The sequence below is a fragment of the Vicia villosa genome, unplaced genomic scaffold (assembly GCF_029867415.1).
Source record: "Vicia villosa cultivar HV-30 ecotype Madison, WI unplaced genomic scaffold, Vvil1.0 ctg.000955F_1_1_1, whole genome shotgun sequence".
Classification (NCBI taxonomy): domain Eukaryota; kingdom Viridiplantae; phylum Streptophyta; class Magnoliopsida; order Fabales; family Fabaceae; genus Vicia; species Vicia villosa.
In genome coordinates, this window is record NW_026705427.1 from 120,772 (window position 1) to 184,871 (window position 64,100).

The 64,100-nt window shown below is 36.3% G+C and overlaps 2 protein-coding genes and 1 long non-coding RNA gene across 4 annotated transcripts; 2 read left to right on the forward strand and 1 right to left on the reverse strand.

Annotated features, from left to right (window-relative positions):
* Nucleotides 1–32,777: 32,777 nt before the first annotated feature.
* Nucleotides 32,778–34,796, reverse strand: LOC131632521 (uncharacterized). The gene is made up of 2 exons (XR_009293035.1): nt 34,426–34,796; nt 32,778–34,344 (listed from the first exon to the last, which is right to left on the reverse strand). It is a non-coding gene; the product is annotated as an uncharacterized LOC131632521 (long non-coding RNA).
* A 2,176-nt stretch (nt 34,797–36,972) lies between these two features.
* LOC131632523 (glycylpeptide N-tetradecanoyltransferase 1-like) lies at nt 36,973–38,809 on the forward strand. 2 transcript variants are annotated; one of them, XM_058903269.1, is made up of 2 exons: nt 36,973–37,174; nt 37,265–38,809. In XM_058903269.1, exon 2 carries the CDS (start codon nt 37,293–37,295, stop codon nt 38,595–38,597), a length of 1,305 nt encoding a protein of 434 aa, XP_058759252.1. In that variant the 5' UTR covers nt 36,973–37,174; nt 37,265–37,292; the 3' UTR covers nt 38,598–38,809. The 2 variants fall into 2 exon arrangements, with proteins under 2 accessions (XP_058759252.1, XP_058759251.1); XM_058903268.1 differs by having other exon boundaries at nt 36,975–37,186.
* Nucleotides 38,810–48,099: 9,290 nt separating this feature from the next.
* LOC131632520 (peroxidase N-like) lies at nt 48,100–49,595 on the forward strand. Its single transcript, XM_058903265.1, has 4 exons — nt 48,100–48,354; nt 48,544–48,735; nt 48,842–49,007; nt 49,089–49,595. The coding sequence occupies exons 1-4, from the start codon at nt 48,124–48,126 to the stop codon at nt 49,511–49,513; spliced, it is 1,014 nt and encodes a 337-aa protein (XP_058759248.1). The 5' UTR covers nt 48,100–48,123; the 3' UTR covers nt 49,514–49,595.
* Nucleotides 49,596–64,100: the final 14,505 nt, after the last annotated feature.

The following is a 64,100-nucleotide window of genomic DNA, read 5'->3' on the forward strand; positions in this document are numbered from 1 at the left end:
ACATAAAACAAAAACAACAAAAAAGAAAATTAACTTTGACTGTTGATTTTTCACTCTAACTGCTACATCAATACCTGGACAGTCAGTTGACAGCCAAACTGCTGGCAGTACAATTCTCAGTGTTTTGTACCATCAATCAAATCAATCTTTCACAATTCAAATTTCCAAGATTTTTGTGTTAGAAGTCTTCTGAATATCACGCGATTAGCAGAGACTCAACACTGCGCAAAAATCAGGTACGCTTAACTGTCTCCTACCCAAACAGTCCCTGATCAGGGTTTTTCTTGTTTTTACAGGAGCAACAAGTTTTTGAGAGCTCAAATGGATTTCATACACATCCATATATCTCAAAGTACCATCATACAAATTTTCAAACTTCAATTCACTCAGACGCACCGTCAGCAGCTCAAACAGTCAACAGACGACCCGTTTGACCAAAAAGTCAACAGACAGTCAAAAATGAATTTTTTTGTCAAAGTCCATATTTTGTCAAAGGATTCATCATTTGATCATTGGATGATCATAATTCATCAAGGAAAGATCAAAAATCAACAAAACCCTAAGATTCAAAATTAGGGTTTTTGCCTGAAAAGTCAACTCAACTTTGACTGATCATAACTCTCTCATCCTTCATCCAAAAAATTCAAACCAAAGCTTGTTTTGAAGGAAATTCAATTATCTTTCAAATTCCATTGATCCCATGGTCATTGGATTCACCATTTGAAAAATATGACCAAAGACATTACAGGTCATTTTCAAAGTCAACAAAAAGACACTTTTTTCAAAAGGACACACAAGGAGCTTCAAAAATCATTTTGACATGAGACCAAAGACATTGGTTAGAGGACTCTTTGAGGTTTCTAAAAAGTGCAAGATCTCCTTCATATGACAAAAATTGAAGGATTTACACCTTGTTGAAGTTGGCTAAATTTTGGGAAAATGCATGAAATCAACATTGCTCAAAAATGTATTTTTTCCAAATGGGGCCAAGTTTTCAGCATTCAAACATCATTTCCATGTTACTATGGGCCTCCCACGACCAAGACTAAGCCCATACCTTTTTTTATCCATTTTTGCATGATTTTATCTTATTTTAAGATTAAAATTAAAAGGAAAATGCAAGGATAATGGATGGCTTAAATCTTAAGCATGACTCATCAAGGAATCTTCACTTTTCTGCAGAAAATTGAAGAGCAAGGCAAGAGAAGTAAAGGAGAAGAAGACTTGGTCAAATATTCAAGGATTTTTAATATTTAAAAATCAAACTTTCAACCAAGCAATCAATGCTCTTAGCTTCACTTCCAAGCAGCCCTTGGCCTATAAAAGAAGTGGAATACATCAACAACAAAGACACCCACGAAATATAGCAAGAGTATAGCAAGAAAACTCATCAAATTTCTCAAAATTTCCATACACTTTGTAATTTTCAAATTCAATATTCCAATCAATATCAATACAAACCAATCATTCCAATCATCTCCTGGGATCTAATATAGTAAGTTAAGATCATAATTCATGGTTACATGTACATAAAACTCATGCTTTAAAAAGTTACATATTCATGTACTTTTCTAATTTTCGAATCTCATAACTAAGCATGTGTTAACACCAACTAACGCTTCTAACAAGTTGCTAAGATGGTTTAGGGAAGATTTGAACCCTTACATGCAAGTCTTAACGTGAGAATACACATGTGCCATGCTTGAGGTTCCAAATATGTGAACTTTCGAATCCCATGATGCAGGCGTTTTTAGCCAAAACTAATGCCACCATCGTGTTCAGGAGGTCATTTTAGGTCGACCTGGGTGCCCCTTGTTTTTGTTAATGACCATTTTTGTAGGTTTTTGAAAGCATGAGAATCTGAAGCAAAATCCGCAGGTAAAGTTGTAGGAAAATCCGCAGCAAATTCCATAGGTAAATTGAAGAAGATGATGAATAGTGATGAGGACCCTTTGACTGCACGCGTGGCCGGTCCTTGTCTTTCTATTCGCCAGTCAACTGAACGTGGGTCCCACGCTGGACTCTCAAAGTCAGCATGATCTCATGCTACACCTCTAATCACGTGAACCATGTGACTCAAAATCTCAGCCCTTGATCTCCACTGAAAGCTCATCCAACGCACCACATGAGTGAGCCACACCATGCTCCCTCTCAATCCAACCACACTTAATCATTATCTTTTATTTTCTATTTAATTTTCTATTTTATTTTAATTTCTTTGATAAATTAATTAAAAATAGTTTTAAAAATCCAAAAAAATACACAAAAAATATTTTTAGACTTCTAAAATAATATATTATTTTCTGAAATAAAAATATTTTATTTTCTTCAAAATTTTAATATTTTTGCATAATTAATTAGTATATATTTATATATTTGCTTTTTAATTATTCTAACCAATCAAAAAATCATAAAAAAAATTGTTCTTTGTATTAAATATTGTTTATATATTATAAACTAATTTTGTACATATTTTGAATAATTTTCTTTTTAAGTTTTAATTATTTGTATAATTATTTACATAATTATGTTTTAATTAACTTAAATCAATTTCAAAAATTCCAAAAAATTAGTTTTGTTTTAAAATTAATTGATAAATATTTTGTACATATTTTAAGCTTAATTTCTAGGTTTAAATCAATTTTCATCTTTTTCTTCATTTTAATTTAATTAATCATGCATTAATTAATTAAAATCAAACCATAAAAAATCCAAAAACATGCTTTTTATTTCTTGCAATTTAAAATTCCTAGATAAATGTATAGGATGTCAAATTCATGTAAATAGGCTAGTTTACATTTCCCGCACAATCGATGTAATAGCGTAGATTTACTTTCCGCACTTTACATTTCCGCATTTTAATTTCCAGCAAAATATAAACTGCGTGTATGTCAAAGATAAAATTGAACCGTTAGATCACTAACTTCAAAGATAAATATCTGAATCCAATCACAATCACATTTGCACCTCTTCAGGTAATCCTTTTTCATTCTTTCAAAATCAAAGTCAAATTCTACTGTTTTGAGTACAAAATCGAACCTTGCTTTTATATCCGGTGAAAGGATAGATTTTTAAAGGAAATAGGATAAAGACCTTACAACTCAGGGTAGACCTCGTAGTTTGCTTGCTCAAATCAAAACAAACAAAATTCTCATACACTGTTGTTTTTCAAAACAAAACTTTCAAAAAAGACAATACTTTGTATACATCCAAACACGGATTATTACAAAGTTAACGTTCTTTTCAAAACATCTTTCGAAAGATAAACAAGCATTTTGTATACATCCACACACGGATCATTACAAAATTCAAATTACAAAGGTATTTGAAACCACATATGAGCAATTTCAGAGCAATTGAAAAGTCATCGAAAAACAAGTGAGCTAAGCAAACTTAAGAGCCCATGGATAACCATGGATACAAAGGGTGCTAACACCTTCCCTTTGTATAACCTACCCCCTTACCCAGAATTTCTTAAAGGTCTTTTTTCTGTTTCTTTTATAAACCTTTCCTTAATTGGATAAAATAAAAGGTCGGTGGCGACTCTGTGATATTTTCAAAAATGCGAAAGCATTAAGCGACAAAAAAGAGTCAGTTCACGTATCTCTACAGATCAGAGGTATGGCCCGGTATTAAAAAAAAATCGGAGGTCCACACTGTGGTTGAAAGCGGTGAAGCTTCTTCTGATGAATCTTCTCGTCTTGCAAGGACTCTGGAAGAAATTCAGAAGAGACAGGATGAGCAAAGCTCACTCAATGCTGAGTTTAGAGCTTTCATGGTGAGGCAAGATGGACACAACAATGAGGTTGAAGAGATGTTGGCCAAGATCCTGTCAAGGCTAGGGCCATCTTAGATTGAGTCTGTGTTGTTTCTTTCTTTTCGTTGCATCTGTTTTTGTGCATCTGATCTTACTTATCTTCATGTACTTCTGTACCTGATGTTTGAACTTCAATGAAATCATCTTCTTCCTCCGTGTGTTTCTTTTTGTTTGTCTCTGAATCTTTTCTGTTTTTTTGATGATATGACAAAAAGGGGGAGAAATATGTGATAAATGATTTGATTTGATCAGTTGCTTTCACTAACAAGAACTGCAAGTTCTATATGGTTTAAGTGTTTTGCAGGTATAAAGAAGTGAAGAGAATCTTCAAAGCACACAAGAAGCAAAACCATAAGAAGCGTTATTCTGTAAAAAGAATAAGCTTATGGAAACTGAAGCAAGCTGAGTGCTGTCAAGCTTCAGAATCAGAAGCACTGATAATAGAATTTGATCCATATTTGTCTATTTGCTCTGACAAAATTCTATTTGCTCTGATACATTATTTTAGCCTATATGGCTCTGATACATATCATGTGTTCTAATATACATTTTATGTTCTGACTCGTTCATGCTGACTTTTGTCGTTTAGTTTTTGTTCTGTAACATTTCAGGATGTAGAGATGCTCTGATGATGCTCTGGTACATTCAACAATGTTCTGATACAAATCTAGCATGAAGTGATGTTGGTAGAAATTCAAAGCTCTGAAGCTATCCGAGGGAAGCAGAAATCAGAAGCTGTGAATGTTCTAAAGATCCAGAAAACTCAAGTTCTGAAGCTGTCCTAAATGGAAGCAGAAATCAGAAGCTGTGAATATTCTGAAGATCAAAGAAATTCAAGTTCTGAAGCTGTCCTAGATGGAAGCAGGAATCAGAAGTTGTGAATGTTCTGATGATCAAAGAAATTCAAGTTCTGAAGCTGTCCTAAATGGAAGCAGGAATCAGAAGCTATGAGTGTTCTAGGGATCTAAAGAAATTCAAGTTCTGAAGCTGTCCAATGGAAGCAGAAGTCAGAAGCTATGAATTCTCTGAAGACAGAAGCTTATGTGATCGTCTCTACCGAAATAATCAGGGAAGTCTTTTATTAAAGTTCTTCGAGTATTTATTTCAGGGGGAGATTATTTATCTCAGGGGGAGATTGTTAATCTCAGGGGAAGACATATTCACATGCTTATGCTATAGCTGTGTAATTTGTCTTTTGCCGACTGCTCTTTCTGATCGCAAATTCATATCATTTATATATGTTTTTGTCATCATCAAAAAGGGGGAGATTGTTAGAACAAGATTTGTTCTGATCAATTATCTTAGTTTTGATGATAACAATAATATGAATTTTGCTTAAGATAATATGGTACTCTAATCCAATGCAATTTCCTTTTCAGGAAATATATAAAGAGTATGCATAATTCAGCGCTCAAAAGCTTTGTCTCAAAGGGTTCAGCATGCAACATCAGAACATGGTCTGGCAAGACATCAGAAGATGGTCGAAGCAGAATCAGAACATGGGTCTATGGAAGCATCAGAAGAACATGAGATCAGAAGCACTGAAGTTCTGATGGTATCACGCTCAGAAGCACTTCAAGGTCAGAAGATCAGAAGATGCTTTGCACCAAGCTGTTTGACTCTGATGATATTCAAACGTTGTATTCACAAACATCAGATCAGAAGGAAGTACATGTGGCAGGCTACGCTGACTGACAAAAGGAACGTTAGAAGCTATTAAAGGCAACGTCAGTAGACACAGCGTGAACAAGGCTCGAGGTAGTTGACAAAAGCGTATAACATTAAATGCGATGCTGTACGGAACACGCAAAGCATTAAATGCACTCAACGGTCATCTTCTCCAACGCCTATAAATATGAAGTTCTGATGAGAAGCAAGGTTAACGATTCTGAACAAAACAACTCATATTAACTTGCTGAAACACTGTTCTATTCAAAGCTCAGAATCTTCATCTTCATCAAAGCTCACTACATTGCTGTTGTAATATATTAGTGAGATTAAGCTTAAACGTTAAGAGAAATATCACAGTTTGTGATTATAGCTTTTAAGAAGCAATTGTAATACTCTTAGAATTGATTACATTAAGTTGTAAGGAACTAGAGTGATCGTGTGGATCAGAATACTCTAGGAAGTCTTAGAGGTTATCTAAGCAGGTTGTAACTAGAGTGATCGTGTGAATCAGAATACTCTAGAAAGTCTTAGAGGGTATCTAAGCAGTTGTTCCTGGAGTGGTCAGTGTGTGATCAGAAGACTCTGGAAGACTTAGTTGCTGACTAAGTGGAGAACCATTGTAATCCGTGCGATTAGTGGATTAAATCCTCAGTTGAGGTAAATCATCTCTGCGGGGGTGGACTGGAGTAGTTTAGTTAACAACGAACCAGGATAAAAATAACTGTGCAATTTATTTTTATCGGTCAAGTTTTTAAAGCTACACTTATTCAAACCCCCCCCTTTCTAAGTGTTTTTCTATCCTTCAATTGGCATCAGAGCGCCGGTTCTAAGGTGCAAGCACTTAACCGTGTTTAGAAAAGATTCAGGAAGAGAAAAACGCTTCAGTAAAAGATGGCTGATGAAACTGCAAAGTCTACATCTACATCTGGCTCTGCTGAGCAACACAACGGTAACAATGGTTATACTAGACCGCCGGTATTTGATGGTGAAAACTTTGAATACTGGAAAGATAAACTGGAAAGTTACTTTCTTGGTCTAGATGGTGATCTATGGGATCTTCTGATGGATGGTTACAAACATCCGGTAAATGCCAGTGGCGTAAAGCTGACAAGGCAAGAAATGAGCGATGATCAGAAGAAGCTTTTCAGGAATCATCATAAATGCAGAACTGTTTTGCTGAATGCTATCTCTCATGCTGAGTATGAGAAGATATCTAACAGGGAAACGGCCTATGACATATATGAGTCCTTGAAAATGACTCATGAAGGAAATGCTCAAGTCAAGGAGACTAAAGCTCTCGCTTTAATCCAGAAGTATGAAGCCTTCAAGATGGAGGATGATGAAGACATTGAAAAGATGTTTTCAAGATTTCAAACTCTTACTGCTGGATTGAGAGTTCTTGACAAGGGATACACCAAGGCTGGTCACGTAAAGAAGATCATCAGAAGCTTACCCAGAAGATGGGGTCCTATGGTGACTGCATTTAAGATTGCGAAGAATCTAAATGAAGTCTCTTTGGAAGAGCTGATCAGTGCCCTGAGGAGTCATGAAATTGAACTGGATGCAAACGAGCCTCAAAAGAAAGGTAAGTCTATTGCATTAAAATCCAATATCAAGAAATGCACTAACGCTTTTCAGGCTAGAGAAGAAGATCCTGAAGAATCAGAATCTGAAGAAGAAGATGAACTGTCCTTGATCTCCAGAAGGCTAAATCAACTCTGGAAGAACAAGCAAAGGAAGTTCAGAGGCGTCAGAAGTTCAAAGAAATTTGAACGTGGAGAATCTTCTGATGACAGAAGATTTGACAAGAAGAAGGTCATGTGCTATGAATGCAATGAGCCTGGACACTTCAAGAATGAATGTCCAAAACTTCAGAAGGAAAATCCCAAGAAGAAGTTTCATAAGAAGAAAGGTCTTATGGCAACCTGGGATGAGTCAGAAGATGATTCAGACTCTGAAAATGAGCAGGCTAACTGTGCGCTGATGGCGACAGAAGATGACGGATCAGAATCTACATCAGAATCAGATTCTGAAGAGGTATTTTCTGAACTTACTAGAGATGAGTTAGTTTCCAGTCTAACAGAACTTCTGGAATTCAAGTCTCAGATTAGTCTCAAATACAAAAAGCTGAAAAAGCTATTTGAATTTGAAACGAAGAAGCTTGAGTTGGAAAATTCTGAATTAAAAGAAAAAGTTTTAAAATTATCCAATAATGTTGGATCTCCTTCCAATTCAGAAAAATCCACTCCTAGTCTAAACCATATTCTGAAAGAATATGATTTAAGTTTCAGGAAGTTCTTATCTAGAAGTATTGGCAGAAGTCAGCTAGCTTCTATGATATATGATGTGTCTGGAAACAGTAGAGTTGGCATTGGTTTTGAGGGTGAAACCCCATACAAACTTGAACCTGTTGATAAGATGAAAATCACATACAAGCCATTGTATGATCAGTTCAAGTATGGCCACTCACATGATATTAGGCACACTTCACATGCTCAAAGTTTTCACATTACACACACTAAGAAGCATGTGACACAACCTAGGAAAAATCATGAAACTCATATTAAGAATTATCATGTTGTTCCTCCTTCTGCTTACAGTGTTAAACCCAAGTTCAATCAGAACTTGAGGAGAACTAACAAGAAAGGACCCAAGAAGATGTGGGTACCAAAGAAAAAGACTATTTCTTTTGCAGATTCTCTTGGCGACAAAGAAGATAAAAGTCAACATGTCATGTCACCTGGACTCAAGTTGGTCTCAACACTTGAAGGGAAGAAGGACTGTCTTCCAAGTTCTGGTACTTAAATCTGTTGAAGAAACTATGTTCGTAGGAGATCAGAAAAGAAAGTTTATTAGTCTTGGAACCATCTGTTTTGTTTGTTTCTAAAGCAATGGTGTTTCGTTCTTGATTATTCTGAATGCTCTAAATGCTACAGAATATACAATATTGAAACATTGAGTGTAGAAGAATCAATCAATATCTGGTTTGATGATAAACTTGGTTCCGATGAAACAAAGCAGCTTAAGAATTTCTGCAGATACAGTTTTGTCTTATCAGAAGCTGCAGAACAAAGAAGTGAATCTCCAGAAGCTGTGTATATCAGAAGTAATGGATCAGAAGATCATTCAGATTTACATCAGCACACTTCAGAAGGAGTGTTTCCAGAAGAGAAACTTGATCAACTCAGAAGCAGCAATCAAAATCTGTACGCGTAAAGTATATTCTATTTACAGCGGTCTGCTACTCTCTGATGATGCACACGTGTCTGTATGATGTGTACAAAGCGTGCAGTTGAAAAGACGCCGACCTAGGTAACTGCTTTAAATCATTTCTTTTACCACGATCTCTCTCCTCACGTCACTCGTCATTTAATGAAAATGATTTCTTTTGATTCTGAAACTATTCATTTTGTTTATTTATTCTTTTTCATTCTCTATTTTATATTCGTCTCCTTATATTCTTTTCAAATCATATCATATATCTTTTTCGCTCCCTTGTCTCTCTTTCTTCTTGCATTCTCTTGTTTGAAAAGTTCTTAGCCGTTTTCTAAAACCCTAATCGAAAACCCAGTTTTCTTTTCTTGTTCGTCTTTTGTTCATTCTGCATCCATGGCTGCCTTCTCATCCCAAAATGTTGATACATCTGTTCCTCACCATCTCCAAGAAGAAATTTTGCAACTTACTCCTGTTGTTGCATGCTCTATTCCCAAGGACAAATTAGAAGTTCTATGTGAACTTATTGTTGATTTTGACAACCTTGAAGAACATGAATTTCATCTTAAAGAAGACATCATCTTTCAAGGATGGACCTCGTTGTTTGCTGAGTTCGTTGGCCCAGTTTATCCGGATCTTGTCAAGGAGTTCTGGGCACATGCTGTGGTTGCTCCAAAATCAATACTTTCTTTCGTCCATGGAAAGTTTGTTGTTATTACTGAAAACATCCTAAGAGTGATGTTTGATCTGAAAAACCCTGAAGGGGCTTTTGAGATTGATCAAAGGGCAGATTGGGGAGATGTTCTATCCACTCTCTATCCAAATGTAAAGGAAACAAAAAGCGTCAAGGATTTGAGAGATGTCTACAAAATCTGGACAAAGATCCTTCTTGGGTGTTTCTACCATAGGAAAGGAACACATGCCTCGGATTTCATCAATAATGAGCAAAGGTATATTCTTTATTGCATTGCCACTAAGAAGAAGGTTGATGCGATCTACATCATCTTCAACCATTTGTGGAAAGCAGTAAAGGATTCCATAAACGCTTTCAGAGAAAAAGGTGGAACAATCATTCCTTTTGGAAGAATTATTTCAAATCTTTTGGTGCATTCAAAGATTGTTGAAAGCTTGGAATCTGAAGGTATTGTGAAAGACCTTGCTGTCACATCTGGGGCTTGTCTGAATGCATTCACTTTGAAGAAGATGAAAGTAATTAAGGCTATCAGTAAGACTCCCCAACCTCTTGCTGATACAAGAATCAGAAGAGCACCTGTTCTTGCTGAGTTTGAAACTTTCTTCAACTGTGAGGTACCTGTAGTCAGAACTAGGTATCTGTTATCACAAGAAGAAAATAAATATCTCAAAAATCAAGAGAAGGGTGCTCCAATGAAAATAAATAAGAAGAAGGAAGAAAGGACTAAAAGAAAGCATGATTATCCTTCTGCTGTCTCTAAGAAACAAGATGTTTCTAAAGAGGTCATTGCAAAGGTTGCTAAGTCTGTCTCTGATGAGTTTGAGAAGAAAGGGAAAGAAGCTGTTGAGAAGAAGAAAACAAGAAAAAGGAAGATGATTCTTCAAGAGTCTGATGAAGAAAATGTCTCTCAAGAGGCTGAGAATCAATCAGAAGTTCTGACATATGTCAGAAGGAAAGAAATCTCTAGCGGCAAAGCAAAGATTATTGAAGAGCCGAAGAGTAAGAAGCAAAAGAAGACTGAGGATGTGGCCAAAGCTTTTCTGAGAGGTTCCAAAGATATATGCATTTCTGAACCTGATTCTGCTCCTGCTGTTCGTTCAGAAGTTGCACCAATAGAGGTTGTCCCTACACCTGAACCAGAAAAAGCCACATCAGAATCACCTATTTTTGTCCATGTTCTTACACCTCCATCTTCTCCTATAACCATTCCTTCCTCTCCACCTACCATCAATCCTGTTCTGGATATACCACCCCTTTAAACTCTCTTTCCATCTCAACCTTCTCCCAATGCCACCTTTGAACATACTCCCTCCACCTCTCAAAACAACCTTTGTGATTCTCCTCTTCCAACCTCTGCATCACATGAGCAGCTGCTCCGTGATTGCAACTACACTCCCAAGCCTCGTCCTGAAGCTGAAGTGGTAGTGTTAGATTCTGATACTGAAGCAAAATCTTCTTATAGGTTGGATAGAGAACCTCATCCGTACTTCACTTCCAACCCTGCCTTTTCAAAAACCCAAATAAAATTCCGCCCTGTATACCCTATTGGTGTAGTTTTTGAAAAAATAAAGAGGAATCTCAGAAGTATCTTTGATACTCTCAGAATTGCTGAAAGTTCTGGATTGAATGATGTTGCTATGCAGAACTTCTGGAGGATCTTTCGCAGAGAATCAGATGCTCTGTTTTTAGAACTTCAGGAAGCCTGTGTAGCTGCTGCCCCACGGCCTCGTGGAATTCTGAGGAATTATGAAGACTTCTGGTTTGCTAGTCTCAAAGGAAGACATCTGTTGGAAGAGAAGCCCTTCTTGGATGAGATGGAACAATTAAGACTGGCTGCTGAAATGGAAGCAAATCCATGCAGGGATATTGTTATCTTTATTCCTGATTATCCTGTTCTGCTCGGAGACTTCAAGACTCTCTTTAACTATCTGAGGGAAAACCCTTCTGAGAAAGACCCAAGCTTGGTCATTCCAGAAGTTGTTGACCCACCAGAAGTTGAAGGTCCTTATGCTCCCAGGAATCTAGCTGCCATTCTTCAGGCACTTGAGAATGGAGACTCGGAAATTCCTGCTGCAGAATATGGAGATGCTTCTATGCAAGAAACAGATGTTGAAGATCATGTTGCTGAATCAGATCCTGTTGAGGAAATCCCTACAAATGATCTATCCATGGAAGCTACAGATCAAGTTGCTATTCCTGTGGTTGAAAGCGGTGAAGCTTCTTCTGATGAATCTTCTCGTCTTGCAAGGACTCTGGAAGAAATTCAGAAGAGACAGGATGAGCAAAGCTCACTCAATGCTGAGTTTAGAGCTTTCATGGTGAGGCAAGATGGACACAACAATGAGGTTCAAGAGATGCTGGCCAAGATCCTGTCAAGGCTAGGGCCATCTTAGATTGAGTCTGTGTTGTTTCTTTCTTTTCGTTGCATCTGTTTTTGTGCATCTGATCTTACTTATCTTCATGTACTTCTGTACCTGATGTTTGAACTTCAATGAAATCATCTTCTTCCTCCGTGTGTTTCTTTTTGTTTGTCTCTGAATCTTTTCTGTTTTTTTGATGATATGACAAAAAGGGGGAGAAATATGTGATAAATGATTTGATTTAATCAGTTGCTTTCACTAACAAGAACTGCAAGTTCTATATGGTTTAAGTGTTTTGCAGGTATAAAGAAGTGAAGAGAATCTTCAAAGCACACAAGAAGCAAAACCATAAGAAGCGTTATTCTGTAAAAAGAATAAGCTTATGGAAACTGAAGCAAGCTGAGTGCTGTCAAGCTTCAGAATCAGAAGCACTGATAATAGAATTTGATCCATATTTGTCTATTTGCTCTGACAAAATTCTATTTGCTCTGATACATTATTTTAGCCTATATGGCTCTGATACATATCATGTGTTCTAATATACATTTTATGTTCTGACTCGTTCATGCTGACTTTTGTCGTTTAGTTTTTGTTCTGTAACATTTCAGGATGTAGAGATGCTCTGATGATGCTCTGGTACATTCAACAATGTTCTGATACAAATCTAGCATGAAGTGATGTTGGTAGAAATTCAAAGCTCTGAAGCTATCCGAGGGAAGCAGAAATCAGAAGCTGTGAATGTTCTAAAGATCCAGAAAACTCAAGTTCTGAAGCTGTCCTAAATGGAAGCAGAAATCAGAAGCTGTGAATATTCTGAAGATCAAAGAAATTCAAGTTCTGAAGCTGTCCTAGATGGAAGCAGGAATCAGAAGTTGTGAATGTTCTGATGATCAAAGAAATTCAAGTTCTGAAGCTGTCCTAAATGGAAGCAGGAATCAGAAGCTATGAGTGTTCTAGGGATCTAAAGTAATTCAAGTTCTGAAGCTGTCCAATGGAAGCAGAAGTCAGAAGCTATGAATTCTCTGAAGACAGAAGCTTATGTGATCGTCTCTACCGAAATAATCAGGGAAGTCTTTTATTAAAGTTCTTCGAGTATTTATTTCAGGGGGAGATTATTTATCTCAGGGGGAGATTGTTAATCTCAGGGGAAGACATATTCACATGCTTATGCTATAGCTGTGTAATTTGTCTTTTGCCGACTGCTCTTTCTGATCGCAAATTCATATCATTTATATATGTTTTTGTCATCATCAAAAAGGGGGAGATTGTTAGAACAAGATTTGTTCTGATCAATTATCTTAGTTTTGATGATAACAATAATATGAATTTTGCTTAAGATAATATGGTACTCTAATCCAATGCAATTTCCTTTTCAGGAAATATATAAAGAGTATGCATAATTCAGCGCTCAGAAGCTTTGTCTCAAAGGGTTCAGCATGCAACATCAGAACATGGTCTGGCAAGACATCAGAAGATGGTCGAAGCAGAATCAGAACATGGGTCTATGGAAGCATCAGAAGAACATGAGATCAGAAGCACTGAAGTTCTGATGGTATCACGCTCAGAAGCACTTCAAGGTCAGAAGATCAGAAGATGCTTTGCACCAAGCTGTTTGACTCTGATGATATTCAAACGTTGTATTCACAAACATCAGATCAGAAGGAAGTACATGTGGCAGGCTACGCTGACTGACAAAAGGAACGTTAGAAGCTATTAAAGGCAACGTCAGTAGACACAGCGTGAACAAGGCTCGAGGTAGTTGACAAAAGCGTATAACATTAAATGCGATGCTGTACGGAACACGCAAAGCATTAAATGCACTCAACGGTCATCTTCTCCAACGCCTATAAATATGAAGTTCTGATGAGAAGCAAGGTTAACGATTCTGAACAAAACAACTCATATTAACTTGCTGAAACACTGTTCTATTCAAAGCTCAGAATCTTCATCTTCATCAAAGCTCACTACATTGCTGTTGTAATATATTAGTGAGATTAAGCTTAAACGTTAAGAGAAATATCACAGTTTGTGATTATAGCTTTTAATAAGCAATTGTAATACTCTTAGAATTGATTACATTAAGTTGTAAGGAACTAGAGTGATCGTGTGGATCAGAATACTCTAGGAAGTCTTAGAGGTTATCTAAGCAGGTTGTAACTAGAGTGATCGTGTGGATCAGAATACTCTAGAAAGTCTTAGAGGGTATCTAAGCAGTTGTTCCTGGAGTGATCAGTGTGTGATCAGAAGACTCTGGAAGACTTAGTTGCTGACTAAGTGGAGAACCATTGTAATCCGTGCGATTAGTGGATTAAATCCTCAGTTGAGGTAAATCATCTCTGCGGGGGTGGACTGGAGTAGTTTAGTTAACAACGAACCAGGATAAAAATAACTGTGCAATTTATTTTTATCGGTCAAGTTTTTAAAGCTACACTTATTCAAACCCCCCCTTTCTAAGTGTTTTTCTATCCTTCAGAAACAACTAAGACACAAAGGACTAAGACGACCCTAGCTTAGACATAATCTTGACCAGCATCTCACGAATCCCAACATTGCTCTCAGTCTGCTTCTCCATGAATGAGCGGAACTCAGCGTTGATATCATCTTGCTTGTCCATTCGAGAAGCCATCTCAGCCTGGTTCTTCTGAATAACCTCTAGAGTCTTTGCCAGAAGAGAGGGTTCACCAGAAGAAGCTTCACAGCCTCTGTCCAGAGGGACAACATTCACAACCGCAGCTTCCGTTGTGAGATCATCAACTTGATTTTCCTCAACAGGAATAGTCACAGCAGGATAATCTTCAGCATCAGCTTCTCCCATAGAAGCATCTTCTTCATATTCTGGAGCAGGCAGATCAGAATCTCCATTCTCAAGAGCTTGAAGAATGGCAGCAAGATTCCTTGGAGCAGAAGGACCTTCAACTTCTGGAGGATCAACAACTTCTGGAATGACTATATTTGGGTCCTGCTCAGAAGGATTCTCCCTCAGAAAGTCAAACAAAGACTTGAAGTCTCCAGTCAAAACTAGATACTTAGGTCTCCAGACCACAATCTCCCTGCAGAGATTATCCAGCAACTCATCAACAAACATCTTCTCCTCGAGAGATCTCCTGTTTCTGATGGGATGAAAATATTTGCCATCATCAACTTCTAGGAGATATCCAGCATAGCCAGGTGCAGCAGCCACTAGTCTCTTCTGGACAGCCATAGCTCCAACCTGAAAATCTTGGCGAAAGCTTCTCCAAAGGTTTCTAGTAGAAACATCATCAAGGTCATTGAAGAAGGCATCTCTCAAGAGATCCAGCCTACTGACAACTTCATGTCTGAACAACTCCAGGTAGATATGAGGTTCAGGTTCAGGAGGGTTGAAGGTGAATTTGTAGTCAGGATAAAGGAGGCAATATGGGTTGGATTTTCTGGTGGGTAAGGGATGGGATAGAGAGGGTGGAACTGCTGTGGTTGAGGAGGATGGAATATCTGTGGGGAGGGTTGATGAGGATGGGATGTTAGAAGGTGTTGGGGGATAGACATTTAGTGGAGTGGGGTTCAAAACAGGTGTAGAAAGAGATGGTGGAGGAGGATTTGGTATGGTGAAGGAGTTGTGAGGTGCAGAAGGATAGGGTTGGATACTGTTTGAGATGGGAAGAGAAGTTTGAGGTTCAGAAGGAGGAGTGTAAACATGCCTGGAGGAGTTGCCAGATCTTTCAGAACGGAAAGACTCTCTGAGGCGTTGCTGTTGATATTCAGGAGTGTTGACCTTGTCAGGATCATAGGTGATCCTCTGCTTCTTGGCTTGCTTGGCTTCTTCTTCTTGAGCCTTTCTCTTCAGCCTAGCTTCTTGCTTCTTCTTATCCTTCTTCTGAAGGTCATGCAGAGAAGGAAGCACTCTTCCACGAATCCATGCAGGATCAACAGAAGATTGAGTTCTCACAGAAGCTTCCAGATAGTGCTTAACAGCCTTTTTGAGTTCTTCTCTAAACAAAGAAGCAAAGCCTTCAACCGGAATTCTTCTGGTCAGAATATCTAGGAAGATTACAGGAACAGAAGTTACCTCCCTGATAAGTTCCAACCGTTGCAGATCAAAAGCATTAATAACATGCCCTTGAATGACTCCAAAGAACTTGGACGTTCCAATAGTCCTGAGGGAATCCATCAAATCACTTTCTATCAGAATGTCATAAATCATTCTGGCGAAAGGAATAGCAGTTCTTGGAAGGTGAGGATACTTCTCACGTTCTTTATCTCTTGATTCTTCAATAAACATCTTCAAATTCTGAAAAAGAATATTGGAGATGTTGAGTTCAAGTCTTCTTCCAATGCAGAAGAGAGCAAACTTCTGATCAGGATTGATGTAAGCGGAGGAGAATAATCTTCTTCTATGATGAGGAGGTCCCAGAATAATCTCAGCCCAAACTTGATAGAATGCCTTCAGCACACCAGTTTGATGAGATTCAAGACCAGTAGCATGAGATATTTGTCTCTCAACTGTTGTCCAACAAACTCTGCCAGGAAGAGGACCAGTACTTCCCTCTTCATCATCCAGATTGTATAGCTTCCTTATCAACTTTTCAGTTATCACAACTTCATGCCCTAACACGAATGAGATGATTGCAGTTGGGGTAACCGTTGCATGAGCCTAGAAATCTTTCACAAGAGCAGGATAAATTGGTCCAACCAATCTATCAAGATAGTTTGACCAGCCTTGAACCATAGTCTTTGCATCAGGTTTGAAACCATGTACTTTAAGATTTTCAAAATCCACTGAGGATCCATAAAGAACTTCCATTTCTGAAGTAGGAATGGAACAGGTCTTCAACGGAGCAAAACCACGCTTACTGAACACCAGATGAGTAGAAGACATTTCTGCTTGGCTAGATGAACTTGATGAAGGATTCATGGTGAAATTCAAAGATGCAGACACAAACTAGGGTTTATGCGTTGAATGCAAAAAGAAAGAGAGGGACGAATGTAGAGAGAGTGAAAAAGATGAAATGAAAATGAAGAGGAATATATAAAAGGTTTGGATAAAAGAAAATAATAAATGCAATATGTTTTAAGTGAAATGACTACATTGCATTTAATGAGATATGACGTTAGGAGAGATAAAGTGACAAAAAGAAATGATTTGCACAGTTACCTAGGGCGGCGTCTCCTCAACTGCACGCATGCTTGTCCAAAAATAGTGAACACGTGTTCATTTTTTGGAAAACTGGTGACAGCTGTTTTACTTTAAAAGAGATTTTGAATCAACTTAGATATTGAAACGTTAGTAATAACAGAATCAGAACTTCTAATTGATCATTATCAGAACTTCTTATAAAAACATAACCCCAACATATTTCAGAACTTAGCCATACGTAAGACCTTCTCATCTTCTCATTCTGGGCATAAATCCATACTGATATTCTTCAGAATGAACTTAAACCTATCTTCAGCAAGGGGTTTTGTAAAGATATCAGCCCATTGATGGTCTGTATCCACAAAGTTTAAAGAGAGAACACCCTTCTGAACATAGTCCCTGATGAAATGATGTTTAATCTCAATATGTTTAGCTTTGGAATGTAAGATAGGATTCTTAGATAAACATATGGCAGGAGTATTATCACAGAAAATAGGAATGTTACTCTCATATATTTGATAATCTTCTAGTTGACTCTTCATCCAAAGCATTTGTGTGCTACAACCAGCAGCAGCAACATATTCTGCTTCTGTTTTTGAGAGGGCAATGATAGCTTGCTTCTTGCTGTACCAGGAGATCAGGTGACTTCTAAGAAATTGACAACTTCCAGAAGTACTTTTCCTTTCGATTCTATCTCCAGCATAGTCAGCATCACAAAATCCTACTAAGTTGTATTCTTTAGATCTTCTGTAGACTAAACCAACATTAGTAGTACCTTTCAGATACCTCAGAATTCACTTAACAGCAGTTAAGTGAGATTCTCTAGGATCTGATTGGAATCTAGTGCACAAACAAGCACTGAATAAAATTTCAGGTCTAGAAGCAGTTAAATATAGAAGAGATCCAATCATACCTCTGTATAACTTTTGATCTACCTACTTACTTACCTCATCCTTACCTAGAACACACATTGGATGCATAGGAGTTTTGGCTTCTTGGCTTTCAGAAAGATTAAACTTCTTCAGAAGTTCTTTTACATACTTCGTTTGATGAACATAAGTTCCATCAGAAGTTTGATTGATTTGAATTACAAGAAAATACTTGAGTTCTCCCATCATACTCATTTCAAATTCAGCCTGCATAGACTTAGCAAACTCCTGGCCACTGGTGCAAAGGTTTCTGTATAGTCAATACCTTCTTGCTGACTATAACACTGAGCCACCAGTCTGGCTTTGTTTCTTACCATCTCTCCCTTTTCACTTAGCTTATTTATGAAAACCCACTTTGTACCAATGATGTTAAATCCTTTTGGTCTAGGAACCAGATCCCATACATCATTCCTTGTAAACTGATTTAGTTCTTCTTGCATGGCAATTATCCAGTCTGGATCTTCTAGAGCTTGATCAACAGAAGTTGGCTCGATAAAAGAAACAAGACCTAATTGACATTCTGCATTGTTCTTAAGGAATGCTCTTGTTCTGATAGGATCATCTTTCTTTCCAAGGATCACATCTTCTGAGTGAGCAGAGGTGAGTCTAGAATATCTTCTAACTGTTGGCTCTTCAGAAATTCTGAGATTCTCTAAAGATGCAGCTACTTGATCTTCTGATCCTTTGCTTCTGAGACTTTCAGCTTCTGGAACTTTGCTTCTTGGTTCTTCAGCTTCTGATGTATCAATATCTATATTTTCAAAATTCTCAAACTGCTTTGGCTTTTCAAGACCAAGCTTATCATCAAATCTGATATTTATTGATTCTTCTACAACCAATGTTTCAGTATTGTATACTCTGTATCCTTTAGAGCGTTCAGAATATCCAAGAAGGAAACATTTTTGTGCTTTTGAATCAAACTTACCAAGATGATCTTTAGTATTCAGAATAAAACAAACACATCCAAAAGGATGAAAATATGAAATGTTGGGCTTTCTGTTCTTCCACAATTCATAAGGAGTCTTATTTAGAATAGGTCTTATAGAGATTCTATTCTGAATATAACATGTAGTGTTTATTGCTTCTGCCCAGAAGTGCTTAGCCATATTGGTTTCATTGATCATGGTTCTGGCCATTTCTTGTAGAGTCCTATTCTTTCGCTCTACAACTCCATTTTGTTGTGGAGTTCTAGGGCAAGAGAAATCATGGGCAATACCATTTTCTTTGAAGAACTAATCAAAGAATTTGTTCTCAAATTCACCACCATGATCACTTCTGACCTTTATGATTTTGCACTCCTTCTCAGATTGAATCTGAGTGCAGAATTCAAAGAACACTGAATGAGACTCATCCTTGTGTTTTAAGAACTTTACCCATGTCCAGCGGCTATAATAATCTACGATGACTAATCCATATTTTTCCCTCTGACAGATGCTGTTTTGATTGGTCCAAACAGATCAATGTGCAGAAGTTCTAACAGCCTAGAGGAAGAGACAACATTCTTAGATTTGAATGCAGGTTTGGAGAACTTGCCCTTCTGACATGCTTCACAAAGAGCAGCTGATTTGTATCTCAAATTTGGGAGTCCTCTGACCAGATTTAGTTTGTTAACCTGAGAAATCTTTCTCAAACTAGCATGTCCTAATCTTCTGTGCCAGACCCATTGCTCTTCAAAAACAGACATAAGGCAAGTCACCCTCTGCTTCTCAAGATCAGAAAGATCAATCTTATAAATGTTGTTCTTTCTCTTGCCTGTAAATAGGATTGAGCCATCCTTCTGACTTACAGCCTTGCAAGACTTTTGATTGAAGATTATATCAGAACCATTGTCACTTAATTGACTTATGGACAATAAGTTATGCGTTAATCCTTCTACAAGAAGTACATTAGTTATGGAAGGAGAGTTACCAATACTTATGGTTCCAGAGCCAATAATCTTGCCCTTCCGATCTCCTCCAAACTTCTCCACCAGACTTAACCACCAGGTCTTGAAACATAGACCTTCTTCCCGTCATGTGTCGCGAGTACCCAGAGTCCAGGTACCATGACATTTTGTGCTTTGTCTTCTTTGCTTCCAAGGATGTCTGCAACAGAAATTATCTTCTCCTTAGGTACCCACAATTTCTTGGGTCCTTTCTTGTTAGTTTTCCTCAAGTTCTGATCGAACTTGGGTTTAGCATAATAATTAACAGGAGGGACAACATGATATTCTTTAGGTTTGGCAGCATGATATTTTTTAGGTTGTGTCACATGCTTCTTGGTGTGTGTAGTATGAAAGCTTTGTGCATGTGAAGTGAGCCTAATATCATGTGAGTGGCCATATTTGAACTGCTCATACAATGGCTTGTATGTGATTTTCATATCATCAACATGTTCAAATTTACATGGGGGTATCACCCTCATAGCCAACGCCAATCCTTTTGTTTCCAGAAACTCCATATATCATAGAAGCAAGGTGACGTCTGCCAATACTTCTAGATAGAAACCTTCTGAAGCTCGAGTCATATTCTTTCAGAATATGATTGAGGCTAGGAATGGATTTTTCTGATTTAGAAGTAGATCCAATGTCCTTGGATAATTTTAAAACTTTTTCCTTAAGTTCAGAGTTTTCCACTTCCAGCTTCTTAGTTTCAGATTCAAATAGCTTTTTCAGCTTTTTGTATTTGATACTAAGATGAGCCTTGAGTTTCAGAAGTTCAGTTAAACTGGAAACTAACTCTTCTCTAGATAGTTCAGAAAATACCTCTTCAGAATTTGATTCTGATGTAGATTCTGATCCATCATTCACTATGGCCATCAGTGCAAGGTTTGCTTGCTCGCCTTCAGAGTCTGATTCTGATTCTGATTCGGAATCATCCCATGTTGCCATAAGACCCTTCTTCTTGGGATTCTCCTTCTGAAGTTTTGGACATTCATTCTTGAAGTGTCCAGGCTCATTGCACTCATAGCAGATGACCTTCTTCTTGTCAGATCTTCTGCCTCCAGAAGATTCTCCTATTTCAGGCTTCTTTGAACTTCTGAAGTTCTTAAACTTCCTTTGCTTGCTCTTCCAGAGTTGGTTTACCCTTCTGGAGATCATAGACAGTTCATCTTCTTCTTCTGATTCTGATTCTTCAGAATCTTCTTCTTCAGCCTGAAAAGCGTTAGTGCATTTTTTAAAATTAGATTTTAATGCAATAGACTTACCTTTCTTCTGAGGTTCATTTGCATCCAGCTCTATCTCATGGCTTCTCAAAGCACTTATTAGCTCTTCCAAAGAGACTTCATTTAGATTCTTTGCAATCTTGAATGCAGTCACCATTGGACCCCATCTTCTGGGCAAGCTTCTGATGATCTTCTTTACATGATCAGCCTTGGTGTAGCCTTTATCCAGCACTCTTAATCCAGCAGTTACGTTTGAAATCTTGAGAACATCTTATCAATATTTTCATCATCCTCCATCTTGAAGGCTTCATATTTCTGGATTAAGGCAAGAGCTTTGGTCTCCTTGACTTGAGCATTTCCTTCATGGGTCATTTTCAATGACTTATATATGTCATAGGCAGTTTCCCTGTTAGATATCTTCTCATACTCAGCATGAGAGATAGCATTCAGCAAAACAGTCCTACACTTATGATGATTTTTGAATAGCTTCTTTTGATCATCATTCATCTCTTGTCTTGTAAGCTTTACACCAGTAGCTTTCACTGGATGTTTGTAACCATCCATTAGAAGATCCCATAAGTCACCATCTAGACCAAGGAAATAACTTTCAAGTTTATCTTTCCAGTATTCAAAGTTTTCACCATCAAATACTGGTGGTCTAGTATAACTGTCGCCCTCGGTTTTTTATACCTCTCGTAAGAGAGATACGAACTGACTCTTCTTTTGTTTTTGAGTTTTGAAAATCAGAGAGTCGCCACCGACTTTTATTTTATCCAATTAAGGAAAGGTTTATAAAAGAAACAGAAAAAGACCTTTAAGAGATTTTGGGTTCGGGGGTAGGTTATACAAAGGGAAGGTATTAGCACCCCTTTGTATCCATGGTTATCCATGGGCTCTTAATTGCTTAGCTCACTTGTTTTGAATCATTTGTCTTGCCTTGAAATGCTTGTATGTGGTCTTAAAATTCATTTTGTAAATTGACTTTGTAATGATCCTTGTGCAGATGTATACAAAGTGTTTTACCTTTCGAAAGATGTTTTGAAAAAGAGCTTTAACTTCGTAATGATCCTTGTTTGGATATATACCAAGTATTGTCTTTTTTGAAAGTTTTATTTTGAAAAAACAATGATATATGAGACATTTGCTTGTATTGATTTGAGCAAGCAATTAGGAGATCTACCCTAAGTTTATAAGGTCTTTTCCTATTTCCTTTAGAAAATTCTCCTTTGACCGGATGTAAGCAAAAGTTTGATTTTGTATTTGAAACAGTAGAATTTGATTTTGAAAAGAGTAACAGAGGGATTACCCTAAGAGGTGCAAGTGTGATTGTGTTTTGATTCAGATATTTTTGTCTTTGAAGTTAGTGATCTAACACTTCAGTTATTATCTTTGACATACACACAGTTTTATATGTACAGAAATTAAAATGCGGGAATGTAAAATGCGGAAAATAAATCTACGCTATTACATCGATTGTGCGGGAAATGTAAACTACGCTATTTACATGATTTTGACAACCTATACACTTTATCTAGGAATTTAAATTGCAATAAGATAAAAGAAATATTTTTGGATTTTTTGTATGGTTGATTTTAATTAGAATTAATGTATAATTAATTTAATTAAAATGAGAAAAAGGTAGAAATAAAAATTAAACCTAAAAATTAAGTCTAAAATATGTTCATATTACTTGTTAATTAATTTTAAAGTAAAACTAATTTTTTTGGATTTTTTGAAATTGTTTTGGAAATTTATTAAGCTAATTAACATATAACTATATAAACAATTATACAAATAATTAAAACTTAAAGAGAAAAATATTCTAAATATGTACAAAATTAGTCTATAATATATAAACTAAATTTAAATAAAAAGAAAACGTTTTTTTTTGATTTTTTGATGGGTTGAAATAATTAAAAAGCAAATATATAAATATATACAAATTAATTAAACAAAATATTTTAATTATTAAGAAAAACAAAATATTTTTGTGTAAAAAAAATAGATTATTTTATAAACCTAAAAATATTTTTATTATATTTTTTTGATTTTTTAAATTAATTATTGAAAGAAAATTAAATAAAATAGAAAAATATATTAATTGTGATCCTGTGTGATAATCAGTGGAGTCCATGATATGGATGTGTGTTTTGGTGCGTTGGATCTTGGATTAATGAAATCAGATGGCTGAAAACACATGGCACATGATATGATAGTGGAGCGTGAAGCACATGATTGGTTTGAACTTCAAAACACACGCGCGCGCAAACCAACCACTCAGAGGACGCCACGTCTCGTCTTCCTCATCAGGATGGACCTTTTACACCGCTCATTTGCAGGTGCTGTAAAAAACTTCAACCTATTACACCTGTACAATAACGAATACAAGCAAAACGTGAAATTAATTTGGCGCGAGGTCATGGTTCAATTCGTCTGGTTCATACGAATTCAATGAGACCACTTTGAACCTGTAATTTTGCCTAATTCGAGAAACCCTAATTTTGAGATCATGAACCCTAAAATGGTAGCTTCGTGAATACTTAACCAAACCTTAATTAAATGTCCAGAAACGATCAGAACATCAAACCAAGTTCAAATATATGATTACATCGTGCTAAATATGCATGTATAATGAGATTTTGGTTAGTTTTTGTTTGAGCAAACCGTGAGCTATGGAGCTTGATTCTGAATGCTTTGCTTGTTGAAAATGATTGGGATATATTCAATGAAGGTTAGAGAACGTGTTTGAGTGTTTAGTTTCTATTAAAATGAGCTTGAATTTAAAATTCGAATTTCAAATTTTCTCCAAAATTACAAGTTGTTACAAGAGTGGTATAAGCATAGTAATGGTTCTGAATTCGAGTCTCTTGTGTTGCTGAAGCATGCTACTTCATTTATAAGCAATGAAGTGCTTAAAATTGAAGTTAAGAAGCATTGATGATCTTTGTTGAACTTTTGAATTCTTTAATATAAAAAAGTTTGAATTCTTGACCATGGCTTGATTTTTCTTCAACCTCTTGCCCTAGGCCTGCTTTGTACCTCTCTTGCTGCAGAGTTGAATCATTCTTGGTGGCCTTAGCTTAAGAATCAAGCATTGCATCATTATCCTTCACCATTTATTTTTCAATTTAACTTTAATTGTAATAAAATTAAACCAAAAAGAAATAAAAATGCTATGGGCCTTAGGTTGGTCGTGGGAGGCCCTTAACATTGTTAGAAGCATGTTTGGATCATGAAAACTTGGCCCCTTTTGGAAAAAACACTTTTGATCAATGTTGGTTTCATGCATTTTCCCAAAATATAGCCAACTTCAACAAGGCATAAATCCTTCAATTTTTATCATATGAAGGAGTTCTTGTACTTTTTAGAAACCTCAAGATGTCCTCTACAAGCCACTTTGGAAACTTTTTTTCATTTGAAGAAGTTATCTTGATGTTATGGCCTTTGACAAAAAACCACTTTTTGTTGACTTTGAAAATGACCTGTAATGTCTAAGCTCATATTTTTCAAATGGTGAATCTAATGACCATGGGATCAATTGCATTTGAAAGATAATTGAATTTCTTTCAAAACAAGCTTTGGTTGGAATTTTTTGAATGAATGAGGAGAGAGTTATGGTCAGTCAAAGTTCAGTTGACTTTTTAGGAGAAAACCCTAATTTTGAAACTTAGGGTTTTGTTGATTTTTGGTCTTTCCTTGATGAATTATGATCAACCATTGATCAAATGATGAATCTTTTGACAAAATATGGATGTTGACAAAAAATTTCATTTTTGACTGTCTGTTGACTTTTCGGTCAAACTGGTCGTCTGTTGACTGTTTGAGCTGCTGACTGTGCGTCTGAGCGAATTGAAGTTTGAAAAATTGTATGGTGGTACTTTGAGATATATGGAGGTCCATGAAATCCATTTGAGGTCTCAAAAAACTTGTTCTCCTGGAAAAAAACAAAAACCCTAGTTAGGGACTGTTCGTGTAGGAGACAGTTAAGCGTACCTGATTTTTTTGTAGTGTTGAGTCTCTGCTGATCATGTGATTATTAGAAGACTTCTAGAACAAAAATCTTGGAATTTTGAAATTCAAAAGATTGATTTGATTGATGGTACAAAACACGGAGAATCGTGCTGTCAGCGGGTTTGACTGTCAACTGACTGTTCAGGCATTAACGTAGCAGTTAAAGTGAAAATTCAACAGTTAAAGTTAATTTTTTTCTTTTTGTTTTTTTGTTGTGTTAATGGTGAAAATTTATTTACATGAGTTGTTAGAAAAACACAGACATAATAAATAAATAAATAAAATATACTGTACGCGAACGAAATTATCGACAATAACCTTGAAAAATATTTAAGGCACAGAAAAAATAAATATTTAACTGGCAGAAAACACATAAAATATTATCTGGATAATTAAACTACAGTACGACAGATAGTAAGACATTTAATACTGACAGTACAAATATTACATAATATAATGAACAGTACGACAAATAAACGGTACATTATTTGAAAACAAAAGATACGACAAACTATAAAAATGACGATTAACAACCCATGCTATAAATAATAACATATAGATGATTGGGAGTGTAAACAACCCAGGTCCGCATTTTTCAGGACTATGCAGACAGAAAAAGGACATGATCACCACCACGACGGTGATGACCATAAGAAAACACGTATCCATCCACTTCGCCATTTTTTTGTTTGCCGGGGAAGAAGAGAAAATAAATATGAGGTAGAAATTTGAGAGATGAGTTGAAATTTGATGTGAGAATTTATGGGGAAAATGAGAGGTATTTATAGAGTGAAAAGAAGGATAGAGACATTGGGGAATGAAGTGATTCCGTACAAAAAAGGAAAATTTGAGTGGTAGTAGGATTTGAAAGAAAGTGTATGGTAGAGTTTGAAAAAAAGAGATGTGTAGAATAAAGTTAGGATTTGATTTTGAAAGAAAGAGATTTGAAAAGAAAGGAAAAGATTTTGAAAATAATATAATATAGTACAAAAATTAGTGGGAAACAAAAACTAATAATAATTTACTCGTTACCAGTACAGTCTGAATCCCCGGACTCGGTGCCTGCAAAAATTTAATTCTGTACCAATTGCGTCAGTACTATTTATCTGCAAATAAATCTCAAATAAACAGCGTGTGTGAAGTGATAAACAGTACTTGGCGTTTGTGTAAGAATAAATTCAACAGCGAGCCAAAATACTGTATAATAAAAATTCTAAAAACCGAGTATTCATAAAATCAGGATATTTATGAAATAAAATCCAAGATTATATGAAACTCCCAATTTTTAGACAGAAGTCTGTTGCCTTCTTTCTGAAAAAAGATGCGGGCAAATTTTGGGGTATAACAATAACCATTGTTACCATTTCCATTATGTTGCTCAGTAGAGCCAGATGTAGATGTATGAGTTGGATCTTCACCAGCCATCTTGTACTGAAGCGTTTTTCTCTTCCTGAATCTTTTCTAAACACGGTTAAGTGCTTGCACCTTAGAACCGACGCTCTGATGCCAATTGAAGGATAGAAAAACACTTAGAAAGGGGGGTTTGAATAAGTGTAGCTTTAAAACTTGTAAGATAAAAACTATTTGCACAATGATTTTTATCTTGGTTAGTTGTTAACTAAACTACTCCAGTCCACCCCCTTGGAGTGATTTACCTCATCTGAGGATTTAATCCACTAATCACACAAGATTACAATGGTTTTCCACTTAGACAACTTCTAAGTCTTCTAGAGTATACTGATCACAACCTGATCACTCTAGGAACAAACTGCTTAGATACCCTCTAAGACTTTCTAGAGTATTCTGATCAACGACCTGATCACTCTAGTTCTTACAACTTAATGTAAACAAATTCGTTTAAGAGTTACAATGCTTCTTAAATAAGCTATTATCACAACTGTGATTTTCTCTTAAGTTTAAGCTTAATCTCACTAAGATATTACAACAGCAATGTAGTGAGGTTGATGATGAAGTTTGAGAGCTTTTGAATTTGACAGCATTTCTGTATATTTGCACAAGTGATGTGTTCAGCTTCTCATCAGAACTTCAATATATAGGCGTTTGAGAAGATGAGCGTTGGGAGCATTTAATGCTTTGCGTAATCCGTACAGCATTGCATTTAATGTTTCACTCTTTTGTCAACTACCTCGAGCATTGCTTTCGTTGTGTCTACCGACGTTGCCTTTAATAGCTTCTAACGTTCCTTTTGTCAGTCAGCGTAGCCTGCCATCTTGTACTTGCTTCTGATCTGATGTTTGTGTAAACAACGTTTGAATATCATCAGAGTCAACAGCTTGGTGCAGAGCATCTTCTTGTCTTCTGACCTTGAAGTGCTTCTTAGCGTGATACCATGAGAACTTCAGTGCTTCTGCTTCTGATCTCAAGTTCTTCTGATGCTTCCATTGACCATGTTCTGATTCTGCTTGACCATCTTCTGATGTCTTTCCAGACCATGTTCTGATGTTGCATGTTGAACCTTCTGAGTCAGTGCTTCTTGCGCTGATTTTGTGCATACTCTTTATGTAATTCCTGAAATGGAAATTGCGTAGTATTAGAGTACCACATTATCTCATACAAAATTCATATACATTGTTATCATCAAAAATAAGAATATTGATCAGAACAAATCTTGTTCTAATAGTTGGGATACCATGTAGGCATGTTGTAGCAGCCATTCATAGGAAAGTTAATGACCCAATTAAGTATGTACACAAATGTTATCTTAGGACCACTTATGAACATTGTTACAGTGAGGTCATAACACCTCTAAATGGGCAAAAAAAGTGGCCTAAGACAACACATCCTATTATCATGCCACCATTGTTCAAACGTGGCCCAGGGAGGCCCAAAAAACTACGCAGGAGAGAACCTAATGAGGTAAGTCAAACAAAGTAGCAAAGAACAAATACAAACCATAGATGCAAGCTTTATTTTTCACTAGGTCACAATAAGAGGACCTGCAAGAAAAACAAGCAGCTAGTTGTTGTAGCTTCTGCAACAACATCACAACAATTGCCAACACAAGATGCGCCTACAACAGATATTCCTACACAGGCCAGTTAATCTAGCAAAAAGAGGGTATTGTAACTAACATATTTATTTCCTATTTCTACACTTTTACACATTGAAACTGGCCTAATTCTAACATTTGGTAATCATTAGGAGAGGCCTACAGGGTCTAACAACAAGAAAAAGAAAGATAAAGTGGAAACCAAGACAAAAAAGTCTAGGGCAACTAAAACTGTTGTTCCAGATGCACCCATTCCAACTGAAGATGTTGTTCCTGACACAGATGCTCCCATTCCAACTGAAACTGTTGTTCCTGAACACAGATGCACCCATTCCTGTTGCTCACAATACTGAAGCTGAAACAAATACTGGCATCAATGATTCACAGTCTTCTCTTTAAAAGTATTGTCGTATAGATGCTGACACATTGGCTAAGCTGCTTGATGATGATGAAATTCTAGATGTTCAACCTTTAAGTGTTGACACAACACCTGTGAAAATAACTGTAAGGACTTTTGTTGGTAAAGCTCCAAAGATTGGCAAGAAACCTTCCAAAGACAATGGTTCATCTTCATCCAGGCCAACATGTTTAGAACCTGTGAGTCTTAATTTGTCATTACAATTTTTTTTCAAATCTCTTTTTCATCTATCTTAGCTGTAATTGTTTTTTCCCTAGGTCAACATTTCAAAACAGAAGCCTAAGCACAAGAAGAGTGTTGATACGGGTGTTCAAAAATGGCAAAGTGACATACTTAGTACCCTTAAGACAAAGAATATTGGTGGCCCTGGAAAGAAGCCTGGTGACCCTTTGGTCATTAATGAAGATGATGCCCCCTCAGGCCAGACTAATGGTGGAAAGTAGTCAGAAAATTGGGAGGCCATTTGCAAAAGGATGACTCAGTGAAAAAAGACATATTTATGCTATTTAATTTGAACTATTTTGAAATGTAATGTTTGTAATGTTACTGAGGCCAGTCCTCTAACTATTTTTATGTTATTGCAATGTATTTTGTGTGTTTTATGAACATATGTAACAAACCTAATGGTGTGTCAATGGTATTTTGGAGTCTAATCTTAATGTGTGCAAATTTTGGACCAAATTATAGGTCATTATTTATAGGTCACTTTTATGACCAATTTATCAGTCACTTTTATGACCAAATTATAGCTAAATGCAGTGTGACCAAATCTTAACATTTTTTGTGCAAATTTCAGACCAAATTATAGCTAATTATTTATAGGTCACTTTCATGATCAAATTATAGGTCAATTGAAAGAAAAATTAGAGACAACTTATAGGTCATTTGAGAGATAAATTATAAGTCAATTGAATGAGACAAATTATAGTTCAATGATAGACAACTTATCCAACTCAGATTATATTAACTCTAAATCAATATTACATTGCATCCAACACATTACAGCCAAAGATTTTCATAACAACAACATTACAGCCAAAGTATACATTCCAAACACTGATTCAACAATTACATTTCCATAAAAAAAATACATATTGACTATTACAGAAACAACAATACACCAAGACTTCATCTTTCCATACATAGCATCTGACTTTATCTTCATCTTCAATTTCTTGTTCTTCTTCTGTGAAATTTCATACAACTCCCTCATAGTTTCAAGAGCTTGGACCTCCCTGACATTGCTCTCATTTTTTATCCTTTCATCATCTGACCTTTCGTGAACATCGGTTCGTTGTGCAATATCATCATCCCATATAAATAAGTTACAAGTTTCCTTACCTTGCCAAAATGGACATCTCCAAAAGGCGCCTTTTGTTAGGTCCATTCTGTTGGATAAATAAATTCAGCGTCACCCTTAGGGATTCGAATGGTAACATCCCAACCCATGGCGCCTAGAGAGAGCTTACAAACCTCGCTTTAGGTGCAGCCCCTGAGGGCTCATACTATAAGGAAATAAAGTTGCGCCCTCACTAACAGCAATTGCTTTTAGCGCAGTGGTAAGCGCTTGATCCTACACATTCTTATAGTGATATGAAGTCATCCGAGCATCATACGCACACCTTCTACCTGGACGGTTACTCACACTTGTGGATTGATACGATGTTGACTTCGTTCTCCTTAATGAAGATGACATCGTAACTTTGCGGAAAGCTTAAGCCTTTAAAGAAGTAGAAGACAACTTCAATCTGAGAAGAACACGATGGAAGAGGAACAAGGAAAGGGGAAGAAGGACTTCGATATGAGAAGATGGCGATGGAAGAGGAACAAGGAAGGGGGCAAAAGGAAAAGAGGTGGAATGAAATTAAGTTTAAAAAAATTACACGATCCCTTTTAATTCTAAACAATTATCCTACGCGTCTCTTTAATTAACACAACTGTCAAATAAATTAACACAACTGACATGACACGCCACCCACCGTTAGTGGATTCTAACGGGAGGGACTAACCATGAGGACGGAAAATATTCCAGTGACTAAAGTTTGAAAAAAAATTCTAGGGACTAAAAATAAAAGTTTTAATTTATGCACTAAAGAATTATCGATGTCGACGGCAACACAACAACGACTTACAAATCATAGCAACACAACAGCAATATGAATCACGCAATGGTCGGTACTCTCAATTGTCACACTCGCAGTCGCTGCAGATACACATTAGCTAGGTTGTTTGTTTCATCGTTTCGAGACATTTACAAGATGGTAACAATATCTCAAGACATCCATCAGCCAGCATACGCATAGAACAAAAAAACACGGTTCAATTGACCAATAATAAAAATCAGGAAATGAGACACATATCAACATCTTCGGAAATGGGTAATTGGACGGTGTAGAAAGTAATGTTTGAGGAGTCAGGGATGATGAGATCAGAGGAATGGTGTCGTTGGAGAACGCATTGTGACCGTCGAGAACAGTTGTGACAGTGTAACTTTCTTCGGGGAATAACGTAGTTTGCTTGAACTGAAAAAGTGAAATTGAAAAATGAGTTAAAAATTTAAAAAAAATGCAGAATAGTTAAGAAAATAATTAACTCACCATAATTTTTCTCATAAAAAAATCAACTTCTAGATCTATATACCAAACATGTGAGTTATTCAACCATAAAAATTGTTCAAACTAACAGAAATTTGAAAAAAATGAAAGATGGGTAAACAAAAACAAAAAAACTCTAAGGTAGTGGTACCTTTGCTCCAAAAAATAAAAACATGTTAAGAACATAAGGTATAAACATAGCATGAAAATATCCAAACACTAAACCTTATCACGGTCATTTATAAAAGAAATAAGGTTTAGTGTTCACGAAGAATCAGGAAGTGAGAATTTCAAAATGCAAATCCAAACTTAGCAAACGTAGAACTATGGTCACTGATTATGCAATGGTAAGATGTTGCATAAATGTCCAAGTTTGTTCTGGCTCTAGCTGGACACTTCCAATCTGAAGCATAAAAAATAGACTTTTATCTACAAACATACAATTGGTGTTGATTTTCCTTATCACCTTATTAACACTATCAGCAACATACACATTCCCTCTCACATCAACAACAAAGCTTCTAGGTTTGTCAAACCTTGTTGAACCCACATCACCATCATCATACCCAGAAAACCCATTTCCAGAAAACCTCTTAAAAACACTTTCTGCAATAAAAAAAACAATAAAAAAATATAAATAACCAAAAACCCTAAAAAAAATCAAAACTTTAACACACCCAATAACAAAAAAAGCAAAAAAACAAAATGAACCTTCGGAAATGGGTAATTGGACGGTGTAGAAAGTAATGTTTGAGGAGTCAGGGATGATGAGATCAGAGGAATGGTGTCGTTGGAGAACGCATTGTGACCGTCGAGAACAGTTGTGACGGTGTAACTTTCTTTGGGGAATAACGTAGTTTGCTTGAACTGAAAAAGTGAAATTGAAAAATGAGTTAAAAAATTAAAAAAATGAAGAAAGGAAGAGCGATTGAGGAATAGTTACCGTGGAGAGAGAGGAGTGTGAAGAGGATGAAGAGATGAAGGGTGAGGAAGGTGGAAGGAGAAGAAATGTTTCTCATTTGATGAAGAGTGAACAATGTTTTCACTTTTAGTGATGGTGAGGACTGAGTGATGGTGAGAACTGAAGGGGAAAAGAGAGACGAGAGGGGAGTGTTGCACCCCAAAATTTGCCCATCTAATTATTTCCAACTGGCCAAGTTTCACATTCATATGCATCTTTCCATTAGGTCATTTTACGCAACATGCATTCATTGGATACATAACCAAAGGATCAAGAATCAGGGTTTATTTCCTTATGATTGCATTCATCAAGGCTTTACTCAGATCAACTGGATTAGGCTTACTTCATTATTCATTTATTAATCAAGGAGATCCTTTTTTATGGAAGGTGAACACAATCATCTGGTGCATTGCTTGGATTACAAGTTATTGAATACATAATAAGATAGTGGATTTTGGTTCCCCGTCATCATTCAAAGAGTCATTTATCTCATTTACTTGGGATACAATTCATTTACTGGCTTTGTATACAATGATTGGAATTTATATGGAGTCCTCTCGAATTCTTATTGGATGTTGGTTGCAAAGATGGCAAGTAAAGTAATAGCAAAAGATTAGATCTTTCAAATGAAAAATATTGGAGGGAAAAGTAAAATTCAAATCTATTTTGGAAGAAAGACTAATTTGGTCTAAAAAGTTCATCTAGACCCATCACTGCTTCTACTTCATTCCAATATCATTCAAGACCATACATGACCAAAGATCAAGTGCCCATTCTCAAATGCCTAATTATACACTTATTCGAAGTTCCATCAAAATACAATTCAAAACCCATCAAAGTCATTTCGAGAAAAGAAAATTACATTCAAGCTCCATTCACTATTACATGGTCAAGAATCCAAGTTCGTTACAAATATTCCATACAATTTATTTCAAACACCTTTACATAACGTCAAACTCATTCAACATCACAAAAAAAAACAGAGAGATAAGTAGTTAGGGACATTGTATAAAGACTTGATACATCACAGCTTTCTAACATATTATACAAAAGTCTTAGGATGGTGCTCGAATCTTAAGCCGGGAAATTTTACTAAGGGACTGGTTCCTAAATGACAGAAAAAACAATGCTGGGCACTTGCATATGGCCAAACAGTTGCTACACCTTCCTGTTCAAAGCTTGAAGTTCCTTTGCTGGGAGTAAGAGAGGACTAAGCCATTCCCTCCTCAGATCTCAGCATTCCTCATCTGCATTATTCTATTCATCCATGTTTAGATCACATGCCTTGTGGGTGATTCAACCGAGTGACTTCGTATCCATGACGCGAATATATTTGAATCCTGCAGAGAGTACAAGAGGAAACGCATCAAGATCAGTCCAACCATCAACATTCAAAGAGAGGGGAAGCTAAATAATAGGCTCTAACAGAATTACAGAAGGAGAGTTTAGTCAAATGCAAAGCCCCAGTTCAGACCCAAAAATCATACCCTGCACACAGAGAAGCCAAAATTCAACAGCCAAGTCAATGCATAACTTCACAAGTTCAATGAACAATCTAGTCCCCAACAGAATTTTCAAATAGCAGCTAACTAACCCATTCTCCTATCAATCAATCCCCTGTTTTAAATTTAGTTTCAGCTTAACTGTGTTGTAACTAAACTAACTGTTTTTTTTTAACTCAATAACCAAACCAGCAGCCACTAACAAACTTTCAAGCCTTTTAATCGATTACAAACTAACTTGTCTCAATTCCTAACAACCTAACCACTCTCTAACAGAATTCTAACCTTTAACTAACCTCAGTTTTTCCTATAACTAAACACATAACAGAAACAGTTACGGATCACTAACTAACTCTCAACAGAAAATCAGTTTCATAACTACCAGAATTACCAACTAAACCCTAATAGAGAAATTAGAGAAACTCACCTATATAACTAGAACTCCTTCTTCAGAAGTCGGTTCCCACAATTTCTTCACCATTTTTTTCACACTTCATCTCAGAACATTCATTCATCTCCACCTCTCGACTCCTTCTCCATCTTCATCTTCTTTCACTCATCCTTCATCATATCCACCATTTTCAATCACCAACTCAACCTTTACTTCTCTCCAAATTCATCATCTTCATCGCTTCTGCACACTCAATTCAACCACCATTGCCACCATGATTCACCCCTGTCATCTTCTCCCACTCTGAGCCTTCACACTCTCTCCGCAACATCTTCATCATCGCCATAACTCCTTCTTCAGCGCACAGTCACTAATTCAACTCAGCATCGATATCACCTTCGACGCACATCACCTTCATCATCGCGTTCAGTCTCGCAACAACAACAGAAATCGAGTCATCAACTCTGCAAAAAATTCCTTCGTTTCTCGCATCTGATATCTTCATCCTTCAAGAATCTACAGAGAAGAAAGAGAAGAATCAGGAAGGGGAAGTAAACGGTCAACGATTAATACTTACTTGGATTTCTCATCACCGACATCTTCAATCGCGCGTCTCCACTCCAGGTAAGCATCCCAAATCCTTCAATCTTCTTCGCGTTTTCTTGCTGTTGGTGTATCTCTTTGTGATTCGCGATTGTTTGTATGTAACTTCACTTTTGGTTGGATCTAGGGTTTCAAAAACCCCTTTTGATTTACGATTCATTGCTGAGTTCTTGTGTGCGAATATGAATTTGAGAGACGGAGAAATTAAGAGGGTGCGACGAAAGAGAGTCGTTGATGGCCGCTCGGAGAAGAAGGCTTCTCCGGCGCCGCTCGCACGCGTTGAGAGAGGAAGGAGGTCCGAGAATGAGAAGTTGATTCGTCATTTCAAATTACCCTAATTCCTTTTCATCTTTATTTTTATTAGTAATATTAATCTGATTAATTGATTCATTTAATTGGAATAACCTATGGTTTAATTTCCCATTAACGGAATTAATTGGCATTAGTGGAATAAGATCAGAATTAGTCAAAGTAGTTGAATTAAAGATTAGTTCCGTGGGCCTGATTTATGTTATGCACCCCGGTGGCCCATTGTCACTTTTTGGATACATGAGAATCTGCAACAAAAAAGTCTTTTGGGCCAGACCTGCGCCCCTGTTTCTATTCACACCATAGATTCAATTTGCACCCCCCAAACTCTATTTAAAATTGCTAAAATTTTAGGTTTACTTAGTCTTTTTTACCCATTTCTTTTAGGTGATAAGATACTAATTTTCTACCATCATTTTAGACCTTTAATACACATTTTTGACATAGAAAATAATCACTAAAAAATATTAGTTTAGGCTTGTATTTTAATTCTTTTGCTTGATTAGAATTCTTGTTCTTTGTCATATAAAAATAATAGTCCTCTAATTCACTTTTGGTACTATATTTTGCATCATTTGCTTCTATGTTTTGTACCATATTTCAAGTCTTTCTTTTAGTCATTTTTGCACTAATTTTGTATCATTGTTTGCTTGTAATTTTTGCTTGTAATTTTACTTGTTTGTTCCTTTAGATTTAGGACCTATAATCTCCATAACCTTTAGGTTAGTCTTTTCCCTTAAAATCCTAACAATTAGGTATAATCATGACATTAGGCTATTTATTCATTTTAGGCTAGTCTTCCTTCTTTTCTTTTCAACTTTTAAAATACTTAATAAATATCGATGAAGATCATGCCGTTACTATATTTCATAGTAAGAAAGAAATGATTGAGGCGTAGGCCTTGATGTATGTTCTTTCCTACTTAGCGGAGAAGAAATGATTGAGGTGTGAAGCCTCGATGTATCTCTTAACCGTTGTTTAGAGAAACGATCGTGGTGTAGGCCCCGATGTGCATTCTCTAAACATTCACAAAAGAACTCTTTTTTGTATCTCCTTTACTTAGCGGAGAAGAAATGATTGAGGTGTGAAACCTCGATGTATTTCTTAACCGTTATTTAGAGAAACGATCGTGGCGTAGGCCTCGATGTGCTTTCTCTAAATATGCAAAACAAAACTCTTTTTGGTATGATCTAAGTCACAAATTAATTTCCCTTAAAAGACACCTAACCAAAAACACTTCAAAATATCTAATAAAGGCTCAGAGCTAATCAAAGTGAGGAAGTGATGCGATGCCTTGTAGTAGGTTTTCGTCCATCATGGAATCACATATAAAAGACACAAACCAATCTTCTCTCTTCTTTCTCTTGCCCCCGAGGCATTCTTTCTCTTGCCTTCAGGGCATTCTTTCCCTTAATCGGACACGTTACTTCCGCTCCATTCCCAGCTTAAGACTCCAGAGGTCGAGCAGCGGAGTGCGAATGTAACTGTTCAACTAAAAAACACAAAAAACAAACAAAAACTAAAGAGCCGAACTACGGCGCTCTGATTCCTGAAAAGGATACGTAGGCATCAAGTCGCGGGGCTTGAACGAGCACAACTATTTATAAACCTTATTTTCCCCGTGTTTCTTTTTCTTTCATTTGCATGCATTCCCTTAGTAATTAAGCTTTAGATTTATACACCCTTAGAATAGAACAAACATAGGTGGATACCATCGAGTACGATGGGCGTGAGGGGTGCTAGCACCTTCCCCTTGCGTAACCGACTCCCGTACCCTATCTCTGGTCGAAAGACCTTTTCTTATCCTTTCTTTACTCCAGGTTTTCTGATATTCCTTTCCCTCTTTGGGATAAATATATTGGTGGCGACTCTGTTCATTTTCGCGAGCGTGCGACAGGGAGCAGAGAGAGAAGAGAGAGAAAAGTTATTTGAGTGTAAGGTTTGTTGGAGGGAAAATATAATTTAAATTCGACCAATAAAAATTGAACATTTGGGGCATCTAGTAAGAAAAGATGATAGAGTGAATACTTATTTTGCTAGTTACTAAAATGTGTAAGTTGTAGTGTAATTTTTTTTTTGAGGTAAGGGCACAATTGGTAGTAGGGTCAATTAGTAATGGGTAGATTACTAAAATGTGTAAGTTGTAGTGTAATTTTTTTTTGAGGTAAGGGCACAATTGGTAGTATGGTCAATTGTTTAGTAATGGGTAGATAGTAGAAACCATTCTTGTACGCCACCCACCCTTTCCTTGGCGAGAAGACCTTTTTCCACAAACCCCATATACTCACGCCTCACGCCTCACGCCATTCTCAAAACTAACTCAAATCCCTCATAAATCCATTCATTCTTTATCCTTCATCACTGAATCACTTCATCCTAAATTCTACTTCTCAATATTCATCTTCTTCCTTGCTGCACCAATCACTCTTTCATCGTTAGTATCAAGGTTCTTCCTCTTCTCTCTTCTCTCTCCTCTCTTTCAATTTCAATTTTTATTTATTTATTATTTTTGATTTTTCACCAGCATTGCAATTTTCGTAATCTAATCGACAATGGAAGACACCGATTCCCAATCAAAACCAGATCTAACCGATGTAGACTCCGAAATTCCCAATTCCAACACCAACAACAACGATACCTCGTTGGAAACAATCGTTCGGAGTTTCCAAGATTCAATGTCTGTAACCAAACAGCACAAATTCTGGGAAACTCAACCGGTTGGTCAATACAAAGATCTTGGAGACTCAACCTTACCTGAAGGACCGATTGAGCCACCAACGCCTTTATCAGAAGTCAAACAAGAGCCTTACAATCTTCCAGCTGCTTATGAATGGACAACCTGCGACATGGATTCTGAAGAAACATGTGACGAGGTTTATCTTCTTTTGAAGAATAACTATGTTGAGGATGATGAGAACATGTTTAGGTTTAACTATTCTAAGGAGTTTCTTACATGGGCTTTGTGTGTTCCTGGGTATTTTAAGAGTTGGCATATCGGGGTTCGCGCGAAAGGGTCGAAGAAATTGGTTGCTTTTATAACTGGTATTCCTGCTAGGATTAGGGTTAATGATAATGTGGTGAAAATGGCTGAGATTAACTTTTTGTGTGTTCATAAGAAACTTAGGTCGAAGAGGCTTGCGCCGGTTATGATTAAGGAGGTTACTAGGAGGGTTCATTTGGAGAATATTTGGCAAGCGGCTTATACGGCTGGGGTTGTTCTTCCGACCCCGGTTGCTACTTGTCAGTATTGGCATAGGTCGTTGAACCCGAAGAAGCTTATTGATGTTGGGTTTTCGAGGCTTGGTGCTAGGATGACGATGAGTCGGACTATTAAGCTTTATAAGTTGCCTGAGTCGACGGTTACTAGTGGGTTTAGGAAAATGGAGCTGAGGGATGTACCTGCGGTTACGCGGTTGCTTAGGAATTACTTGGGGCAGTTTGTTGTTGCGCCTGATTTCGATGAAAATGATGTTGAGCATTGGCTTCTTCCGCATGAGGATGTTGTCGATAGTTACTTGGTTGAGAGTCCTGAGAACCACGAGATCACTGATTTTTGTAGCTTTTACACATTGCCTTCTTCCATCCTTGGAAATCAGAGTTACTCAATTTTGAAAGCTGCTTATTCTTACTATAATGTGGCTACTAAAACTCCACTGCCTCAGTTGATGAACGATGCGATGATCGTGGCAAAGCAGAAGGATTTCGATGTTTTCAATGCCTTGGATGTGATGCATAATGAAGGTTTCCTTAAAGATCTCAAGTTTGGACCTGGAGATGGACAGCTTCACTACTACTTGTACAATTATAGGATTCGTAATGCCATGAAACCGTCCGAACTCGGGCTTGTGCTCTTGTAGCCAGATATGTTTTTTTCAGTTTTGTTATGCCATTTGGATAAACCATTAATTTGTTCTGTTTTATTAGCTTGTTGTTTCAACTAAACACCATTTATTGTTCCATTGAAACATTGGCAATTTAACATATTCTTGCAGAGTATGTGAAAAAGCTTATCTTTTGGTGACTTTCTTCTGGTAATATGCTTACATTGCAAAATTATGAAGTTGCTATAGTCTGCTGCCTCAGTTTCCTTTTTGCTCGATTTTGATGTCGTATTTCTTTATGCATTATTGCTTTTATATGTTGGAAAAACATTCCTACAATTCTTACAAAATTGTTTTGTTAATTTTTTGTTTAGCTGGATATGTTTAAATCAATGCTCATGAATGTTGGTGGCTGTCTGTTTGTTTATTTAATCACGTTTGAATTGATCCGTATCGAGGTTCATTAGATGTTGGTGTCTATCTAAATTTAATTTTATTGCTTTGGATTTATCAGTATCTACTTTTGATTGTTAGTAGACTTCATTATTAGGAAAGGGATTTATTGCTTTGGATTTATCAGTATCTACTTTTGATTGTTAGTAGACTTCATTATTAGGAAAGGAATAAGTTAGCAGGTTAGAAACAAAATCTCCCTAAAAACCATCCCTCTAACTGTTTGGTTAAAAGGAACTGCGTAGAGTTTGTTCCTTTGTGAAGGAAGATCTCCTTCTAAAATTTGATGTGGAACTGTTGAATATCTAGTAGTTATATGATAGAGACTTGGGTATTATGGGGTGTCAATTCCAACATCAGGTAGTATGAGATGCTCGGTGGAGTATTTAAGTGTTTGGTTCTTCTCTGGTTAACTTTAGCATTGTAGTATATTTTATGTTCTGTGATGAATTCCAAGTTATATGCATTGTTTTATTTAAGTACATGTTGTTGCTGAATAGAACTTGTATCAACCAAGGAAAAACCATTCATTTGTTTTGTTTGAATTAACAGAACACATTGAGTTTCTGAAGTAGGTTCAAGAATCTTTGGGTTAATGGAATCTTTGAGTGGTATTTGGACCTAAGTCGGGGAGAAATCTACCCGGCCCCCTTCGACTTCACCTGTCGTTAATGGAAAAAAACACCCTCATTATTTGGCCAAATTTTTATTTTCAGAAAATCAGTAAAACACGAAATTTCCGAGTTATAAAAAAATTCCATAGATTTTTACCAATTCAAAGGAAAAAGACGCATTTTGACTAGTGTTTTTAAAAGTCTAGCGAGTCTTACTGGATTTTTCAAAGTATCCGAGTGTGGTTTGCACCCTCTTTATGAGATTATATGCTCTTACAATTGACGCTTTACTGAGAATTATCGTGTATCTATACTCGAAACCAGTTGCATCAAAATATACTTCAAGTCTACGATGATGGCCACGGTCTTTCCAAAAATTTAAATGTGAAAAGGCTTCATTTCATGTACCTGACCACAGGCATCCTTGACATTTGTATTCATCAGATTCGTAAGTAAATAAAAAATGTAAAAGGTTTTAAAATTTTGAAGTGAATATTTTGGACTAACAAACTTTGCAGACAAATCTCATTGGAATTATAAGATTTAAAGGAGAATAAGGACATATTTGTTTTAACTTTAAAAAAAATAAATTTTTTATTTGTATTTTCAAAAATAATTCGTATTAAAATATTTTAACTTCAATTATTTTTTTGTATTTTTAACCAAACACTTTTTAAAATATTAATTTTTTTAAACTTATTTTTTATAAATAAAAAGATTAATATTGATATCAATTAATATAAATGTATATTTTGTTAAAGATTAAAATATAATCAAAGTCACAATTAAAAAAAAAATTCAAAATTTTTTTATAAAAAATTATTTGAAATAGCTTAAGTCATTTTTTGAAATTTTGATATTCAAAAAATTTTAATTATAGTAAAATGTTTGTTCTAAATAACATTTTAAAAATAACTAAGCAAATTTTTCATTAAATTTATTTATTTATAATTTTTTTAACAAAACAATATGTAATATTATAGAAATTATATTTTTAGAAAAAAACTAAAATAAGCAGACCTTAAAAAATTCAAGGATTTATTTTGGGGACTCTTAAGAATTTTTGGAGTGGGAGAAGTAGCTTTCAAAAACTTTCTACAAAGAATAAACTCACCAGCTAATATAACAAACATCTTTTTAACAAAATTGCTTTTAATTCAATGGTTATAAAACTTATTATAAAACTTATGCTCACATGTATCGTTGATCCTCTATTTTATTAACATTAATTTTTTTAATATTTTTATGGGTTAATACCTATTTTGCCCCCTGACATATGGGGCGTAGTTGAAAAACCCCCCTGCCAAAAAAAAAGTTTCAAGAAGTGCCTCGTAAAATTTCAAAAGTTTGATTTTGAACCCTTTTCACGCCACCTCATTAAAAAGTCTGATGTGGCAATTTTTTTAATTTTTTTTAATGACGTGGTTGGCTTAGGTGGCATTTTTATTATTTTTTATTTGTTTTAATAACACGTGACATTTTTATTATTATTTTATTGTTTGGTTTTAGAAATAGTAAATATGAAAGCTTCAAAAATTGTCCTAAGGGGTGTTGAACCCAGGACTTAATGCATACAAGTCCAACACCACTACCACCAAGCTACACATTTCTGTTAGTCATGTAGTTGCCTTAGATTACTTATAATTGTTACTGCTATTGTTTATTGTTTATTAGCATTAATAGTTATTGTTTTCATAATTAATTAATATAAATATTATTAGTTAATAATTAAAGTATTATTTATTAGTTAATATTTTTAGTTAATGTTATTAATTAATATTACTTAAATTATAAAATAATAATTAATATTTATTTTACTGTTAATGTTAATTAAATTATAAAATATAAACTAAATTAAACTAAACTAATATAAATATTAATTATTATTTTATAATTTAACTAATTGTTATTGTTTTCATAATAATTAGCATTAATAATTAACGTTAATATTATAAAAATGTTTTACAAATAGTTATTGTTATTGTAAAAATAAGTCTTCATAATTTAGCTATTAACAACTAATATCATTGTAGATTATAATTTACGTTATTAGTATTAATATTTATATTAGCATTAATAATTATAATTTAATATTAATTAAACAAATATTAATTAAATAATATAAATATTGTAAATTAAATATTTCTTTAGTTATTGTTATTGTTAAGCATTAATAATTAATATTACTTATATTTTAAATTAAATATAAATATTATTTTATAATTTAACTAATTGTAAAATATAGTTTAATTAATAGAGAAAATACGTGGGCATAAGAATTAGCGTAATTATTAAACAAATATTATTTTACTAATTTAACTAATATTTATATATTTTATTTTATATAAATATATTAATATTAGCGTTAATTAGTAAACAAATATCATTTTATTATTTTATAATGAATTTCTTAATTAATAGTTTATAATAACTATTAATTATTATTTTATAATTTAAATAATATTAATTAATAACATTAACTAAAAATATTAACTAATAAATAATACTTTAATTATTAACTAATAATATTTATATTAATTAATTATGAAAACAATAACTAATAATGCTAATAAACAATAAACAATAGCAGTAACAATTATAATTAAGCTAAGGCAACAATATGACAAACAAAAATGTGCAGCCTGGTGGTATTGGTGTTGGTCATGTATGCTTTGTGACTTGTGTTCAACACCCACTAGGAGCAATTTTTTGAGCATTCATATTAAACATTCCTAAAACCAAACAATAAAATAATAATAAAAATGCCACGTGGAATTAAAATAAATAAAAAATAATAAAAATGCCACATAAGTCCAACCACGTCATTAAAAATAATAAAAAGAATTAAAAAAAAATTGCCACATCAGACTTTTTAGTGAGGTGGCGTGATAAAGGTTCAAATGCAAACTTTTGAAATTTTATGAGGCATGTTTTGAAACTTTTTTTTTGGCAGGGGGGTTTTTCAACTACGCCCCATATGGCAGGGGGCAAAATAGGTATTAACCCTATTTTTATTTATTTTTAAATATAATTTTATTCTTTTTATTTTACAATTTTGTATTACTTGTTCTTTCTATTTTTTAATGATGTGGGACAATTCTGAAATGTCACATTTGGTAACTTTCTCCATGTCAAAGAAATCTAAGGATCTCATGATCTTTGAGTTTGATAAACTCAAATTTGCAAAGACATATTTCACATCATGATAAAATTGTGAACTTCATTGCATTATGTTTAATGAGTTAATCTCTTAAAAGCCATGAAACTCACATTTACATAAACCCTAGTGCTAGCATACTACACTTATGCATGGAGTTCTCATACCGCCATGCATCTCTACTACACACATATGCACGGTGTTCTGCACGTACGTAGCAGTTCAAATATATACACATATATATGGTGCAACACTATACATCCTAAACATAATGAGACCTATTTTGTGCTACTCTTCTAATACTCTCCAACAAGCTGAAGGAGGGATGTAGGTCATGACTTTGAGCTTAGTGAGAAAGTCAATGAAAGCGGTCGTGCAAAAAGACTTAGCGAGAGTGCCTGCAACTTGCACACTGCTAGGAACATGATGAACCTTCATCTTCTAGGCTATGAATTTTCTTTATCTATCTTTCTATGACAAAATGGATGATAAACTCAATATGTTTCATCCAGACATGAAGGATTGAATTGTGTGACAAGAGTATTGCACTAAGATTATCACAAAGGAGAACATAAGGAAAGAAAGACACGTCAAGCTCAGTGAGAAGATATTCCAACCGGAGTAACTCTGAAGTGGTGTGAACCAAGGCACGATATTCTACCTCAGTGCTTGATTGAGTAACAAGAGGTTGCTTCTTGGAGCTCCAAGGCACAAGGTTGGGTCCAAAGAAGATGCAGGAACCAAACGTAGACCGATGATCATCTAAATCACTCTCCCAATCCGCATCACTATAAGCCCTTAGAGAGAACTTGTGTGACAATGGAACTAGAGAAAGGAGTAAGCCATGTGTTATAGTGCAACTGAGATAAAACAAAATCCTATTTACAGCATACCGGTGAAACTCTAAAGGGTAGGCCATGATTCATAGGCTTTGTCCATACTAAAAGCAAAACCAGGTCTTGTGAGAGTCACTTATTATATAGTCGCGACCATAGATCTATATTGATGAGGATCTAAGAGTGGAGGAGAGCAATGCTTGCTAAACACCATTTGCATTGTATATCTTGGCTCGAGTAAGGAGGTCTCGAATATATTTGGTATGAGTAAGGAGTACACAACCAGTGGATGGACGCTTGACTTTAATGCCTAAGAAGTATCAAAGCTTACGAAGCTGAATTAATATTCAAGCTAACTTTTCATATCATGCAGTTGGGGCTTGCTTAACACCATATAATGCTTTATTTAACTTGTAAACATGGTGGAGTCTTGCTTTTCAAAGCTAGTTGATTGAGACATATATACCTCTTCTTGAAAGAGCCATTAAGAATAGCTATTGATTCCGATTTGTTAAAAATCCCACTTGTTGGTCAATGAAAGAGTGAAAATAACTTTGATTGTGGTAGGCTTCACAATTGGAGAAAAGGTTTCATTAAAACCAAAGGCAATTTGTTGATGATAGCCTATGGCTACAAGTAAGGCTTTGTATTTATTGATAGTCTCATCAGAGTTCTCTTTTACCTTGAAGACCAATTTGCACCCAACTGGTTTTCTATGTGGTGGGAGAGTGGTCAAATTCCAAGTCTGCTTGGCTAATAGAACATCATATTCTAACTGCATAGCTCGGTGCCACTAAGGTTGAGAAAGATCTTGCTTGACAGACTAGAGGGTTCCACACGTGTTAGGAAGGTTTTGGCTTAGAATGACCAATTTTGGCTCTTGTCAATGAATGGTGGTCATTGATATGCAGGAGTGAACATAGTGGTAGACTAAGAAGGAGTGAACATAGTGGTAGACTAAGACAGTTGAGTAGGATTTCTAGAGGTACTCAGAGGTAGGTTATGCTCATGTATAAGTTTTGTACTACGATTTGACCTATCAATTGGAAACCAAACAAATGACAAGCTATACTGCATAATTTGGGGGAATGAGACACTGCTCATTGGAATTGTGACAATTGTAATGGGTGTGTGATGAGGAGACAACTGAGGAAAATTAAGGCATTTGCACTGACAATTGGGTTGATATAAAAAGTTAGTATTAGACTTAAACATGTTAGGAAAAGGGAAGTGCCGAAGTGGTGCTCATGAAACACAAAATCTTTGGAGATGAACACTCTACCAGATTTGTTTAGAGACTTGAAACCTTTGTATTAAGATGAAACTCCTAGATACACACACTATTGAATCCTAAATTCTAGCTTATGCTTGTTATAGGGTCTAGTAAAAATAAAGCAAGCACAACAAAACACCTTTATAGATTTATAGCTAGGTAGCTTTTGATACAAGGCATGATAAGGATAATGGAAATTGGTTAAGCCAGTTGTTGGAAGCATATTGATTATGAGCACAGAGGTAGAAAAAATATGGTCCCATAATTTTAGGGGAATGTATGGGCGAGATAAAAATGTTAGCCCCATTTTCATAACATGTCTATGTTTCCCTTCAACAAAATCATTTTGACGAGAGGTGTGAGAGAAATTAGTCTATGTAAGCTACCTAACTCATAGAAGTACCTAGAGAATGGTCTAAATTCTCCCATATTATTTGATTGTAATGCCTTGATAGTGGTGTTAAACTAAGTTTTGACAAAGCTAATAAAAAGTTTGAAGGCATATATACTTGGTATAAAAATCCAAAGATTAGTGTGAACAACCTCAAAGGGAGCACTATATATAGTGGATGAAAAAGGAGCGTGTATTCTATGAAATTTTCCTAAACAGTAATATTTACAAAACTCAATATTTCCTTTATTGGAGACATTGATATTACTATGTTTTAAAGGAAGCTTAATATTAGGAAAATGAGCATCTAGTCTATAGTTTCATAAGGAGCTAGTGCTAGGTTTATTTACATTAGAAACAACATAACAAGAAATTGAATTGAAAGTTGTGTTTAAAGGATATGAACCACTATGACTCAGGGAGAATTTCCTTAAAGGTTCCATTAACAAATTGTGGGAAACAATACAAGCCACTTGAGTCAAGCTAGTCTTCAAGAAGTATAAGCATAGAAACCTAAGATTTAACATAGCACCTATCAGCAATAACCTCAAACATAATCTTATTATCTTTAGAGAATTTAGAGACTAATAACAAATTTCTTGTTAAGCAAGAAACATAAAGAATACCATTAAGATCAAGAAAGGTAGTAGGGTTGAACTTGGAACCCACAAATGATGACCCTACATAGTTAATGGCTAAGGACTGACCATTGGCTACACAAACACGACTGTTACCGGCATAAGGTTTCTTGGGGTACAAAAAATGAGTATGAGGAGTAAGATGATGGGAGGCACCTGAATCAACAAACCATACATGTTTATCAAGTTCCTTAGGTAGAGAATACTCATGTGTAATATCCATCATAACTATGAATTAAAAGTCATACCTAGGGGCTTCAAGTTTGTTAGTATAGGTGACTTGAAGTTTTGTCAAATTGGATTAAGGTCTTGTAGGTGTGAATGTCTCATTAAACCTATGCTAACATTCAGCAACATCATGGCCATATTTCCCACACAATTGACAATTATGTCAATTTCCAAATGAGGAGCGACCTCTAACACAATCTCTATCACGAGTCAAGCGTCCTCTACCTCAACTTCCTACAAAATTCTCATGCACACCATCTATTTGTTGCTTTGTGTGAGCCACATTTGTTGTAACACTCGATATATCTAACTCCCGCCCGAACTTGTCAAGTTGAGCTTCCTGAACATAGAGGAGAGCTTTGACGTCATAAAGTGTTAGGGATTCACAATTGCCATACATTTGCATGAAAATCATATTATACTCTTATGGTAAACCATCAAGGGTGGAATCAATCTGATCTTACTCTGAGACAACATCTCCAACAACAAGTAAAGAATTTACAATGACTTTAATTCGAAGCACATATTCAGTAATGGATCTATTACCCTTTTTCATAGATTTTAACTCTACACGAAGTTGTCTAAGTCGTACCTTCTTACAAACATTAAAGTATATGTGAATCATGTCCTATACTTCAAAGGCATGCTTGCACGACAACGCTCGATGTAACACAGATTCTGATATGGTCGAAAGAAGCCAGTTGGACACAATTTGGTCATGCATGATCCAAGATTCATATTCTTCAGAGACTTTTCCTTAAATACGGTATTTTACTGACTTGAATTTATGTGGAATTTGAGAATTCACCACTATTTTGTGCGCTCTTTGAATGAGAAGGACTCCTTCAACCTTCTGATTCTACATAAGATAATTATTGTCTTGTAGTTTGATCAAAAGTTTATGACCAAAATGATGCGATGATGTTAGATCAGATGCATTGGATGTAACCATTTGAGAGATCTGAGTTGAGATTTCAATCGTTTCAACTTAAGAAGGTTCAGCCATGACAGCACGCAAGATAAAGATTCAACGAAGAAGATTAACACTCAATTGTTAGAACTAGAGAAGATTGTAACCGAAAGTTAGTTACAACTGAATCGAAGTTCGTTAGAGGGCGGAAGATATCGAACTAGGTGATTGATACCAGAATAAAATATAAACTTCATTACATTATGCTTAATGAGTTAATCTCTTACAAAACCATATGACATTCATATTTATAAAAGTTCTAATGGTAGCATGCTACACCCATGCCACCATGCATCTCTAGTACATACATATGTATGGTGTTCTGCACTTACATTGCAGCTCAACTATATACACATATATGGTATTAGTACAACACTCTATATATGTGGAGGCCTGTCTTATTCGGCGAAATACTAAAATCATTTATGTCACGTTATAGAAAAAACAAAAAGTGACCAAAACATTTCTAAAAAGAAAAAAAGTCTAGGAACCAAATTTTATTAAATAAGAAAAATAAAAGTAATTGTTGATGTAACATCTAAACTCCAAAAGTGCAATAAAGCATAGAGATTAAAAACAATTGTAACAAGAGAGTGGAACCAATTTTCATATCTTACCCTTCTATAGTTTGACATATATCCCACCAAGTAGAAACAATTATTTAACAGTAGCGGGCGGCACCCTTGTGTTTTGGGAGTCAGAATCCATTTACCACCAAATAACTTTTTTTTTTAAGTCTCAATGCATGCACAACTTCACAGTGCTCCAAAAGTTGTACAAGTCGTTCATCGTGCTTATCTTCAAAATATTTTTACCTCGTAGTGGTTTTGATTTTGTCTTCATTCATAAACTCAAATAGAATATTTACATTTTTCGCAATTTCATAAGTAGGATGACACCACTCTACTGTAAAAAGAAAAGTGTGACACTACAAAAATAAGCCTTTGTTGCCTATAAATACAACCATTGTTAGGTGTGTTTGTCAATAACAACATAGTGAAAATGAACAAGTCATTTAGAGCTATAACTATAACATGTTTTTGGCTTATCATGAGTTTCTCCATTTTGTGTGAAGCTGAATATATGAAAACCCAACTTAGTCCAGATTTTTACAGAACAACATGCCCTGATCTTTGGACAATAGTTAGGCGAGAGGTTTCGAACGCGATGGAAGACGAGATTCGAATGGCTGCTTCGTTGCTTCGACTTCATTTCCACGATTGCTTTGTAAATGTAAGTTAGAGACACTATCATTTTTTTTACTATGAAGACAAATTTGTCCGTATTAAACCGTAATTAAATAGAATTTCATAAAATATTTTTCATAATTAAACCATAATTAAATAATATTTATATTTATTTTATCATAATTAAACTGAGACTAATTTTTAGAGCTTCTAAATAATTTTTTATGACTTACAGGGCTGTGATGGTTCGATCCTACTTGATGGAGATGGAGACGAAGACACTGAGAAATTCGCTACTCCAAACAGAAATTCTGCTAGAGGATTTGAAGTCATAGATAGGATCAAAAGTTCAGTGGAGAGTTCATGTAGCGGAGTTGTGTCTTGTGCTGATATATTAGCCATAGTTGCAAGAGATTCAGTTTTCCTAGTATGTTCAATTCAAATTTCATCATTAAACTTTCAAAACTCAATGCAAAAATTAAAACAATTATATTTGTTCATGTTAACCTTAATTTAATGGTCACATTTTGCAGAGTGGTGGTCCTTTTTGGTATGTTCAGCTAGGACGCAGAGATGGATTGGTCTCAAACAAGACACTAGCGAATCTCGCAATTCCTTCTCCATTTGATACACTAGAAAATATTACCTCCAAGTTTGATAACGTCGGTCTCAATCTCAAGGACGTTGTTACTTTATCAGGTATAATTTTATATGAAACAATTCATTTTTAGACAATGACACGAAACATCTTAAAGAAAACTATTTATAACATTTTTTTAGGTGCTCACACTATTGGACGAGCGAGGTGCACATTTTTTAGCAACAGATTATTCAATTTCTCGGGGACAGAAGAGCCTGACAATTCTTTAGAATCCGAAATGCTCTTTGATTTGCAAAATTTATGTCTACAAGATGAAGACGGGAACGCGACTACGGTTCTAGATTCGAACTCATTTGATCGATTTGATAGCAATTACTTCAAGAATTTGCTAAATGGAAAGGGTCTTCTAAGCTCTGATCAGATTCTGTTTGCAAGTGATGAAGAAGTTACTTCAACTACTAAACAATTGGTCCAATTTTATAGTGAAAATGAAAGAGCTTTTTTTATGGAATTTGCTTATGCTATGATTAAGATGGGGAATATTAGTCCACTTATTGGTTCTGAGGGTGAGATTAGGAATGATTGCAGAGTGATTAATTCTTAATGATGTGAATGGCATAGTAATAATGGGAACAAAACTTTATATTGGTGGTTGCTACTCTTTGTTTTGGTGTATTTTACAAGAATAAAGTTTGAATAAAATTATTATCTAATCTATTTTTACTTAGATTCTTAGTCTTAGATCATAAGTAAAATTAGCCATGAATTTAATCAAAGGATATATTCGTCTATAAATTTTAATCCTATCTTATCAGTTCCAAATTAGGAACCATCTTGGAAAATATCTTAGGGGTGCCATTATTCCATAATCATGTCGATGAGAATTCTTTTTAGTTTATATTTGACAAAGTGGATAGTAGAGACTTATCAGTCGGCAGTTCCAAACTAGCTATGTTATGCAATCAATTCATTTTCCTAGGATTGTTTGTTAATAGGTTGAATGAATGGTTGTAAAATTTAGGTTTGCTAAGTATTTTGGGCCGGCCAAAGATCCAACAAGAGTAGACCCACTTTTTGCATCTAAGAAAGTCTAATGACTACTCGATCTAGGATATAAATACTTCTATGCATGTAATTAGGGGTGGCAAAACGGGTCGTGGCCCGTCGGGCTGGCCCGCGCACCCCGCCAAAAAATGGCGGGTTGGGTTGGGATTTTAGGCCCGCCGATCGCCAAACCCGCTGCCCGTCATAGCCCGCCCCGCCAAAGCCCGCCCTTCCTCCAAAATTTCCTATTTTTAGTTAATTCTAGTAATTTCAATTCTTGATGGTTTATTTTATATATTTATTTGTAAATATATGTAATGTTTTTTTAAGTAAAATTTGTTAAAAAGTTGGTTTTATAAAAACTTGTTTTAAAAATTAAGTGAAAAATTTAATTAAAAGGTAAAAAAAACTATTAATCTATTAAAAAAATGAAAAAAATATAAATAAAAATAGGCGGGCATGATTTTTATGCCCATTTCACTTGGAGGGCATGCCCGCCCCGCTCGTTTTTTGGCGGGCTTAAGGCGGGGCGGGCGGGCCATTTTTCCACTCTAACATGTAATACTTAAGGTACACGAACTTTTCATACTTCACTCTACACTTTTTTAGACTCATTCACATACTTAGTGTGAGAATGTTAACCTTGCAAGTTCACCTTTGCGTTCCAATGTATCAGAGACTTGCAACACCACATCAAGAGTCCAACATTGTAAATCAAGCATAATTCTGATTCGATCTAGAACAATGGTGTTGTATGTGGGAATCAACTATTAATTATCATGAATTTCTACGATCAGATTTTGTCTGATGCAAAAGTTGGTTTGCCATGACAAAACTCCAAGATAAGGGAGGATGTCCTCTATTTAGAGCTCATTCGTATATTTTGATCTGACACCTCGTCCAATTCCTAGCATTTATGAGGCCAAAAGGAATCGCCACGCGAGAAGTTTATGCAACTGAATTTCCTTCGATCTACATAAATGTGAAATGGAGTCGAGGATCCCGATATCATGAAAGGATCAAAGGAATCCTCAATACAACATCTTCGAAACCATGACCCATGTGGCAACATAAATCCCGATAGTTCGGTGTACCTCGGGATGGCCTAGGGTGCAAAAAAACAGAGGCATTGTTCGAGTCGACGTGAGAGGCTGACTCCGTCAGACACATGTCAATCTAGACTTTCATCAACACGAGATTACAAATCCTCAGTTTCCAAGCGCAAATAAAAAATAGAAAAACGAAGAGCGTAAGCTCTATTATCCTATTTTTTGGGGAGTCATAGTCAATACCATCAGGTGGACAATGGTCAACCACGGTGGAAGCAACACTACCCTCAATCCTCTTACAGAAAAGCTTTGTGAAGAATGCAAAGAGATGATCATTACTGCTGCTAATTGCTCCAAACGAGACGCCATTTCGAAAGGACAAAGTTGTAAGGGTTTTCACACCCGAAACAGACAATAACTTATAGCCGGAGTGACGTAGACTTGAGATCAACCGGAACATTGGCACTTGAAGGAACATTGTCACCCGCCTAATCTTGGCCAACCGTTCACATATATTGATCATTAGCCATCATATAAGTACAGTAAATAAGGAGGTAAGGCCTAAAGGATTTCTAATAATCATAAAGCGGTTGGGAAGACCATCCGCCTTAGGCTCATTTGTGGAAATGATAGACATGGAATCTACCCTAAACCGAAGGGTCCGAATAATATTCAAGCTAAGCATTTTTGGAAAGAAATTTAGATTTTGAATCATTTAGGTCAAAGAAATAAAATGCATTAAGTCGCAGTTAGTGCGCCCCCTTAGGAGCTAGCCACTCCAAAGGTGTAGGTGGCCGAGCTTGGAGATATCAACTCGAACAAGACTCAAACATGGTGGAATAGAAGGGGAGCCAACTCTTGGATGGAGACGGTCTCCACCGATGCAGGACAATTACGTCAGTTCCTAAAAAACAGGATGCGTAAGACATACGTGAGCTCCCGACATATGGGTCGGGTATTAATTACGCCAATTTTCAATATGCGAGATGGATAATCATGAAATTCTAAAGATCATGCTGGTTACCAACAAGTAGCAAGGCTAAACTAGAATGCATTAAAACCTTAAAACTCTCGACAAGGAGGGAGCATATGACATAACTGACCTATACGACGTCAAATCCGAGGGAGAACAAATAAATGGAAAAGGAAAACAACTCAAAAAATATCAAATCATTAGAGCATTCCAGCAGCAAGAAAAACAATTTAATTAACATAATAGAGAGAAGTCATTATAAAAGCCTAAATGGGAAACAAAGGTGCGCATGCCAAAATAACTCAAAATAAATTATTCGTTAGGACCTCTTTTGGGGTCTTTACTGGGTCTACAGTGGCGCAATCACTAGCCACTTTCTCTTGGTCTAATTTTTACTGCGGAATAAAAGCACTCGAACACAACAAACCCACTTGATTAACCGCATCTTTAAAAGCACCGAAGACGGTGTTAAAACCCTTGTCAATAATTTAGTTAACTCCCATATACATAACTGTCAATTATTCTGTATGAATCTCCAACTCCTTGGCACGAGAATCTTTTTCTTTTTGCAGGGCCGCTTTAGTCAAAGTCATTTGAGAGGTTAACTTCTCCAAGGAAGCTTTCGGCTCTTCAAGGGTCTTCTCTTTAGTCATCGAAAATGCTCACTACTCTGACACCCAAGTGGCCAGGGTATAGGGAGAGTCGTTGGCATCCACCTCATTTTTATGATAAAAAACCTAGCCATATCTTTCTGAAGTCCAGACAACATTTCTTAGAGTTGTGAGCGATCATGGACGACCACATCATACCCTTTTAGGAATCTCTCTCCTTAGAGGGATTTCCTTAGGCGGAAATGTCCCTTTAACCTCCATCCTCCATAGACATCAAGGAAGCGTTACAGAACATATAGAAGGAGGCTTCCTAGGCCATCTTTATCTTCTCCATGTTAGAAATATTCTAGAGGTAAGCAAGGTCCTACTCTAGCACACATGCTCAGGCCTCTTATGAAGTGTGTGGTACTAGAGATTGGAGGACAACATGGAAGACACAACATTAAGGGTCTTACATAGGAGGGGCCATTCCCTTCCTCATAACCTAGGCTCTCCTAGAATGTTGTTAGTTTTTACTTCATTAATAATTCTTTCGGGTTCAGAGAATCCAGAGGAATAATATAGGTATTGGTTTCTCGGTTAAAGTGACTCCAAGCCCTTTTTTTAATATAGTCATCACAACTAACTTTCCCTCCCTAGAGAAATCAGGCATCACATACTCGTCCTCGAAGACCCTAGATAAGACAAGGCGAGACTTCAGGGTCCAAGGGTGTGTAGAACTATGTGCTTGTAGATATAATCAGGAAGTGATCAAAGCTAAGCAAGTCATGCCTAGTCCTAGATGGTTTTGATGTGTCAACCAAAGAAGATGCAACAAGACTTTGATGACAACTCATGAATGTTAGAACAAGATTTGTTCTGATCAATATTCTTAGTTTTGATGATAACATTGTATATGAATTTTGTATGAGATAATGTGGTACTCTAATACTATGCAATTTCCATTTCAGGAATTATATAAAGAGTATGCACAAAATCAGCGCAAGAAGCACTGACTCAAAAGGTTCAGCATGCAACATCAGAACATGGTCTGGCAAGACATTAGAAGATGGTCAAGCAGAATCAGAACATGGTCTATGGAAACATCAGAAGAACTTGAGATCAGAAGCAGAAGCACTGAAGTTTTCATGGTATCACGCTAAGAAGCACTTCAAGGTCAGAAGACAAGAAGATGCTCTGCACCAAGCTGTTTGACTCTGATGATATTCAAACGTTGTTTACACAAACATCAGATCAGAAGCAAGTACAAGATGGCAGGCTACGCTGACTGACAAAAGGAACGTTAGTAGCTATTAAAGGCAACGTCAGTAGACACAGCGAAAGCAAGGCTCGAGGTAGTTGACAAAAGAGTGAAACATTAAATGCAATGTTGTACGGATCACGCAAAGCATTAAATGCTCCCAACGGTCATCTCCAGAAGGGTAAACCATCTCTGGAAGAGCAAGCAAAGGAAGTTCAAGAGCTTCAGAAGTTCAAAGAAGCCTGAAAGAGGAGAATCTTCTGGAGGCAGAAGATCTGACAAGAAGAAGGTCATCTGCTATGAGTGCAATGAGCCTGGACACTTCAAGAATGAATGTCCAAAACTTCAGAAGGAGAATCCCAAGAAGAAGTTTCATAAGAAGAAAGGTCTTATGGCAACATGGGATGATTCAGAATCAGAATCAGAATCAGACTCTGAAGGCGAGCAGGCAAACCTTGCACTAATGGCCACAGTGGATGACGGATCAGAATCTACATCAGAATCAGATTCTGAAGAGGTATTTTCTGAACTATCTAGAGAAGAGTTAGTTTCCAGTTTAACTGAACTTCTGGAACTCAAGGCTCATCTTAGTATCAAATACAAAAAGCTGAAAAAGCTATTTGAATTTGAAACTAAGAAGCTGGAAGAGGAAAATTCTGAACTGAAGGAAAAAGTTTTAAAATTATCCAAAGATATTGGATCTCCTTCTGAATCAGAAAAATCCATTCCTAGTCTCAATCATATTCTGAAAGAATATGACTCGAGCTTCAGAAAGTTTCTATCTAGAAGTATTGGCAGAAGTCATCTTGCTTCTATGATATATGGTGTTTCTGGAAACAAAAGGATTGGTGTTGGCTATGAGGGTGATATCCCACGTAAATTTGAACCTGTAGATGATTTGAAAATCACATACAAGCCATTGTATGATCAGTTCAAATATGGCCACTCACATGATATTAGGCTCACTTCACATGCCAAAAGTTTTAACACTTCACACACCAAGAAGCATGTGACACAACCTAAAAAATATCAGGCTGCCAAACCTAAAGAATATCATGTTGTTCCTCCTGTTACTTATCATGCTAAACCCAAGTTCAATCAGAACTTGAGGAAAACTAATAAGAAAGGACCCAAGAAACTGTGGGTACCTAAGGAGAAGATAATTTCTGTTGCAGATATCCTTAGCATCAAAGAAGACAAAGCACAAAATGTCATGGTACATGGACTCTGGGTGCTCGCGACACATGACGGGGAGAAGGTCTATGTTCCAAGACCTGGTGCTTAAATCTGGTGGAGAAGTAAAGTTTGGAGGAGATCAGAAGGGCACGATTATTGGCTCTGGAACTATAAGTATTGGTAACTCTCCTTCCGTAACTAATGTACTTCTTGTAGAAGGATTAGCGCATAACTTATTGTCCATAAGTCAATTAAGTGATAATGGTTATGACATAATCTTCAATCAAAAGTCTTGCAAGGCTGTAAGTCAGAAGGATGGCTCAATCCTATTTATAGGCAAGAGAAAGAACAACATTTATAAGATTGATCTTTCAGATCTTGAGAAGCAGAAGGTGAGTTGCCTTATATCTGTTTCTGAAGAGCAATGGGTCTGGCACAGAAGATTAGGACATGCTAGTTTGAGAAAGATTTCTCAGATTAATAAACTAAATCTGGTCAGAGGACTTCCAAATCTGAAATACAAATCAGATGCTCTTTGTGAAGCATGTCAGAAGGGCAAGTTCTCCAAACCTGCATTCAAATCTAAGAATGTTGTCTCTTCCTCAAGGCCATTAGAACTTCTACACATTGATCTGTTTGGACCAGTCAAAACAGCATCTGTCAGAGGGAAGAAATATGGATTAGTCATCGTAGATGATTATAGCCGCTGGACATGGGTAAAGTTCTTAAAACACAAGGATGAGTCTCATTCAGTGTTCTTTGAATTCTGCACTCAGATTCAATCTGAGAAGGAGTGCAAAATCATAAAGGTCAGAAGTGATCATGGTGGTGAATTTGAGAACAAATTCTTTGAGGAGTTCTTCAAAGAAAATGGTATTGCCCATGATTTCTCTTGCCCTAGAACTCCACAGCAAAATGGAGTTGTAGAGCGGAAGAATAGGACTCTACAAGAAATGGCCATAACCATGATCAATGAAACCAATATGGCTAAGCACTTCTGGGCAGAAGCAATAAACACTGCATGTTATATTCAGAATAAAATCTCTATAAGACCTATTCTAAATAAGACTCCTTATGAATTTTGGAAGAATAGAAAGCCCAACATTTCATATTTTCATCCTTTTGGATGTGTTTGTTTTATTCTGAATACTAAAGATCATCTTGGTAAGTTTGATTCTAAGGCACAAAAATGTTTCCTTCTTGGATATTCTGAACGCTCTAAAGGCTACAGAGTATACAATACTGAAACATTGGTTGTAGAAGAATCAATCAATATCAGATTTGATGATAAGCTTGGTCTTGAAAAGCCGAAGCAGTTTGAGAATTTTGCAGATATAGATATTGATATATCAGAAGCTGTAGAACCAAGAAGCAAAGTGTTAGAAGCTGAAAATCTCAGAAGCAAAGAATCAGAAGATCAAGTTGCTGCATCTTTAGAGAATCTCAGAATTTCTGAAGAGCCAACCGTCAGAAGATCTTCTAGACTCATCTCAGCTTACTCAGAAGATGTGATCCTTGGAAAGAAAGATGATCCTATCAGAACCAGAGAATTCCTTAAGAACAATGCAGAATGTCAATTAGTTCTTGTTTCTTTGATCGAGCCAACTTCTGTTGATCAAGCTCTAGAAGATCCAGACTGGATAATTGCCATGCAAGAAGAACTAAATCAGTTTACAAGGAATGATGTATGGGATCTTGTTCCTAAACCAAAAGGATTCAACATCATTGGTACAAAGTGGGTTTTCAGAAACAAGCTTAGTGAGAAAGGAGAAGTGGTAAGAAACAAAGCCAGACTGGTGGCTCAGGTATATAGTCAACAAGAAGGAATTGACTATACTGAAACCTTTGCACCAGTGGCCAGGTTAGAATCTATTCGCTTATTAATCTCTTTTGCCACTCAGCATAACATCACTCTGTATCAGATGGATATTAAGAGTGCCTTCTTAAATGGTTATATAGATGAGGAAGTCTATGTCCACCAACCTCCTGGTTTTGAAGACTCTAAGTCTCCAGAACACGTTTTCAAACTTCAGAAATCGTTGTATGGATTGAAGCAAGCTCCTAGAGCTTGGTATGAAAGATTAAGTTCTTTCCTTCTGGACAATGGTTTCACTAGAGGACAAGTGGATACGACTCTCTTCTGAAAAACATCTAAGAAGGACATTTTAATTTGTAAAATTTATGTTGATGATATTATTTTTGGAACATCTAATGCTTCACTTGGAAAGGAGTTTGCTAAGTCTATGCAGGCTGAATTTGAAATGAGTATGATGGGTGAACTCAAGTATTTTCTTGGGATTCAAATCAATCAAACTTCTGATGGAACTTATGTTCATCAAATGAAGTATGTGAAAGAACTTTTGAAGAAGTTTAATCTTTCAGAAAGCAAAGAAGCCAAAACTCATATGCATCCAACGTGTGTTCTAGGTAAGGATGAGGTAAGTAAGAAGGTAGATCAGAAGTTGTACAGAGGTATGATTGGATCTCTTCTATATTTAACTGCTTCTAGACCTGAAATTCTATTCAGTGTTTGTTTGTGCGCTAGATTCCAATCAGATCCTAGAGAATCTCACTTAACTGCTGTTAAGAGAATTCTGAGGTATCTGAAAGGTACTACTAATGTTGGTTTAGTCTACAGAAAATCTAAAGAATACAACTTAGTAGGATTTTGTGATGCTGACTATGTTGGAGATAGAATTGAAAGGAAAAGTACTTCTGGAAGTTATCAATTTCTAGGAAGTCATCTGATCTCCTGGTACAGCAAGAAGCAAGTTACCATTGCCCTCTCAACAACAGAAGCAGAATATGTTGCTGCTGCTGGTTGTAGCACACAAATGCTCTGGATGAAGAGTCAGCTAGAAGATTATCAAATATATGAGAGTAACATCCCTATCTTCTGTGATAATACTTCTGCCATATGTTTATCTAAGAATCCTATCTTACATTCCAAAGCTAAACATATTGAGATTAAACATCATTTCATTAGGGACTATGTTCAGAAGGGTGTTCTCTCTTTAAACTTTGTGGATACAGACCATCAATGGGCTGATATCTTTACAAAACCCCTTGCTGAAGATAGGTTTAAGTTCATTCTGAAGAATATCAGTATGGATTTATGCCTAGAATGAGAAGATGAGAAGATCTTATGTATGGTTAAATTCTGAAATGTGTTGGGATTATGTGTATATAAGAAGTTCTGATAATGATCAATTAGAAGTTCTGATTCTGTTATTACTAACGTTTCATTATCTAAGTTGATTCAGAATCTCTTTTAAAGTAAAACAGTTGTCACCAGTTTTCCAGAAAATGAACACGTGTTCACTATTTTTGGACAAGCATGCGTGCAGTTGAGGAGACGCCGCCCTAGGTAACTGTGCAAACCATTTCATTTTGTCACTTTATCTCTCCTAACGTCATATCTCATTAAATGCAAATTGATATCATGTTTTTCTGTAATCATTTCACTTAAACCATTTTTTGCAGTTATTATTTTCTTACCCAACCTTTTTATATACTCCCCTTCATCTTTATTTCATCTTTTTCACTCTCTCTCTTCATTCGTCCCTCTCTTTTTGCATTCATCGCATAAACCCTAGCTTGTGTCTGAAACTTAGCATCTCATAATGAATCCTTCGTCAAGTTCCTCAAACCAAGCAGAAATGTCTTCCACTCAACTGGTTTTGAGCAAGCGTGGTTTTGCTCCATTGAAGACCTGTTCCATTCCTACTGTAGAGATGGAAATTCTTTGTGAGTCTTCAGTGGACTTTGAAAATCTGAGAGCACATGGTTTCAAACCTGAAGCAAAGACAATGGCACAAGGATGGTCAAACTACCTTGATAGATTGGTTGGACCAATTTATCCGGCTCTTGTAAAAGATTCCTGGGCTCATGCAACGGTTACTCCAACTGCAATCATCTCCTTCGTGTTAGGGCATGAAGTTGTGATCATGAGAAGTTGATAAGGAAGCTGTACAACCTGGATGATGAAGAAGGATGTACTGGTCCACTTCCTGCCAGGGTTAGTTGGCCCCAGGTTGAAGGACAAATATCTTATGCAACTGGTCTTCAATCTCACCAAACTGGTACATTGAGGGCGTTCTATCAAGTCTGGGCTGAAATTATTCTGGGATATCTTCATCATAGAAGAAGATCATTATCCTCCATGTACATTAGTCCTGATCACAAATACACTCTCTTCTGCATTGGAAGAAGAATTGAACTGAACATCTCCAACATTCTGTTTCAGAATCTGAAGATGGCTATTGAAGAGTCAAGAGATGAAGAACGTGAGAAGTATCCTCATCTTCAAAGAAATACTATTCCTTTCACCAGAATGATCTCAGACATTCTGATCGAAAGTGATTTGATGGACTCTCTAAAGACTATTGGAACGTTCAAATTCTTTGGAGCCATTCAAGGGCATGTCATCAATGCTTTTGATCTGTTAAGACTGGAACTTATCACGAAGGTAACTTCGGTTCCTGTAATCTCCCCAGATATTCTGACCAGAAGGATTCCGGTTGAAGGCTTTGCTACCGTGTTCCAAGCAGAACTTCACAAGGCTGTTAAGCAATATTTGGAAGCTTCTGTAAGAACTCAATCTTCTGTTGATCCTGCGTGGATTCGTGGAAGAGTGCTTCCTTCTCTGGCTGACCTTCAGAAGAAGGATCAGAAGAAGCAAGAAGCAAGGCTAAAAAGAAAGGCTCAAGAAGAAGAAGTCAAGAAAGCCAAGAAGCAAAGGGTCACCTTTGATCCTGTCAAAGTAAACTCCCAAGAATTTCAAGACCAGCGCATCAAGGAATCTTTCCGTACTGTAAGAACTACAAATTTTCCCAGGCAAGTATACCAACCACCTCCTTCTGAACCTCAATCTTCTATCCAACCTTCTCCTTCTGAACATCACAACACCTTCACCATTCCAAATCCTCCTCAACCATCTCTTTCTACACCTGTTTTGAACCCCACTCCACTAAATATCTATCCTTCCACACCCAATGATATACCATCCTCATCAACCATCTCCACAGATATTCCATCCTCTTCAACCACAGCAGCTCCACCTTCTCTATCCCATCCCTTTCCTACCAGAAAATCCAACCCATACTGCCTTCTCTACCCTGACTACAAATTTACCTTCAATCCTCCTGAACCTGAACCTCATACCTACCTGGAGTTGTTCAGACATGAAGTTATCAGTAGGCTGGATCTCTTGCAAGATGCCTTCTTCAATGACCTTGATGATGTTTCTACTAGAAACCTCTGGAGAAGCTTTCGCCAAGATTTTCAGGTGGGAGCTATGGCTGTTTAGAAGAGACTAGTGGCTGCTGCACCTGGTTATGCTGGATATCTTCTTGAAGTTGATAATGGTATCTATTATCATCCCATCAGAAACAGGAGAGTTCTTGAGGAGAAGATGTTTGTTGATGAGTTGCTGGACAATCCTTGCAGAGATATTGTGGTCTGGAGACTTAAGTATCCAGTTCTGACTGGAGACTTCAAGTCATTGTTTGACTTTCTGAGGGAAAATCCTTCTAAGGAAGACCCCAATTTGGTCATTCCAGAAGTTGTTGACCCGCCAGAAGTTGAAGGTCCTTCTGCTCCAAAGAATCTTGCTGCTATTCTCCAAGCTCTTGAGAATGGAGATTCTGATCTTCCTGCTCCTGAGTATGAAGAAGATGCTGATATGGGAGAAGCTGATGCTGAAGATCATCCTGCTGAGTCTATTCCTGGTGAGGAAAATCAAGATGATGATCTAACAATGGAAGTTGCTGTTGAGATTGCTGTCCCTCTGAACAGAAGTTGTGAAGCTTCTTCTGGTGAACCCTCTCTTCTGGTGAAGACTCTAGAGGTTATTCAGAAGAACCAAGCTGAGCTAGCTTCTCGTATGGACAAGCAAGAAGACACCAATGCTGAGTTCCGCTCCTTCATGGAGAGGCAGACTGAGAGCAATGCTGGGATTCATGACATGCTGGCCAAGATTATGTCTAAGCTAGGGTCGTCTTAGTCCTTTGTGTCTTAGTTGTTTTTCTTTGTTTCTTGCATCTGTCTTCTATGCATCTTCCTTGTACCTTCTGATAATTCTCTTTTTACAATCAATGAAAGTTATCCTTCTTTTCTCTCATAATTGTTTTGTTTTTCATCTGAATCTTTTGTGTTTTTGATGTTATGACAAAAAGGGGGAGAAAATGTGATAAATGATCTGATTTATATTATCAGTTGCTGAGAGAAAGTCTCCACATTTCTAACAAGAAATTGCAAGTTCTGTGTCTTTGAGTGTTTTGCAGGAAGTGAAGATTTTCTTAAAAGCTCAACATGAGAAGCAAAGACATGGGGAAAAGCAATTCTGTATGGAATCAAGCTCCTGGAAATTGAAGCAAGCTGAGTGCTGTAAAGCTTCAAGATCAGAAGCAAGAAGGAAGAATGTTATGATATTCTGATGATAGAATATGCTCTAACACATTCTTATTCCTTATATGTTCTGATGCATGTTTTAGTTCTAAATATGCTCTGAAACATTTTTGTTTATGCTCCGATACATATTATATGTTCTGATACATATATTATGTTCTGATTCATTCATGCTCTGACTTTTGTCGTTTAGTTTGTTCTGTAACATTTCATGATGTAGAGATGCTCTGGTACATTCAACAATGTTCTGATACAATCTAGCATGCAATGATTCAAGAAGAAATTCAAGCTCTGAAGCTGTCCTATGGAAGCAAGAAGCAGAAGCTATGAATGTTCTAAAGATCTAAGCATATGTGATCGTCTCAACTGAAATGGAAAATACTCAGGGAAGTCCTTTATTTATAAATTTCTTCCAGTATTTATTTCAGGGGGAGATTATTTATCTCAGGGGGGAGATTGTTAATCTCAGGGGGAGACATATTCACACACTATGTTTATATGCTTATGCTATAACTGTGTAATTGTCTTTAGCCGTCTGATATTCTGATTGCAAATTCATATCATTTATATATGTTTTTGTCATCATCAAAAAGGGGGAGATTGTTAGAACAAGATTTGTTCTGATCAATATTCTTAGTTTTGATGATAACAATGTATATGAATTTTGTATGAGATAATGTGGTACTCTAATACTATGCAATTTCCATTTCAGGAATTATATAAAGAGTATACACAAAATCAGCGCAAGAAGCACTGACTCAGAAGGTTCAGCATGCAACATCAAAACATGGTCTGGCAAGACATCATAAGATGGTCAAGCAGAATCAGAACATGGTCTATGGAAGCATCAGAAGAACTTGAGATCAGAAGCAGAAGCACTGAAGTTCTCATGGTATCACGCTAAGAAGCACTTCAAGGTCAGAAGACAAGAAGATGCTATGCACCAAGCTGTTTGACTCTGATGATATTCAAACGTCGTTTACACAAACATCAGATCAGAAGCAAGTACAAGATGGCAGGCTACGCTGACTGACAAATGGAATGTTAGTAGCTATTAAAGGCAACGTCAGTAGACACAGCGAAAGCAAGGCTCGAGGTAGTTGACAAAAGACTGAAACATTAAATGCAATGCTGTACGGATCACGCAAAGCATTAAATGCTCCCAACGGTCATCTTCTCAAACGCCTATAAATAGAAGTTCTGATGAGTGTTAGAACAAGATTTGTTCTGATCAATTATCTTAGTTTTGATGATAACAATAATATGAATTTTGCTTAAGATAATATGGTACTCTAATTCAATGCAATTTCCTTTTCAGGAAATATATAAAGAGTACGCATAATTCAGCGCTCAGAAGCTTTGTCTCAAAGGGTTCAGTATGCAACATCAGAACATGGTCTGGCAAGACATCAGAAGATGGTCGAAGCAGAATCAGAACATGGGTCTATGGAAGCATCAGAAGAACAAGAGAACAGAAGCACTGAAGTTCTGATGGTATCACGCTCAGAAGCACTTCAAGGTCAGAAGATCAGAAGATGCTATGCACCAAGCTGTTTGACTCTGATGATATTCAAACGTTGTATTCACAAACATCAGATCAGAAGAAAGTACAAGTGGCAAGCTACGCTGACTGACAAAAGGAACGTTGAAAGCTACTAAAGGCTACGTCAGTAGACACAGCGTGAACAAGGCTCGAGGTAGTTGACAAAAGCGTATAACATTAAATGCGATGCTGTACGGAACACGCAAAGCATTAAATGCATTCAATGGTCATCTTCTCCAACGCCTATAAATATGAAGTTCTGATGAGAAGCAAGGTTAACGATTCTGCACCAAAACAACTCATACTAAACTTGCTCAAACGCTGTTCAAATCAAAACTCAGAATCTTCATCTTCATCAAAGCTCACTACATTGCTGTTGTAATATTTTAGTGAGATTAAGCTTAAACGATTAAGAGAAATATCACAGTTTGTGATTATAGCTTTCAAGAAGCATTTGTAATACTCTTAGATTGATTACATTAAGTTGTAAGGAACTAGAGTGATCGTGTGGATCAGAATACTCTAGGAAGTCTTAGAAGTGAACTAAGCAGATTGTAACTAGAGTGATCGTGTGGATCAGTAGACTCTAGAAAAGTCTTAGAGGGTATCTAAGCAGTTGTTCCTGGAGTGATCAGTGTGTGATCAGTAGACTCTGGAAGACTTAGTTGCTGACTAAGTGGAGAACCATTGTAATCCGTGCGATTAGTGGATTAAATCCTCAGTTGAGGTAAATCATCTCTGCGGGGGTGGACTGGAGTAGTTTAGTTAACAACGAACCAGGATAAAAATAACTGTGCAATTTATTTTTATCTGTCAAGTTTTTAAAGCTACACTTATTCAAACCCCCCCCCCCTTTCTAAGTGTTTTTCTATCCTTCAATTGGCATCAGAGCGCCGGTTCTAAGGTGCAAGCACTTAACCGTGTTTAGAAAAGATTCAGGAAGAGAAAAACGCTTCAGTAAAAGATGGTTGATGAAAGTGAAAAGTCTACACCTGCATCTACATCTGGCTCTGCTGAGCAATACAACGGTAACAATGGTTATACTAGACCGCCGGTATTTGATGGTGAAAACTTTGAATACTGGAAAGATAAACTGGAAAGTTACTTTCTTGGTCTAGATGGTGATCTATGGGATCTTCTGATGGAT

What these genes read in the sequence shown, in the direction of transcription:
- LOC131632523 (XM_058903269.1), top strand. Translation starts at nt 37,293, where the DNA reads ATGGAAGACACCGATTCCCAATCAAAACCAGATCTAACCGATGTAGAC.
- LOC131632520 (XM_058903265.1), top strand. Translation starts at nt 48,124, where the DNA reads ATGAACAAGTCATTTAGAGCTATAACTATAACATGTTTTTGGCTTATC. An exon ending in TCCACGATTGCTTTGTAAAT is followed by an intron (nt 48,355 to 48,543) that starts GTAAGTTAGAGA and finishes TATGACTTACAG; the next exon opens with GGCTGTGATGGTTCGATCCT. An exon ending in GGACGTTGTTACTTTATCAG is followed by an intron (nt 49,008 to 49,088) that starts GTATAATTTTAT and finishes ACATTTTTTTAG; the next exon opens with GTGCTCACACTATTGGACGA.